Raw genomic sequence first — 72,089 nt, 5'->3', positions numbered from 1 at the left:
TGGCAGGCACTGTATTATGTTGGTTTTGTTCTTTTTTATTTGATAGGAAGTTCTGTGTATTTAACAAATCAGAAAAATCAGAGTTTGTAGTTTGTGCAACAGGCGTTCCTCAAGACTCCTGTCTGTCGTACTTTTCAATCTTTATTTGATACCATTATGTATGCTACTGAGGTGTCTGGGTGTACAATATAAACTGTATGCCGATGATATTCAATTTGTACTCCCTGTTGAAATTTCTTTTGAAGACACACAAAATTAAGATTGTGTCTTACAAAGATTATTCAATGGATGGATGGAAACCACATAAAACTAAATATCTTTAAAACTCAAATTCTCTTGTTGTCTGATACAATTGGAATGGGTTGTCCTAAAGTATTTAGTATGAACTCAGTTGAAATTCCAATATTTAATGAGATCAAGAGATTGCAAGTTCAACTTGATACAACATTGTCTATGAAGAAACAAGTTCAGAGTATGATTTGAATGTCTTTTATAAACAAGAATGTGGATGTAATCAGACCTTTTGTCACAGTGGACAATTTTCATAAGATAGTTCAATTGGTGGTCTGTCCTTTGTTGAACTACTGCAATGGCCTGCTTATAGGAATTGCGGGTAATTCACTGAGGGCTCTGCAAGTTGTTCAAAATTCTGTAGGAAAAGTGATTAGAGGAGGGTCGCATTATGATCATGTGACCCCTATTTTGAAGTCTTTACACTGACTTCCTATAAAGTTTCAAATTCAGTTTAAAATGTTATTGTTGGTTTTTAAAATATTGAATGGTTGTATTTTCCCAATACTCAGTGCCACTCTGAGATGTTATCATTCTTTATGCTCTCTGAGATCCTCTCAGAAACAGTTTCTTGAAGTTCTATCTTTCCGCCAGGTTCGCCTTGAAGAATGCAGGTCTTCCATATTCTATATTAAAGGCCCTAAATTTTGGAATGCTTTGTCCATTAAACTTTGTACTGTGCAGAATATTGCCCAGTTTAAGTGAGATCTAAAGACCCATTTGTTATGCAAGTTTATGGGTCACTAGATGAATGATATTGTTTTATAGCAGTGCTTGATTTTATATTACTGTTTTTTTTTTAATTTGCATGAAGTCTTTATTAACTGTTCAGACATGAAAGGAAACATACATGATATCCTCAATATCAATCTCGTATCTTATACAAACAAGAATATAGTAGCAATATAAACAAGTGTACAAACAAGAACACCTTTCCACCAGTCTAAACATCCATAATACAACTTAGTGACACTTCAAATCTTTTTAGGATATTTCGTATCCCACCACCCTTACTCCCTCCCCAACCCTCCCACTTTCCCAAACAAGAAGGTATATCCATTATCTTACTCAGGTCACACATTGTTCAAACAGAACACTGGGAGATGAAAGGCTCCCAAATGGTCTCCCATTTACACCTCTGATGTTGATGCTCTGATAACAGGCGTTCCATTTCACAAATATACCACATCTTATTGAGCCATTTCACCAATGAACGCACAGTGGACTGTTTCCAATTAGTGGCAACTATTACTCGGGCTGCACTCATAGCATGCCGCACCCAAACGGTCTGAGCAGGTGTCAGCCCAGGGATCTTTTTGTATATAGACACTTACATTTTTGTATATAGACACTTAAATTGTGTTTTTACTAGCATCTACAAGCTGCTTTGAAGTTGATGGGGATAATTTGCATCCTTTACTTTGTTCTCCCATTAAACACTCCTAACTTTCTTTCACCATTATTGAAACCTCTCTATTGGGATTCCCTAAAGATCCTGTTTCAGTAGTATCCTTCAAGGATACTCCACAGAAGCGGAGACAGGTTGAGCCAGGTTGACGGCGCGGGGGGAGTGAGAGTGGACTTATACCGGCGCACATTTTCAGTGCAACATGACGAGAAAAAATAGGCACCTGCGCCGGCAGAACTTCGTTTGGGGGAGCGGCCGCTCCCCTGGTGCATCACCTAGCTACGCCACTGATACTCCATACTGAACCATGCGCTCCTGGGCTTTTCCCCATGTTAGCCATGTCATAACTCAGGACCTCCATAGCATCCTTGAAGGCCATCAGCTGCATCACATGTAACCAATCCTGATGCCAAAGCTGCAATCTAACCCTGTCAGCCTGCTCTGATAATTGATGGAGGGTTGTTTGCTGTTTCATTGACCTTTAGAGCATAAGATATGTGGAATTCAACTTAGTGCCCACATCACAGATAAAGTTGTTCAGAGTCACTCTAACTGATGCCTGCTTCTTTCATAGCTGTTGCCCACACTTCACACTCAATGCCCAACTGTTTTCCTGAACTTTATCTATCTATCTATCTATCTATCTATCTATCTATCTATCTATCTATCTATCTATCTATCTATCTATCTATCTATCTATCTGCCACAATTTATTGAATTGCCAAGTCACCAGAGCACTTTTGGTACACCATAAACATGGGGGAAGCCACTGCTTGCCCTGAGATTGGTAGCATGGAATGTTGCTACTATTTGGGTTTCTGCCAAGTACTTATGACTTGGATTGGCCACTGTTGGAAACAGGATACTGGGCTAGATGGACCACTGATCCCAGTATGGCTATTATGTTCTTATGTACATTTCAACCTTCCAATAAGTCAAAACTAAAGCCCAGTGAACACTGTCCTTACCTTCCCTAAATGAGAAGCTTACCTTCACCTAGAATGCAATTATGATACATTCTAATTTCCAGAAGAAGGAAGTCCCAGATTATAGACCTTGTGTCAATAAAACCCTCCCATGTGCTATAGCAGAAAGAGCAATTCTGAAAGAAAAGACTGCCAGCAAAGCAGTTTGAGGGATATATCTTACCAAATGAGAGAGCAAATACACTGAAACAATGAAAGATCAAGCATGCAGTTAAAGATAATATATTATTGCATCAGCAGTCAATTTATGGCTACTTACACTGTTGATACATACTTACCATACCTGAAATATGCCCTAACTCAAACTTATGACAATTGGGGTTTTTTTGTTTTTAAATTTTATTTATAACAATTTAATTTTTCAAGCACTAAAATAACTTGCCAAAAATACAGACAAAATAATACAAGAATTATTTCAATCAGGTAATTCTATACTCTTCCTTAGACCACAAAATAGGGAGAGTGAAACAAGACAAGGAGATCAATTAAACAACAGTAAACAAAGAAAAAGTGGTATTAACCTGATTATCCCCAGTTATTATTTATCTGAATCATTATTCCACATTAATCGTCTGGTTGGCTTCTTCAAACCCAAAACGGTGTACAGTCAATTTATTTCGTTGGAAACATACTTATTGTCCAATATTAGTGGAAATAATACAACTGATTTCATTTTTTCTCTTTTAAAACCAGAAATTATTTAACAATACAAACACTTGAGTCTCTAATCCAATTCCCACTGATTAAGGTAATCCCAGTTTCACAGGCTTCACTCCTTTTGAACAAATATACTAAGAGGAATCATTTCAGAGGAAAAAACTTTAGGAATCATACCCGGAACTCTGGGAAAACAACAATCTCGATATTAATCATCTGTAATAATATTCATTTTGTTCAAATTTTTCTGGTCTATTATCATCTTCAAAATCTTAACCATTTCCTACTCCTGTAGAACTTCATTTGCCGTATCAATTTTTCATTCTCAAAGGATTCGATTAGATTATCCATGTGGCTCACTGATAAGATTATATCAGAAGCAAACTTATTTACTACCACCATTAGGTCCTGGAGCGCCTTCCAGATGATATTCAATGTAACCTCCACGGGAGCCAAAAACTCCAAGCTGATAGCTCTTGCGGGTTTAGGAGTGGCACCGCCGACACGGGTTCAGCTGTAAATGACTTCTGGTTCAGCCTACACTCCTAACTCACTCCTCCATTCCTTTGGACATGGTGGTTAAATGATTCGGGAGCGATGAAGTTGTTTCCAGGTCCAAGAGCGTTGACGCTCCTTCGCCGGCGCTAATCAAAGGACTCACCAACCCAGTCATCTGTGGGCAGCTCGTCACACAGCGGTCCCACACTTCCTGCCTAGGGGACAAAATGCTGGTCATCGGCGGCTGACCCCCGATTGTCCCCTTCTTCTCAGTTAAGGAAACTGCAATTGCAGAGAGGAAATTTCAAGTAAACAAAGACAGAACTTCAAGTGTCAGCTGGGCTGTTGAGCGTACAAGCTTCAGGTCACCATCTTTCCACTCTTCCTAGTTGGGACACTCTTTGTCTGGTTTCTCCTCAGAGGCCTGACTGATATGGGTAACCCTTCAGCATAGCCCTCTGAGTCATTGAAACACAGAAGCCCCTCCACCACTACAAGGTGGTGTCCCTTCGGAAGGGATGACAATTGTAAACAATAAATATATCATTTAGATAACCCTAAGAAACAACATGGGGAATGTCTTTGAAAATGTTTTCTCTTACTGTGTCATCGATAGTGCACACTATTGTGCAATACTGTGCACTATTGATTGGTAGTGGCATTGTCAGTCAGTACGGTGCACTATTGGGTTATAGTGTACACCTAGTGTCAACAACATATGGCACGCATGCTACAAGGTGGAACACCAAGGGGTTTTGTGTGGCTTGAAAAAGCTGTACGTACAATCTCCCAGATATTCGATAATTGCACACATTGCATCTGTCTGTGCCATCCCACACTACATTGGTATCAATTTCCACATGGCTCCTAACTAGCTGATTGTTATTGGCCAGAGTGGATGGATCACATGGACATGTCTTGTCACATGATTAAGTTAGGTGTGCCTGGCAGTCATCTTTGCTAGCTAAACTCATATTAACTAAAATTCGTTGGGACTGGAGTTGGCTGATTTTCAAAGCTCAGCATTATGGCTCAGCAGGTTTAATGAGATGAGAAAGGTATTGACAGAAAATGAAACCATTTTTTTTTTTTTAGATATCTGCTCTGATTATTGGTCACAAAACCAGCAAAAGTCTCTGCAATGAAAAAAGTTGCATTTGCCCTGCTGTCAGCTTTTGGTACAAGCAAGTTTTTTCAGCAATGAAACACACATTAAGGGGCTTATTTTTGAAACAGAAAAATGTACAAAAAGCGGCAGATACACTTTTTTTTTGTCCAAAACATCCAAATCGCTATTTTTGAAACCCATTTTAAAATGTTTTCCTATGCAGTTCATCTGTAGTGCATACAAATCACAAGGAGGTGTGTTGAGATGTGATCAGGGAGGGGGGGGGGGGGGTGTCAGGATTTAGAAATGAATGCAGTATACACAACTAACCTGCTTATTTTCGAAAGAGAAGGGCGGCCATCTTCCGACACAAATCGGGAGATGGCCGGCCTCCCAGTGGTGTAGTCAAGGGTGGGCCTGGATGGGCCTAGGCCCGCTTACTTTGGGCTCAGGCCCACCCAGTAGCAGCACACCTATGATGTGTCTGGCAGGGATCCCCAAGCCCCACCAGCGAAAACTCCCAACAACTGTCCCTCCTGCATACCAACCTTCCCTCTGATGTATTCCCATCTATGCAGAAACAGGAAGTTGCATCAGAGGGAAGATTGTGGGGCCAACATGAGCAGTGTGTATTAGTTGCTGCTCGCTGCCGGTGAAAATCTGCTATTTAAAAGGTATGCGGGGTAGGGGGGATGTTTGAGACAATTTGGCATGCAGGCAAGAGAGTGAGAGACCAAATCACATGTGGGACAGGGCGGAGTTATTCTGCCCACCGTACAAAATTTTAATTCAAATTCTGATCCCACCTCGATAACAAAAACACAGACTCCTTCAGTAATCAGGAACTTTGTAAAGCAATGGAAAAAAATAACCCAGTTTGTACTGCTACAGATTCCTACGCAGAGCCTTGGCAGAATTCCTTAACTTGTTCTCACCCAGAGAACACAAATAGACCTTCACCAGATACAGACTACCAGACTACAAAATAGAAATTTGAAATGTATGGACAAAAATAGAAATAGAATCCTTGAGAAGTTACACTATGCATGTAGAGTAACACTGAGTAAAATACGAAGCTATAAGAAATGCACATTTTCAGCGCTGTCATATTTTAATCATTAACCCAAAAATAGAATGCTTTTTCTATCTTTGTTATCTGAGCACTTTATTTTTTAGGATTGCATTGGTATCAGTCTCTCTTTTCTCTTTTCTTATTTTCTAAATTCTCCTGCCTTCTTTTTTTTTTAGAAGCTCCTTTCTGTTTCTTCTCTTTTCTCCTATCTTCACTTTATCTCCTGTCTCTGACATTGATCTCTTCCCTTTAGTCTATTATAGCTTTATTTTTTTTTAATTTACATTAATTTCAAGAATAAATCTTAATAGCAAAGATGATTAACAGAAAAGAAAAAGAACATTTCTATACTTACTTCTATCTTATATTGACAAATAACATATCAAGATAGGAAAAAAAAAGAAAAACCAAGCTAATTAATGCTAGTACAATATAGAATGAAAGTTTTACCAAAATGCCATTATATTATTCATCTATAGTCCACAATGTGAGAGGCAAAAAACAATATCTGAAGAATTAACAATTCTTTGTTATTAGGAAATTGAGGACTGAGGGGAGATTTCAAGAATCCTTACTATTTCACGGAGTAGATGTAATATAATTAGTCTTGACTGTGCAGAGGATAACAAGGCTATTTTAGAGTCCAGAAAAAAGTCAAATTGTTTCAGATCAAACAACACATATGTTATAGAATTTAATTTTACTACACATTTACACAGAAAATTTAACCAGAAAAGAGCACCCAACTGTTGAATCTTTGGGCGTAATTTAAGAAATTCTTTACGCTGTTTTTGGGTTGCTTTAGAAACATCCAGAAACATTCTTATTTTATAGTTCATGAAAAGCTGTTCTTTATGAAGGAAACATTGTTTAAGGATCCAATCTCTGTCCGGTTGTAATACAAAGGAGACTATTAAGGTCATTGGTGTTAAACTTAAATCATCATCTTCCAAAGTCTGTGTTAAGTTCGAATCCAAGGTATCAAATGGCATTTCAGTCCCCTGATCCTCCACTTGTTCCTTCTCTTTTTTTTAATATGGTAACAGGTAATAAAGTTTTGATATTTTAGGGTATGCTTTCTCTGGTATCTACAGAACTTCACTCAAATATCTTTTAAAAGTTACTAATGAGGCTATTAAAGTCTGTCTTGGAAAATGTATCAATCTGAGTGTATTAGACCGCTATGCATTCTCCAAAATTTCTATTTTGTTCTGAAGATGTAAATTTTCTTTAATTAAATTAGCTTGTACCTGTTGGAAATTTTTTATATCTTTCTTATTATTCTCCATTGTTTTATCCAAAGTTTGTAACTTTCCTTCTAAAGTTGGTATTTTATTTAATACGGTCTGAGACTGGTCCATTAATAAGGAAAATTTTTGTGAGAATGAGGTTTCCAAGTTCTTTAAAGCCTCCCAAATGGCTTCCAATGTAATTTTGTCTGGTTTTTCCCCCAGAAATAACTTACTTGGTAAATCTTCATTTGTGACATCCTCCATAAGCCCGGTTTCCTTTGTCAGCTGGTTCCCAGTCAGGACTTTCCCTTCCCTTGAATCCAGCACTTCATGTGCGATTAGCATCGGCGATTCTCCATCCGGGTTGGGTCCCGTGCCGGGAGGCCCCATCGCCTCTTGGGAACTAGGGGTTTCCTGGTCCCTTCTTGGCGTGTCCGTCAGCATGGGAGGGGCTGCCCCCTGTTCGGGGCTCAATGATGTTTCTGTCTCCAGGCGGAGAGGCGGCTGACCTCTCCCCGTTATCGGAGCTCCAGCTCCCGACATCATTCCTGAACAAAAGAAGTGCTCCAAAGAGCCCACCAACAGTGAAACAGAAGCCCCTCCTCTTAGGCATTGAAGGAAGAACGGAAAACCTCTATACAAGGAATTGAGGTAAGTGGGTTTGGAGCGTCTTCTCAGCACTCCCTCCCAGACGCCATCTTACCTCTATTGTAGCTCTCTTTTCAGCCACTCTCTAGTTATAACTAGATTTAACATTTTCTACCCATCTCTTTCTCCAGTCCTCAATTTCTCTCTTTTCACTTCACCTATCATCTTTTCATCTCTTACTCTACTGCCAGATCATCGTCCCACAGTCATCATTCTCCCCTCTGTTCTTATTTCTTTCTCAGCATGTTTTCCCACACTCTTTTTACTCAGTCTTTGCTCCCCCTCTATACTTACCCCTCCCCAGTCATCTGTGACTATCTTCTACTTCTCCCCCACCCCACCTCATAAGAACCAGCTCCTTGTTCCATGCATCCTCTTTTTTCCTGACCAATGCTGAGATTTATATTATACCCTTCACCTCCTTCCTGGCCCCATTTCTATACTCTAATGTCTTCTTCACAGACTCATCCCTTTCCTCTTACCCTTTCCCCATCCTTTTTACTACCTCTTGCCCACTCATCAGTCTGCTAGGTCCTTCGCACATGTCTAGTTGCCTTCTCATTCTTAAGCCCCCATCTAATGCCCCCAATTTGTGTCCACATCTCAGCCTCATACCTTGTATCCCATCTAACACACCTCCACTCATACCCCTCCTGCTGAGTCCTGCTGTGTTCCCAATCCCTGCTTAATCTCCAAGTTCCCCATTCTCTTCATATAGATACCTAAGTCCGCTGTCCTTTATCTACCCCTGCTCTCTTAATCCCCAAGTCCCCAGTCCTCTGCCTAATTCCAATACATATCGTGACTACCCTCCCCATCCATCCCAAGGTCCACCACCCAATAAGAGAGTCCTCCATGCCTTACCAATTGCAGATGGGCGCCTTCTCTCTTCTCCTTCCTCCCTACCCACCCAGCCCCTGGGTTATGCATCTCACCAAAGTTTTCCTCATTCTTTCCATGATATCCTGGCACATAACACATTACTTGTCTTAGACTGGACTGCATTTGACGTGTTTTAGTAGACCAGAATGAACATCATTCCCTTTGGGTATTATTAAAATCTGTGGACGGGCTTCCACAGTTTGCTGATTTCACAGTGCATGAGATCATTACAACCTGAGTCAGCCCATAAATGTTCAAAATACCTGAGGGATGGATGCCTATTCTGACTGGCTCAGAGGCATGTTGTGTGGAGAGTGAGAGATCCCACCAACTCAGGGATTTGCCAGCTGCCCCATGAGCACAGTCTCTTCCCTTCGGTGGCTGATAGGATGGACCTTGTTGGCTGCTCTGAATCTCCCACATGATGAGATTCTGGTGATTTGGGGGAATTGTTACCTCCCCTCCCCCAAATCTCTTATATCTGCTTTCCATTACCGCAGTAGACTTTTGCTTTTGTAAAAACAACTTGTCAATCAATTCAGCTATGCCAAATTTTAGTAAGAATGAATTTTAAAAGGTTTCAAACACAGGAAAGGGAAAAACATTCTTTTGATTAAATGAAATAAATGGCAATACATAGTTGAATGAAATAAATGACAGTAAATGCTTTAACACCTAAACTTCTCACCACCCCTCCTTAAAAAAAAAAAAGTGAGACACATACTAGGGAAATTGCAGAATATATGAATGATAATTATGATGAAAAAAAGACTCCAGTGAATCTAGAGAGCTGGCAGAGATGAACTCAATTAGGATAAGAATACTGAGCCCAAGCCAGTCTTTGGGTACCGTAGAGTTAGATTCAATGCTAAGACAGCATTCAGTCTGCCAAATCCAGTTTAGAAGAGCTTGGCTGTCTACAAAATCTTCTGAAAATGTCAGTTTTTCATTAAGAATGCCATTTTGAATCATGCTGCACATCCATCATTCATAATATGACATTTATTTTCTTACCAGATATTCATTTAGTGGCTAAAGGTTAATGTTAGTTTTCATACTTCATTTTGTTGGACTACTGGTCCTTTAAGTGCCTGTTGTCATGAATCAGTCTGGATCAAGAAACAAGCTGGCTCTAAGTTTTTCTTTTCAATTGCAGCATCATCTCTTTTACACTGCATCAGAAAGCTGGTAGGAAGCAGTTTTATTGGTGACAGTACCAGCATTGGCCCTGGGTGGGTATAGAAGGGAATAAGGGGAGGCGGTTGCAGTAAAAGCTGCAGTGGCATGAGAGACACTCTGCATTGGCCAGCGGAAGGCACAAAGTGCGTCTCGGTGTGGACAGGTAAGTACTGTGTTTCTTATTTAACAAAGTAAGAAATCACTAAAACAGGAGCCACATTACACTGCAGGGACTTAAGAGGACTGCTGATCCATTGCAGAAGATAAATAGAGCCACGACTGAACTTTGTAGCTCCTTAGCTAAGAATGGGGCTGATGTAATAAAGAATGCTAATCAGACATATAATTACTCATGTTTACACATGCAGTTTTGGGGCATTCTCTTTGTTCTGCCCTCATTTGCATGGAGGCAGGCTGTTGTTTATGTATATGTGTTAAGCACTGTCCGTAACAGCTTACATTATCTGTAATTACATGGCACTGTGCCCATAAACTACAAATCCCTGTAATCTTGTAGTTCCCTGTAATAGGATGTTTCAGAGCACATGTTCAGCTCCCTGTGCCTTTTGGGACTCTTTCTATTGGCTTGCCTTGTTAAGAACATAAGAATAGCCATACTGGGTCAGACTAACGGTCCATCTAGCCCAGTATCCTGCTTTCAACAGTGGCCAATCCAGGTCACAAGTACCTGGCAGAAACCCAATTAGTAGCAACATTGTCCTTTGTGCATGTTGAGCAAGTTGCCCCCTCCCCTCTTCTCCCCATCAGATCTATACAGTTAGTCTGCAGCATATCTCTTCTGTGAACTAAAACTGCCTATGCTGTATTTTGATGTATGACCCCCTTCATGCTACTATGACACTATCAATATTTTACCAGTGTAAAAGTATAAACAGCATCACTACTCAGCGTGTTGTTGAATTACTTCTCTCTTGCATGGAAAGAGAGAGCTGTTGGAGAACAGACTCCCAGTTTTCAAGGCAAAAACTCTTGTCCAACACATCTGAACTGTAAATTATTTTTCCTTGTTTGATTACTGCATTAGAGACGATGTTGGCTCAAGAGTAATGAGTCTTCTCAACCCAGAATACCTAATGCACATATTTTTAACAACAGATTTATAACTCATGGGTCTCTCTCCCCTTTGTGCACATACATCCAACCACAAACAACTTAAGTACATATGTGTTGCCTTACTGGGACAGCCCAGAATCCTGTTTCCAACAGTGGTCAATGCAGGTTACAAGTACCCAGCAAGATCCCAAAACAGTACAATACATTTTATATTGCTTATCCTAGAAATAAGCAGTGGATTTTCCCCAAGACCATTTTAATATTGAGTTATGGACTTTTCTTTTAGGAAGCTATTCAAAAACTTTTTTAAACCCCACTAAGCTAACTGCTTCTACCACATTCTCTAGCAACAAATTCCAGAGTTTAATTACACATTTAGTGAAGAAATATTTCCTCAGATTTGTTTTACATTTACTACTTTGTAGCTTCATTGCATGTCCCCTAGTCCTAGTATTTTTGGAAACAGTAAACAAGCGATTCACGTCTAACCATTCCACTTCACTCATTATTTTATAGATCTCTATCATATCTCCCTCAGCTGTCTTTTCTCCAAGCTGAAGAGCCCTAGATACCTTTCTCATACACTTATACACATAACTTAGAGAATAATGTATGTTACATGTATCCCTGCTGCATTTAGATACTTGCATTTACACCAGCTCTATAGCTGCATTAATCCAGGTGTCTATATATCAGCCTGCCAATACCAGGTTACAATGGCATTCTATAATGGAGCCTAGGTACCTTGGTTACATCATAGATTAGGTTCCTACCATGCAATTTTGAGGCATCTACATATAATTATTCCTTGTATTGTCCATCTGCTTCTTTGTGTACCAGCATGATTTGCATGCATTTATATTGAGTTTACAGCTACTGTCCTTCTTTCCCCTCTCAATCAAGTCCCTCCCCTCCCTTTTATCATTTTGCATTCCCTCCTCTTCCTTTCCTTCCTGTTCTTTCTGTATTATGAGTGATATACTGCTTTCCTGTCATATGTTGTAGTTCTTTTCCTTTTTCAAATTGTTTTTACCATTGTAAACTGCCAAATGCTGCCAGTCAGTCATGGCGCTATAGCAAATCTTAATAAACTATAAACTGTGAGTTAATGCAGGAATTAGAGTGACAGAAGATAGGGGACGAGAGAGAGATGGTCCAGTTCAAGCCTTCATTAGAAGATCACATAGGTACTGTTTGGGTTAGCAAATTCAGATGTGGTCAATAAATACAGACTATGCTCCAGGAAAATGTTGTCTCTATATAAAGAAATGTGAACAAAGGTTTCTCTTACTGATCATAGGCAAGGCACACCAGGCTTGGTGAAACTACTGAAGACCTTGCAAATCCTTGCCTCTGGATTAATCTAAATTGCAGAAGATGTGGAGGGACATAATCGAACAGGGACAACCATCTCTACGGGCGCTCATCACTAAGGACGTCCCGGCGAAGGGGCAGGGAATCCGCTATTATCGAAACAAGAAGGGCGTCCATCTTTCATTTCGATAATACGGTCGGGGATGCCCAAATCTCAACATCTAGGTCGACCTTAGAGATGGTTGACCTAAATGTTGAGATGGTTGACCTTAGAGATGGTCGTTCTCAGTTTTCGGCCATAATGGAAACCGAGGACGCCCATCTCAAAAACGAGCAAATCCAATGCATTTGGTCATGGGAGGAGCCAGCATTCGTAGTGCACTGGTCCCCCTCACATACCAGGACACCAACCGGGCACCCTAGGGGGCACTGCAGTGGACTTCACAAATTGCTCCCAGGTGCATAACTCCCTTATCTTCACTGCTGAGCCCCTCAACCCCCCCCAAAACCCACTCCCCACAACTGTACAACACTACCATAGCCCTAAGGGGTGAAGGGGGGCACCTAGATGTGGGTACAGTGGGCTTCGAAGGGCTCACATTTACCAGCACAAGTGTAACGGGTAGTGAGGGGATGGGCCTGGGTCCGCCTGCCTGAAGTGCACTGCACCCACTAAAACTGCTCCAGGGACCTGCATACTGCTGTCATGGAGCTGGGTATGACATTTGAGGCTGGCAAAAAATTTAAAATAAATTAGTTTTGAGGGTGGGAGGGGGTTAGTGACCACTGGGGGAGTAAGGGGAGGTCATCCCTGATTCCCTCCGGTGGTCATCTGGTCAGTTTGGGCACCTTTTCGAGGCTTGGTCGTGAAAAAAAATGGACCAAGTAAAGTCGACCAAATGCTCGTCAGGGACGCCCTTCTTTTTTCCATTATCAGCCGAGGACACCAATCTCTTAAGCACGCCCCAGTCCCACCTTCACCACGCCTCCGACACCCCCCCCCCCATGAACTTTGGTCGTCCCTGCGATGGACTACAGTTGAGGATGCCCAAAATCAGCTTTCGATTATGCCGATTTGGGCAACCCTGAGAGAAGGACGTCCATCTCCCAATTTGTGACAGAAGATGGGCGCCCTTCTCTTTCGAATATGCCCCTGATAGCGGAATGCACAAGTTATCCTTTTCAAAACATTTCAATGAAGCAGTACATTCAGTATCTCTAACAACATATTCCATGATAGGATATGAAGAGGTTTTTTATTTTATTTGTTTACCTTGTTGGTATATTAAACATAATGGGTGCAACTGATGCACCCATGTTGCTTTCAAACCTCCAACCGCACTATATCAAGGCCTGTGTGAGTGGTGGCAACACAGAGGGTCAAATATGGAGGTGTGAAAAAATTGTTCCTAGCCTACTGTTACCTCTCATTGGCAATGGTGCAACAGGTGAGGCAGGGGGACACTAATGGATGAGTCACACAGGAGATGGCTGTAGCTTGTTATGGTTCTTCTCCCAACCTTCCCCCCACCAATAAAATGGAGAAATGTACAAGTGGAGCTTCTTAATGTAAACATCTGAGCTTTTAAACTCAAATTTTGACATTTTGAGGTGATTTTCAGCAACTGAGAAGTGTACCACCTTAAGCTACTACTGAAAAAAGTTTGAGATAAATGCTAAAATAAAAATAAAATAAATAAGCAATAAGTTCTGAGGGAAGAGGGCATTTCTCTGGGTAAGTGAACATTTATTTGCTCTGTGCTTTTGTATTTAAAGATTGGTGATAAAGGAGGAATTGTAGGTTTGATAGTTTAAATAAATAAATTAAATAGTCTCTATAGTATAAAACCCTTTTCCCAATAGTTTTAAACTTGAATTTTCTGCCACAGCCTGCAGCATTAACAGATAGCCTCTAGAAGGCATAGCAGGGCCTAGTTCAGTCTGGATTGACCACTGTTGGAAGCAAGATACTGGGCTACATGAACCATTGGTCTGACTCAGTATGGCTATTCTTATGTTCTTATCCCCTCCCCTCTTTCAGCTTTCTTCTGAAGCATCGGCCCAGATGAGAAGTCCATACTTAAAACAGGTGGAAATGAGAACATAAGTATTTTGTGAAATATGTATGTGTTAATGTCGCAGAATAAAATACTACACATGTAAGAGGCACTTCTATAAGTGGGTGCCACCTTATAGGCAACTTGATGCCATGTAGCAAGAGCCTGTTCTAGTGGTCTCCAAACTTCTTAATGTAAACAGCTGCAAAGTGGACACGAGAAAGCTCCAGGGGGGCACCAAAAGATTTTAGGCTTACACATGTAATTTTAAATACTAATTTTGATTCTACAAGGATATATGAAGTACATGTGTAGTATTACTGAAAATACGGCAACTACACATCTTCCCTGTCTTGCCATGTCCAGATTCTCCTCTCTGTCTCCCAATCCACACCTCCCATGGGTCTACCATCTGCATTCTCTCTCCTGATCTTTCCTGACATCCAGCATTTTCACTCTCTCCCCATATTGGGCATCTGTACCCTGTTTCTATCTCTCTCCATGTTCTACATCTTCACCCACTCTCCAAATGTAGGAGCTGCACTCTCCCCATACACTCTCTCCACATCTTTCTCCATGTCCAGCATCTGCACCCTTTTCCCCATGTCCAGTCCATGTCCACCATTTGCACCATCTCCCCATGTCTAGCCCATGTCGAACATCTGAACCCACTCCCCATTTCCAGCATCTGCACCCTCTCCCCATGACCAGCCCACATCCAGCATCTGAAACCTCTCCCCTTGTCCAGTCCATGTTCAACATCTGAATTAGAGAATGACAAGGGAGTGGGTAAACACGGTAAACTGTGGTAATCCACAGTAAAATTGTGGGAATGGCAGAAAATTTCAAAGTTTTACTACAGGTGCAAACAGAGGTTATTTCCCCACCCCGCGGGAGTGGTAATAACCCCCGCACCCGCAGTAAAACGGACACCTACCTTTTTACCATCCGTTCTGCTCAATTTGATGTTGGTTGCTCGTTCCGCCTCCTCCCAGGCTGCAGCACTAGCGTGCAAACACGCACACAACGCGCGTGTGTCATCACTACTAAGAGAGGACCCCTGATTGGCCTCTCTTCCTCTATCCCACTGGTGCAGGACTAGGACTCGGAGACACAGTAGTAGGGCAGCTCAGCAACGAACTGAAAGAAAGAGGACTTGAGTCTCCTTTGTCGGCAGTGCTCGGTGCATGCATAGGGAGGGAGGACAGCTGAGAGAGCTCTTGATTTTCCCTGCCTCGAAGACCCAGCCTGCCTCTCCTCCTCCTTTCCCGATCCTCATAAATCATCATATCAACCAACTAAGCATGTTGAAGCCACTGAACTGAAGTCAGTGAGGGAAGAATCTTACTTTAAGTTCATTGAGGAGGCGCTGGACGGCTGGAGCTAGCATGAGCCAAGGCCAGTTTTATTCACACAGGGCGGCCCTTAATAAAGACCAGTAAGCTGCTTTGTGCTTATTTCAAAATGTGTCTACATCCAAGAGAACTTTAAATGTAAAAAGATTAGAAAATGAAGAACATAGCTGCCTTGCTGGAAACTTGTCTGTATGTGGGTTTTTTTTTTCTTTCACAACTGGAATGTGGGCCACGTGGCAGCTGCACCAAAATGGGATTCGTGGTTGTTCTGGACTGGTCAGATAACTGGATCAAAGACAAGAAAAGAGTTTATGTGTCCTTTTGATTGTATGTGCTGTAGTAAACGCTATGGTGTATGCTGTGGCAGACTTCCTAAAAGGCACATAATGGGATTTTTCTTTTTTTTTAATCGGGGGCCCATAATTGAGAATAGAGGTCTACTCTAAATAAAATGGTGTCTTGGATTATTACTGCATGCCATTAAATATGCTTGCAGTTGTAGATGAATGATTAGAAAAATTAGTGCTCATTATTCCTTGCTGTGTGAATGAATATTCCATCTCTGTTTCATTATTGCTTGCTACCAGTCCAGTATTATGTTAAGGGCATTTGTTTTAATTCGTTTATGCAGTCCTTGATTCCTTACATGCACATGGTTTATGCTTTTTAAACCCAAATCCAAAGGTAAACCTTAATGGTGGTTAAACAGTTAGATATAAACTGAGTTGTTTCTGACTTTACTTGTTTTGGACTGCTTTGGGTCCCTCCCTCCTACTGATCTGTATATCTGCTGTCTAGAATTTTGGAAGATGGAAATGTTCTGAATGTACTCTGAGGGAGTCTCTATAGAAGTTGGTATGTTTACTAAGTTTTAAAGTTTGTGCATATGGAATATATGGATGCCTGTTGTGCACTGTGCATGATACATCATGGCTATGATTTCTCTGAATATATGATGCAGCATCATTAAAGGACAGACTGATTTAAATGCCCAGTTGGGTATGCTATTGCTGCTGCTAATCTCAACTTTGTTACATCCAGAGGCATAGCCAGACCTCACGGTGGGAGGGGGCCAGAGCTTGAGGTGGGGGCAACACAGCCACCCCATCGCTGCCGCCCTGCCACTCCCTACCCACTGCTGCGGCAAATACCTTGGCTGGCGGGGGTCCTCATCCCCTGCCAGCTGAAGCCTTGTCCAGCGCCGGTCTCTGGCACCACTGCGTTGCCTGCCCTGCTCTCTCTTCCCCTCACGTCCTGCATGCTCCTTTTAGTGTAATTGAGCATACTGGGGACTGTTTCCCCAATGGGTTTGAACTTAGAAATTGATTGGACAGCGGCTTTGTAAATCATTGACTGATGTCATTGAGTTTCATTAATCTCAGTGGTAGTTAGGAGCCATGTGCTTCATTTAAACATAGCAGACCATTGGTGAGCATAACATAAGAATGGAAGACTGTAATCTTCCCTGTTGTTCTGGGGTATGTCTAGACGAATCCCTGGCTACTGCTCTCCAATAGTAGCCCTGGCAGCAAAGTCAAAAATAAACTCCTCTTATGAATCACAGTTTTTAATCCAGAGACCTAATCAACTGGTCTCTTTGAATTCAGAACCAAAATACACAGTCCACTTTATAATCTTTATTCAAAAAGGTTGTCAGTTTTCATTTTCAGCAATCCACAGTGCATAAAAGAAAGAAACAAAACTGATTCACAAAAACGTCAGAAAACAAAAAGATAGCCTGCTACTGATCCTCACTCTAATCAGAAAAAATGCAGGCTGGCCAGCTCACCTCCCTCTTCACAGATACTTCACTCCTGTGTCCGCCCGCGCTGCCCTCTTACACTTGCATACTCTGGTCTCTTGGCTCCTCACAGTCCATGGGTACTTGCTCTCTCTCCACCTCCTCCTCCCCTGGCTTACCAAGCCCTTCTTCTAGGACTTCCATCCAATCAGCTCCCTCTCCACCCTGCTCCCTAAATTCCTCACTCCTGGCAGCTGGGTTACCCTTATCCTTCCCCTCCCTACAGGTGGGTGGAATCCTATACTGATTCTGTACCCATGAAAACAAAGTTTTAACATTGTCACTCCCTCTACTGGCCATTCTCGGGTATTGCTTATTCTCCACCCAAACCCTTCCCTCCCTTCTCTTAGGTAAACTTCATATCTGGGTTTTAAGTGGACTGTCCTTCCCTTTACTCCTAAGGCCTTGTGGGTAGGGTAGTTCTATACCATCCGGGCTGTCTGTCAGCCTAAGTTGATCTTTCTCATTACAAGACACCAATGGAGCATGTGTGATTTTCAGTACAAGGTATGTGCATTTAGAACATTGTTTTAAGCTCCAATTTTATGAAGTTGGTATTCTGATTGACACTTTTAACTTACAGTTCAAGCGGACCACACCCTGAGGCAGCAATTTGCGAAACATGCTGCATGTTGGTGGAGGAGTTTCACAGTAAAAAATGACAAAAAATGTAGATGTATGATTGAATAAAAGTTGGTATATATGGAAGAACATTTATATAAAGGTGCAAGAGAAAGTATATTAATAAAATTGAAATTTTTCACTAAATTCATTATGTCAGTTGGATTTTCTTGAAGAAAATTCTATTATCCTAAGAAGAATAGAAAGGACTGATATGTTTTAACCACCTGGGTTGAAGTTACTGTTGATTTGTTACCCTTGCTGTTGTTTCCAGACAATTTAAGTGGATCTGCACTTGACTGAAGCATTAGAGGAATTGAGAGAATCTTATCAGTATTGGTCTAAAGTGAAAAAAACTTTGCCTCTTTCATAGGGTTTTCAGAGTTCTTAATCATTTCCTTATAATATGCTTTTTTTTTTACTCTTGAACTTCCATCTTATAGCATTTAATTTCTAATCTCCAGTTTATATAACTTTAATTATCTCTAAACTCCCCAATACCTCTCTAACTTCCTACAGATAATTTTCAAAAGATCTCAGTCTCTCTGAGTACCATGCTTTCTAATTTTTTTGTCTATTAATGGAGCCATTTCAAGAGATACAATTATTGACTAATTTCAGCTACTTGCTAATACAGAAGGGTGAGCAACATGATGATCTAGAGTACTACCAACCTCCTGCCAAAACAACTGAGGATCCAGATTACTTCTTCTTGATGTAATTTTAAAAGATGTCTTATCTTGCTTCAATAATTTTGGGATTTGTAGAAAAGAAATTAATAAAAAGTGATCTGTCCAGGCAACAGGAATCCACATTACGTGGTCTACCAAAGGTTCCCTACATGAATTCAGAGAATATGTAACAAAGTCTGGGGCATGACCCTTAATATAGGTTGAACAAGTAGAACCTAGACTAATATTAATAGTATTTAAAAATTCAACAAATTGTTTTACTGTAGGATCAACAGCATCTTCTAAATATAAGTTCAGGTTGTCCAGCAAAATAATTGATTAATAAATAGAAAACTAATGTAAAATTACCTCTAACAATTTTTGTTGAGCCAATTGCCGGCTACCAGAAGGTCTATAGATTAAAATTAAGTCTAAGGTGCCCTCACAAGAATTATCAAACAGTTGACCTGGATTGGCCGCTGTTGGGGACGGGATGCTGGGCTCGATGGACCTTTGGTCTTTTCCCAGTATGACATTACTTATGTACTTATATTCTAAACATTGTTCATTAAAAACTATCTAACAATTTGATGGTAACAAAATATCTCTATAAATTAAAGTTAACCTACCTCCCTTCCTTTCTTGATGGGGACTATTGATAGCTTTGTATCCTGGGGTGCCGATACTAAAAATGTCAACAATAAACATTATACCTATTTGTGAGTCTCCTATCAGGCCATTGAAGATTACAGTTTTGTTTCAGACGGATCGTGTGTTAATGTAAGAACATTCTATGAAAACAAAATCATGAAATACATGTTTTGTAATGACAGGATTAATAATAATTAAAAGTTCCTGACAATGTGTCTGATTAGTAAATAGTAAAGAAGAGCAGAATCTTCTATTCCCTATTATAACCTCTGGGACTTGCAACAGTAAATTCTGACAATATATTAAATTACTAGTTGTCTTGAACTAACACACCATTGTTTCTGGCACTTGGAACAACCCAAGGATGTAAAGGTTAATGATAGTTCTAAATTAAAAATATTGCCTCTCTCTCTAACTCCCATCAGCCCTAAACATAAATAAAACAACAAATAAAGTATTAACCCACGCATCTTGATTACTGTCCAATTGAAACCAAGTTAATGATCCACGAAGGAAGGGCAAAAACACCTCAAACATCCTTATATAAAGGTCCCCCTTCATTATCAACTAAAACCTGTAATACAAACCTAAAACTTAGCTCCAGCAGTTATTACAAATAGCAAAAAATATCTTAAATTAAAATTTCCTAAATAAGTCACAATAACACTTCCAAAGAAGCATATGAAGACACTCACTGGAAGAGGATACCAGTTTCAGTTGCATTTTGGGATTTTCGTCAAGGCACGCTGCCTTATTTGCCATCAAAGACTATTCCTTATGCCCCAGTTTGGGTTTTACGATCCCTGAATGATCACCATGATTTTTGCCAGGTCCTCGCCTACCATGAATATGAAGAGCACTCGGCAAAGTCCTTTTTTTTTTTTTTTTTTTTACTGCTCCATCATTATGGAATTCTATGTCTTTATATTTACAAAGTGAACTTTTGTTAAGAAAGTTTAAATCATTGAAAACTTAGATATTTGAAAAGCCTATATTACCTGATTTGATGTACAGCTCCAGCCCGGTCTGACACCACTACCTTGGAAGGTCTGTGTGCTCCTTTCCTATTTTTATTGTAGTTCTTCCTTTTTCTTGTTACTAGTATGTAAACCACTTTGCTCTACTAGACAGTTTAAAGCGGTATAACAAGTTTAGAATAAATCGATAAATAAATGGGTGGGGAATGGATGAGGAATGGACTTGGAGGTGCTTTTTAGGTAGTGCGCTGAGATTAGTATGTGCTAAGGGGCCCTTTTACTAAGCCGCGTAAGCATCTACGCATGCCCAACGAACGCCAAAATGGAGTTACTGCTTGTCTACTGCGTGGCTCTTCCGGTAATTTCATTTTTGACATAGCATCTGAAAAATATTTTTTTCTTTTCGGGTGTGCGTAACGGACACGTGCCAAGTGGCATTTAATGTGCATGGGTCATTACCGCCCGAATTCTTTACTGCTAGGACAATGGCTGGTGGTAAGATCTCAGACCAAAAATGGATGTGCGTCAATTTTGATTTTCCTGCGCATCCACTTTCAGCAAAAAAAGGCCTTTTTTAAAGGCATACTAAAAAGCGGATCGGTGCCCACCCAAAACCCACGCCTACACTTCCGCAAGCCATTTTTCAGTTCGCCTTTGTAAAAGGACCCCTAAATAATGCGAGGTTAAAGTGAAAACCCTTACCGCCTCCTAAATACAGCTACTAAGTCAGTTCAACAAATGTAAAATATAAGTGTTTTTTAACCTTTGCCTTCCCTTACCTAGCCGTAAATTTGAGGAAATGTTTACCACAATTTCTTAGATTTGAGAATGAATATGTATTATTTTGCTACATGTCAAAAACTTTTATTTTTTAAAGAAATGTAGTCCTGGTATTTTATATTTTAACCAACAGCGATTGTAATCTTTTGTTGTTAATTCATAGAAATGGCGGGTAGAATTCTTTCGTAAATCGCATAGAACTGAAATAGTTTTATTACTTTGATGTTGCGGTATAGAAATATGTATATTGTATTGTAAGTGCGCCTGCACTAATTATTTGCAATTGCTATGTGTTAATGACATTAGCGCATTACCTGCAAAATAAAAAATGTAAAATGCCCTCCAATCATGGTAAAAATGAGCATAGTGAGCATGAAAGTCCCATATTAGGATATTCTAAGCTCCCCCTTTTTTTTTCACTGCAGTTCAGAACTAAGGACCCCTTTGTTCTTAAAAGAATGCCTTCCATCATTTTCATCAGCTTCAGTTTCTCCTGCTTTCTTCCAGGAGCACTAAGCTAAAAGTAACACACCAGAACACACCAGGGAGGCAGGCATATTTATGTAACCTTTGCTATATCTGAGTAATCACTGGCTGGTGTAACATGCTAAATCTTATTACCACATTTGACCTCACTCAGCCATTATGACATGAGGACAACATTGATCATACCTAGCGATGTAGTGACATAGGAAATCTCCAAAACAGTTCCTCAGTGGCGATCCTAGGTCGGCTGCCACCCGGGGCGGCATCTGTCCCCCCAGGGTGCAGCACAACAGCCCCCCGGCGCAATGACACCCCCCCTCCCCGGCGCATCAAGCCCCCCCCTCCCGGGTGCATTCTTGGCTGCTAGAGGGTGCAGAGAGCAGCCGCGCACCTGTCGGCTCCACTGGCTCCCTGCTCCCTCTGTTCCGGGGCAGAGGGAGCAGGGAACCAGTGGAGCCAACAGGCGCGCGGCTGCTCTCTGCACCCTCCAGCAGCGTGCGCCCGGGGCAGACCGCCCCCACCGCCCTGCCCTTTCTACGCCACTGCAGTTCCTATGTTGTTTTCCAAACAAAATTACAGAAATAATGTATTTTAAAATAATTTCTGTCATTTTGTTTTCTACTTATAAATAGTATGGGCTATTTAAAAAATGGAAAAATAACTAACATGAAATACATTTTTAAAAATAACACAAAACAAATTAAGGGGTCCTTTTACCAAGCTGCGTGAAAAAGGGACCTGCGGTACCAGCAGGGGCCATTTTTTCTGCGTGAAATGGACCTTTTTACCACAGCGGGTAAAAAGCCCTCCCCCCCCCCCCCCAAAAAAATGATCATGCGGTAAGATAACACTTACCACATGGCCTTACTGCAGGGAGCTCCCACAGTAACTCGGCAGGTTAGCGCCACGCTAGAAAAAAATGTATGGTGCACATTAGAGCCGGAACTACTGCTGGCAGCCGTGTTGGGCCAGTGGTAGTTCCGGGATAACAAGCAGTAAGCCCACGTTGGGCTTACCGACACTTTGCAAAAGGGCCCCTAAATAAAAAAGAAAATCAAGAGGTCATATTATTACATTGCAGTAAGCACTAATGTGTTCTTACTACAGCTTAAAAGACTTATTACAAGGTAAGTCTTTTAAGCTTACCCTATGGTAAGCTTCCCACAGTAAGTTTCAAATCTGTGTACGCTACCCACTCACTAAAAAATATCCCCCCAACATTCAAAACCATTTAACTGGCCAGGAACGGCACCTGGCCAGTTAAATGACACATAACTGACTATCCAGCAATATTCACTGAACATTCCCAGTTTGCGCTTAGGCGATAACCAGCTATATCGGGTGATATAACCAGCTACCTTCAAATTTTCAATTCATATCTGACTATTACAAGTGACCACACTGAGCCACTTAAATAGCTGGTATATCTTTAGCCAGTTTAAAGTTAATTGGCTATCTTTGAATATCGACTCGTGGCCCTGTTTACTAAGGCGCGTTAGTGTTTTTAACACGCCTACAATTAAAACGCTAATGCACCTATAATGCGGCTTAGTAAACAGGGCTCTTAACCCATTAGTGCCCAATGTTCCCATATTCGGGATCAAATATGGGAAAAACTGGGCACTAATGGGGTTTTTTTTTTGTTACATTTGTACCCTGCGCTTTCCCACTCATGGCAGGCTCAATGCGGCTTACATGGGGCAATGGAGGGTTAAGTGACTTGCCCAGAGTCACAAGGAGCTGCCTGTGCCTGAAGTGGGACTCAAACTCAGTTCCTCAGTTCCCCAGGACCAAAGTCCACCACCCTAACCACTCGGCCACTCCTCCACGCGATTAACTTTAAACCAGCTAAAAATAAACCAGATATTCAATGCCAGTCACCGGAAACAGCCCGGCATTGAATATCCGAGCTGACCACCGACTGCAGGAGATAGCCGGGCTCCCTCCCACCATCTGAATATCGGCCCCTTTATATTTTTTGGCCAAGGAGGCATGTCTGGGGGTGGAGAGTGGGTGTTTCTGTGCTAATCAGCGTGTCAGCATTGATGCCCGCTAACTGATTAGCGCAGGGTTAGGGTGTGAGCCCTTACTGCCTACCAAATAGATGATATTAAGGGCTCAATACTAATTTTTGTTAATGACTGTTCGCTAATGGCAGCATTAGTGCATGGTCATTTTCCAACTGCAGTAGAAATGGCCTTAGTGCTTGGGAAAGACAAGCGTAAGGGTACACTAAGGCTATTTTCTACAGTAGCTTTGAAAAGGACCCTCAAATTAATAAGTACCTATTGTTCCTGAATATAATTTGCTTTGAAATACTAAGGAATATATTAGCTAAAGCCAAAAAAAATCCAACCCAAAAAAGCTATTTGTAACTCACACTTGTTATTGTACTCCAGTAGGGCCAGGGCTTTGGATATTGGTTTATGGTTTATTGCACTTAATACATCACCTTTCGTAAGGATACAACAAAGAGGTTTACATTAATAAAGCAAAACAATATAAAGAGTTAAAAAGAATTCCATATCATAATGGAAAAAATGAAGAAAACAATAAAAGGACTGCTGTTGTCCACCCCAGGACCCTCCCCAACAGCCAAGACTGACCCAGACTACCTGCCGTTAAAAATCTAATTGACAAAAGCCTGCTGAAATAAAAGCATTTTTAGGCCTGCTTTAAATTTTGCAAGGGAAGGCTCAATGTGCAAAGTCAGTGGTACAGCATTCTAAAACTTAGGAGCAGCAGAAAAAAAAAGCATGTTGGTGTGTAGACTCGAGGTGGGCAAGGTGAACCAGTGGGTTATGAAGTCATGAAGGGTTAGATTCATGGTTTAGTGTTTGGGGGAATGACCTGAAATGCAGTTCTGCCCAGCGCTAGCATTAGGAACGTGCAGACAGGGCAGTTGCCCTGCGTCTCTATGCCACAGAGAGCCCCAAACCTGTCTGAGTTGAAGAGGACATATCCCACCCAGGGGCGTATCTGCGTGGGGCCTCAGGGGCCTGGGCCCCCGCAGATTTTGCCCTGGACCCCCCTACCGCCATCAACCCTCCCCCGCTGCCGTTCTTACTTTTGCTGGCGGGGGACCCCAACCCCCGCCAGCCGAGGTCTGCTTCCACCTGCCGCTGCCGTAAAAACTTCTTCTTCAGCCGGCGGGGGACCCCAAACCCCCGCCAGCCGCCCCGCGGTGTTTAAAATTCATCTTCGGCCTCCGTGGCCGTGCTGCTGTGATAGGCGCTGTTGAAATCCACTTCGGAGTCTGACGTCGCAGCACGTACAACGTACAACGACGTCAGACTCCGAAGTGGATTTCAACAGCACCTATCACAGCAGCACGGCCACGGAGGCCGAAGATGAATTTTAAACACCGCGGGGCGGCTGGCGGGGATTTGGGGTCCCCCGCCGGCTGAAGAAGAAGTTTTTACGGCAGCGGCAGGTGGACGCAGACCTCGGCTGGCGGGGGTTGGGGTCCCCCGCCAGCAAAAGTAAGAACGGCAGCGGGGGAGGGTTGGCGGCGGGAGGGGGGTGGAGAGAGTCATTGGTGGCAGTGGGGGCTCGGCGGCGGCGGCGGGGGGGGGCTAAAATGTGCCCCCTCCCTCTGGCTCTGGCCCCCCCTACCGCCGGAGTCCAGATACGCCCCTGATCCCACCAGTGCACTTTGGTGGCTCCCTCCCTTATTTCTGCCCTGGGCCTCAGCATGTCTAACAGGCGGGGTGTTGTGCTCCAGCCCCTCCCTTCCAAACTGCAGACAAGAGGAGGTGATGAGTTTAGAGCAGAGCTCCATCCTCCTTCCTCTGTTGCTCCTGATTCTTGTCTCCCTATCCCCTCCCTGAGTCTTCCTCTTCCTTTTCCTTTTTATCTACAAATTAGGCCCAGTTTAAAAATGCTTGGCTGTCTTCGCAGCATCTTTGTAAAATGTCAGATTTTCATTAAGAATGTCATTTTGAATCATATTGCTCATCCATCATTCAGAAAATGACATGTTTACTTTCCTTCCCAGCTATTCACTTGAGTGTTCTTGCTGCCACTCACTCTGACTGTAACTGCATACATGTATTTTTTGACTATTTGCAACAAGAAATCCCACTAAGTTGGATACATATCTTCCTAACATTGGTTACCCCAGACCAACCTTCTAGCTTATGAAAATGACTAGCTGTCATTTGCTATGGATATAAGTAGGTAGGCTGCACCCGAAGTCTAGCTGTTTCTGTTTAAACTAGTCAAGGGACTAAAAATACAGACAAAGAGAGAACAGGAATAAGATCTGAGGAGAGACGGATCTAAGATGCACTTATTTCTGCATTGCCGAAATCCATCACCATTTAACTGAGTTGCTGTCAGTGCTACAGCTTTAGCATTGCCGTTACAAAACTCATCATGGAGGAGGTGAGAAAATAAATGGCACTTGGTCAGGAACACAGCAGCTGTCTTGAAAGAAAGAAAGAAAACATTCTTGTTCTCCGCAGTGGTTCCAATATTTCCCACTTTGATTATCCTGCAGCAGTGAAGTGAGAAATCTTATGATTGCAATCACTTACTGGGATAAGGCATATTATCTGTTGATGGATGGATAGATGTATACTTTTATTGATGCCAGAGCTACTGCAACTGGTTTTAAGTTGACTGAAAACTGGAAAAACTGTTTTCTCTAACCCCGCTGGAATGGATTTGTAACAGTTTAAAACAGGATTTCAAATTCATTGTGGAGAAAACTTAAGGATTGATTCACCCAGAACTTTCTCACAGAAAGCTCTTGATGGATCAGGGCCTGCTTAGGACATGATGTGCTACAGCAGTAATCACTATTTTTCTAAGGTGGGGAAGGGTATAAGTGATTTAAAAAACCATCAGTGTGCAAGCAAAGATTATTGCTGGCGAAAACAGTCAAAACATGTTTGGGGGGGGGGGGGAGAAAATGGGGAAGTCCTCCTCCAAGGACAAAGCTGTCCTCAGCAGTTCCTCGTCTTATATGGTCAGCCTGGCTGCTCAGGTGCTTTCAGAGGAAAAAAAAACCCTGACACATTTTCTTTTTCCATAAGTCCATCTCCTCCCACACATTATCTATCCCTTTTGCCCAGCTCCACTCCGCTCCGCTCCCCATCCCATTCCCACCAGTCAGCCTTCGCCATCTTCTCTCCACTTCCAACCCCTTCAAGCTGATTCTCTCCCAAGTTTTTTAATCCTACAATAGATTTTTTGGCACTGGACCACCAAACATTTTTTCAGGTAGGCCCAAAGCATGACCACTCTGGTCACAAAATATTACTTCTGGGAACAAAGCATTCCCCATATACCTATGCTGCTGCTTTTGAATTTGTGAAAGGGCGACATTTCATACCATGGCCTGATAAACCACAGATTTCACATTCACTATTATTCTTATTCCCACTGGTAGAGAACGCCATCTTTTTACTTCCCTTCTTCACTGCCTTTCCATTGGCTTCAAGTGCTATTCATATGGTAGGTAGTCCAGACCTCTCCTCACCATTTCCCTCACCCAAGGGTTTACAAACAAACACTGCAGGCTGTATTTCAATTACACCACTCACACTTTCCCCATGAATCTTAGGAATCCCTGATAAAGAAAAAAATCCCATATATCAAAATAAAGGATGTAACAACTTACTTCAAAGAAATATAAAAATGAATTAAAGTAATTAAATTGTGTGAAGAAAAGGGTAACTCTCAGTTATCTAAGCCATGATGCCCCCACGTCTAAGGTTCACTAAGGCAACAAGAACTCTGAGCCAAATATTTAAGGTTCTCATTTGGTAAAAAAGACTTTAAAAATATTTTTTGCCAGCCTCAAATGTCATACCCAGCTCCCTGAGAGCAGTATGCAGGTCCAGTGGTGTAGCGAGGGGGGCTGCCACCCGGGGCGGGGCAGTTCGCCGTTGCACCCCCCCCCCCAGGTGCAGCACGATGACATACCCCCCTCGGCGCATCGACACCCCCCCTGACTCAGTGCCCACCCTCTTCCGTCCAACCAGCTCCCTACCTTTAAACAAATATCGGAATCCGAAGCGAGGTGCAGCGCCTCACGCCTGCACGTAAAAGAAATGTGCACCGTCTCATCAGGCCTTCCCTCGCTCTGTCTGTCCCGCCCTCCGCTGACGCAACTTCGTATTTCCGCAAGGGCGGGACAGACAGAGCGAGAGAAGGCCCGATGAGACGCTGCACATTTCTTTTACATGCAGGTGCGAGGCGCTGCGCCTCGCTTCGGATTCCAATATTTTTTTTAAGGTAGGGAGAGCTGGTTGGACGAAGGAGGGTGGGCATGGGGGGGGGGTGTCGATGCGCCGAGGGGGGGACCTGGCAGGGAGCACCCCCCCCCCCGAGCTGACACCCAGGGCAGACCGCCTCCCCCCTTGCTACGCCACTATGCTGGTCCCTGGAGCAGTTTTAGTGGGTGCAGTGCACTTCAGGCAGGCGGACCCAGGCCCATCCCCCCCCCACCTGTTACACTTGTGGTGGTAAATGTGAGCCGTTCAAAACCCACCAGAAACCCACTGTACCCACATGTAGGTGCCCCCTTCACCTATAAGGGCTATAGCAGTGGTGTACAGTTGTGGGTAGTGGGTTTGGGGGGGGGGGTTGGGGGCTCAGCACCCATAGTAAGGGAGTTATGCACCTGGGAGCAATTTCTGAAGTCCATTGCAGTGCCCCCTAGGGTGCTCGGTTGGTGTCCTGGCATGTGAGGGGGGCCAGTGCACTACGAATGCTGGCTCCTCCCACGACCAAAGGGCTTGCATTTGGTCATTTCTGAGATGGGCATCCTCGGTTTCCATTATCGCCAAAAACTGGGGACGACCATCTCTAAGGACGACCATCTCTAAGGTCGACCTAAATGTTGAGATTTGGGTGTCCCCGACCATATTATCGAAACGAAAGGTGGACGCCTGTCTTGTTTCGATAATACAGGTTTCCCCGTCCCTTCGCCAGGACGTCCTGCGAGGACGTCCTCAGGAAAACTTGGGCGCCCCGTTCGATTATGCCCTTCTATATTTTACTGGCCCAAATCATGGTCAAAGCTACACATAAACAATCCACAGATAAGGAGAAAACTAGCATCCAAACATTTTATTGTAGAAAAAGCTCAGTATGAGGCTACATAAAAGAAAATATTTGTGATGGCTTTTTGCTATTTCTATAACATCATTAGTCTTCATCAGCACACCAAAATGTCAAAAGGTTTCAGCGATACTGGTACATAAGATTTAAAAAAACAGCATGTGTGATGACTATCTTCCAGGTTCACAGAAGGACCTATTTTTAGTGCTCACTGATTTGCAAACTGAGAGAAAATCCCCCATTCATTCATGAACTGTCATGAAAAATGTGAGGCCCTATTTTACATAGTATATAGAACTGAGACATCCAGGTCAGGACATGTTAAATTCTGGTTGTATTTTAGAAAAGAATATGTTAACATAAAACCTTTTCTAAAATACATGAGGGAGTTTACAAATATAAACACTGAGAAAATGAATGGCATGAACCAGGCAGCTTCCATGTGGAGGTGTCGGCACTTAAACGAGGAAGTGACAGTTTTGCAAATTCCATGTGTAAGTGCTGACAATTCCATATGTTGATGCCCCATTTTACAAACGTACATGTATAACTGCCACCGATTAGGTAGGGAAGCTGCAGTTTTAACATGGTGCCATTTTAGAAGTGAATGGATTAAGGAGAATGGTCCTCTTAATCTAACGTAACAGAAACAAGCATTTTTTTAAAAATCTGTATGTGCCATTGAACACATGTAAAAGCCAGTGTTGAACTTTTTCTCATACTAATGCCTTCCCTTTGTGAAATAGGGAATACTCAGGGAGGTTTGATGACCGGAGACGGCATGATGTCAAAAAGTTGAAGCCAGTTCCCCCAGCAGCAGCTATCTTGATTTGTCCAAAACAATATCAAACACTACCGCAAACAAGGTTTTACATTTGGGGAATTTGGGGAAGGGGAGTTGGGGGGAGGTTTGGTGAGATTTCAAGGAGTCTGTGAAGGAGGGGGGGAAGGGTTATATTCAAAATGTATTTGTCAGTGTTCCAGAGCTTGCTTTGTTATTTGCAGTGCTGTACTGTGGATTTCAGTGTTACGCTATATGCCTTTATTTTTGCTTATGATGACACCAAGTCGAGCCGGGCTGAATTGCTGGGGGATGCGGGCATAGAAAGGAAAAGTAAATATGTTGTTGGTGCAGATTTGATCACATGCTTGTTTTCATTTGTGTCTTCCATTCACATTTGCTAAGTTATTTTAGGTCTCTGCAAAATCCAGTGGGACTGAAGACAAAAGGGGTGTAGAAATAAGAGAAGAGAAACACACATGGGTGTGTGATAGCCTTAGCTGGCAAGAAAAGCTTTTGATTGTAGATGTGTTTTGCTGTATTGAGATTCAGGGTGAAATAGTCGAGGTATGGGAATGATTTAGAGGAGAACCCCTGGGCAAGTTATCTTGAATTACACTGCAGATTTTTATCCCAGCATTGAGGAAGTGCTGAGAAATCCAGGGGATGCGTTTTGCTGTTGCTAATCATGGGCTCCGTGTTTAAGAGGGAGCCCTACGCATCTGCAAACGTCGCTTTAGAAAATGTTTTTTACATGAAAGAGAGAACCCAAATGCTGGAATAATTACAGTGCATATGGCCTCAGTGTGCACTGAAGGGGGAGGAGTGGGTCATATTGGGGATTTCTCTAACCATCTTTTTTGTCTTTTATCTGGATCAGTGCAGTCACAGGGGTTGCAGGAGAGGGAAGCAGGAGGTTTGCTTTTATAAATCTGCTATCAAAATGTGTTTTGCTTAATTAAACAACTCTCACCCTATTAGACTGTAAGCCACCAATTAGGTACACATTTCTAGAACAGTAGGCAATACACAAAAGTTGAAATCAAGGTTTACTAATCCCTCTCCCACTGTGTGCAAGCAGCAAGAGTTACAAACTTGGGGTATTTACTATTGTTTGTGGTTTAAATACCTCTGTTGAGCTGCAGAAGTTAAGTCAATCAATCCACGGGAGAGAAAGGAAAAAAGTTGCCTTCTTGAAGAGACACCTATAATGACTCCAAAATAGAATTTGTAGTGAAAAAATTAAGTATGTTTTTCCTAACAGAGAGAATGCAAAATCTTTGCAATTGTTTTGGACAAACCAAGATGGCGACAAGCTCCGTCCACTGGTTTCAGCCCAGATAATGGGCCAGATAGGATCATGCCTCTCCTATCATCAAATGGTTGTAATGTTTCTTCCTTAAATGTGAGTTAGTTCTTTAATGAAAACTAATCTAAAGAAAACACTGTCCGTACTAGAATTCCTGTAAAAAGAGCTATGGTACATTTGACCCATATTGTTACATTCAGAAGGACAATTTAGGAGCCTGTGTTGCTGCTGCAAAGTACATCAGTGCTTTTGTCCCCACACACCTTGTAGCTCTTTTCCAAAGGGAACCTACCTCTGTAGTTTCTCTTGGACAAGTTTAAGCAAGTTGTGTGAGTTCAAAGTGCCTACGTAATTTCCTAGGATGTGCTTTCATTGAAAATGGCATAAAATATGTCAACGTTTCCTATTTTATTTGATTTCATTTTGGTAATGAACTGAAAGAAAAACAAATGTCATTTTCCATTTGTATCATTACAACCTGCTAGGATGAAGTATTACAGTATCCAGTGCACGCAGCAGGGCACATGCCCCCTAATCAGGATTTCTCCATCCCTTTCTGCCCCTTCTGGTACCCTAGGATTGTAAGATTAATGGGAAATAAGGAGATGAGTGGACGGCAAACGGGGGGGGGGGGGGGGGGGGATTGTTACAAGTTAAAGGTGTGGGCTGTCTATGGTGTGAACCAAAACATTTTAACTGTGATACTGGCAATATAATGCATGTTGAAAAAATATCATACTTAAAAAAAAATAGTCCATACCAAAAACAAAATGAGACAGGACAAAACTCACTTTCGTTCTCAGCCCTGTCCTTTACGCTTGCTGTTTGAGGCAGGGGGAGGGGGAACCAACATGTATCAATTTGAAAATTCAATCTAGATACTTTGATTCTTCCCCTGACCTAACCACACCCCTGGGAACACTTCGTTTTTATCTAAGAGAATATGGTATATATGATGTATGTATTCTTACTCTCTGTGAACCATGCACAGCAGGTAAAAATACAGTTCCTTTCTTTGTTTTGCCTTGAGGAATCTAGCTTTGTTACGACTTAGCTACTCAGCTAAAAAGCCTTGGAAAATAGTCCTCCCTATTCTCAGGTTTCCACCAATTTTTCACTATAACAAAGCTTTGCTAAAGTGTGTTTTTTTTTTTTCTATTGAAACACATCAAAAGCAGCAGGACATTCAAATGTTACTCTGTCAGGGAATTCTCTATAAATGCAATTCAAGTTATTCCAAGTGATAATATATAGGTGTATCTTCATGCACTTCAGAATCATTCTCTGAAAAAGTGTATATGAATCCAGTTTTGTTTTCTGTTAAATAAAAAACATAATACAGAGCTCTTTGCCAGCCATGTAAATAGTGGCTGCAAGCACAGTGACCTTATTAAATTAAGCATTGATACTTAAATCAACATGTACTTTCAGTGTCGCTAGCTATATACATGGGGTTAAATTGCTAGTCCAGGAAGTTCGCTGTAGTAGCTGCAGTCTACCATGCCATTTTATGTTTTTATTGAAAACAGGCACTGTATTTGATGGAAACGTTCCCCCTGTTTACTAAAGCTTAGCTCGAGTATCTGTAGCAGGGCCCATTTTATTCCTATGGGCCCTGCTGCAGATAACTTGAGCTAAGCTTTAGTAAACAACCCCCAATTTGTTCCCTATCTTCAAATATTTTGTTGTAATTACAGCAAGAGACACCATATCAAATATAACAATATAGTTTAGAATTTCTTTTTATTAATAGGCCGAACCTCATCTGTTTCAACTATGGAGGTACCCAGTATAAAGGGTAAAGGGTCATAGATTTGATACACAGCCTTTCTGTGGTACAACCAAAGTGGTTAACACATTATATTCAGGTTCTTTCTGTGTCTGGATGGCAGAAGGGAGGCTCTAAAAATTCAGACTGACCTAAAAGCTAAAAAAACAAAACAAGGAGAAAGATCCAGTCATACTTTAAAAGATCCAGTCATACTTATTAAAATCTTTGGGTGTTGATCAATCTTTCATGCCTATACCTCCTCCTCTCACCCAAGTCAAATAAATAAACAAGTGTCCCCCCCACCCCCAAACTGCAGGATCTGATTGCATTGCTATCGTCTGCCATCTGCAAGGCATCCAAAATAACATATTTCCCTCTTTTCTGTCATCCAAACACAGAACAATGGTAACTAAATTACTGCATACATGCTAGATTGAAAATGCATAATGCATCATAAATAGAGAAAAATAGGAAGTCAGGAAGCTGTGGTAATCACGGCTTTGATGTGGCATAAATTATTCCTTTCTAAAGTGCTTCGTATTTCTGAATGCCTGTTTTTGAGCTCGCTGCTAGGCTCTGTTGAAAGCCTGAATCCAATTTTCCATCTTCCTCACATGCAGCTGTTGTCCCAGCTTGACTTAGAGGAAAGCGATCCTCTCATTCTCCTCCTCACTCTCTCTGATCACTGTGCTTGGAACAGCGATGGCAATGTTTCTGTCTTGGCCCAGTACCAGGTACGGAACTGAGGCACTCAATACCAGCTCCTAAGGGTTCCTGCCTAAGATTTTCAAGCTGTACTCTGCCTCTTCAAAACAATGCATTCTAATCTCCTGCTGATTGATTTCTGTATTCTTTCTCAAGACAGCCTTTAGTTAGTTCATAGAGCAAACACAACTTGCTCGGGGTAACCTGCTGCCCAAGGCCAGCACAGAGAAAACTTTCTGATGGACCACTAGCATATTTTCTCATTTTTTGGTCAGTTTATAAAAAAAATTGATGCTGGAAAATCAAAGGAAATCTAAAAGGCTATTCAGTGTTTCTTAGAATTTGATGCATTATAATTAAATAAGGTGTTGCAGAACACCACAGGCATCAGATCACCAATAAGCATGTAATATTAAACTAGAGCTTTTTGCAGACATAGTTGCATTCGTTAGCTCCCTCCTGTGGTCTGAGCACAGACATTTAAGAAAAACATCAAATTGTTTCATGTAATTTGGGACTCAAGCAAAAATCTCTAAATGTGAAACACATAGCAGGGTTGCAGTAAAGGGTTAAGATTTGCCAGAAAGGTGTTTTTCCCATTCTGTGTCTATGGGGGAGGGAGGAAAAAATAAGAATAAATCAGACCCTTCATGTCTCTAAAAAGCAAAAGCAATAAAGCGGGGCACCTGTGTTCCTTTTGGTTTATTTTGTTTTCAAAATCAGAAAATATAGAGGCAAGTAAAGAAAGCCCCCAGCTAAAAAATCAATATGAAAAAAAGATGAGATGGTGCTGACTATAACTTTTTTAAAAACATCCAACACATTCCTACTCCAAAAACATAAATAATGATTTCAAATTGGGGAAAATACTTTAAAAGGGAAAATGGAATTTTCTAATTTTGGTGATCTGCTCATCCCTGCTACCTTATAACAATATGCCCTGTTTATAGAAACAGCATGGCAGTAGCGAGTCATGAACTAGTATTTATTTATTTGTAACATTTATATCCCACATTTTCCAACCCATTAACAAGCTCAATGTGGCTTACATAATACCATAAAGGCGATCGCCAAGTCCGATAGATGTTAAACAAATACAATTTAAAATAAGGGTTAGGTAAGGTTAGAGTAAACAGATACAAAAAGGGACAAGGAAATAAAGGAATATATAATGTCCAATGCGATGTAAGGTATTGATGCATTGCAGAGTTGAGTCATTTAAGTAGGGCTGGTAGGGTAGGCCTTGCAAAACAGATAGGTCTTTAATGATCGCCAGAAGTTTTCATGGTTGTGAATCGCTTTCACACTCTTTGGTAGTGCATTCCACATTTGTGTTGTTATGTAAGAAAAATTGGATGCATAGGTTGATTTGTATCTTAGTCCAATGCAGCTTGGATAGTGGAGGTTCAAATAAGTACGTGACGCTATGGTTCTGTTTCTGGTCGAAAGATCTATCAAGTCAATCATACATCCTGGGGCATCACCGTAGACAATCTTGTGGACCAAAGAGCAGATTTGGAAGGTAATGCGTTCCTTGATTGGGAGCCAGTGCAGTTTTAATCGGAGAGGTTTAGCGCTATCGAATCGTGTTTTATCGAATATCAGCCTGGCAGCTGTGTTTTGGGCTGTCTGGAGTTTCTTCAAAATCTGTACTTTACATCCCGCATATAGTCCATTGCTGTAATCTGCGTGGCTCAGAACCATTGATTGTATCAAGTTACAGAATATTTCCCTCGGGAAGTAAGGTCTTATATGTTTAAGTTTCCACATAGAATGAAACATCTTCTTTATAATGGAGTTGAGAGCCAAGTTAACTTGGCTCTCAAGTGTAAGATGGCTATCAATAGTAACACCTAAGATTTTGAGGCTATCAGAAATAGGAAGAGAATAAACAGAAGTGCTTAGGGTTGTGGGTTTATAATTATTGTATGGGGATGAGAGGATAAGACAATGTGTTTTTTTTGTGTTTAGTTTCAGTTGAAATGAGTTAGCGCGTGATTTCATTGGAGATTTCAGAAAGGTCATGTCTGAAGGAGATATAAATTGTGACATCATCTGCATAAATGAACGAGTGAAGTCTTTGACTGGATAAGAAGCTGGCCAAAGGGGACATCATTATATTGAAGAGTATTGGTGATAATGCGGAAACTTGAGGTACTCCACAATGTGCGTTCCACGGTGATGAGATGTTTGTTTTTGATTTAACTTGGTATGTTCTGGTGGTTAAGAAACCCTTGATCCAATTAAGTATATTACCTCCAGTCCTGAGGTGTACAAGTAAACCCAAAAGTATACTGTGGTTTATCATGTCGAATGCGCTCGACATGTCGAATTGGAGGAGGAATATACTTTTACCTATGACAATTTCATGTTTGAAATTAGCTAGAAGAGTGACTAGTACAGTTTCCGTGCTATGGAAGGGGTGGAATCCTGACTGTGATTCATGTAATAATGAGAACTTATCCACATATCCCATTAGTTGTTTGGACATCATGCTCTCCATCAATTTTACTACTAGTGGGAAAGGAGGAACAGGGGTGATATGATAAAGACGTTAAAATACTTGAAAGGTATTAATCTGCAAACAAATCTTTTCCGTAGATGGGAAGGCGGTAGAACGAGAGGACATGAAATGAGATTGAAGGGGGGCAGACTCAGGAAAGATGTCAGGAAGTATTTTTTCACAGAGAGGGTGGTGGATGCTTGGAATGCCCTCCCGCGGGAAGTGGTGGAGATGAAAATGGTAATGGAATTCAAACATGCGTGGAATATACATAAAGGAATCCTGTGCAGAAGGAATAGATCCTCAGAAGCTTAGCCGAAATTGGGTGGCGGAGCAGGTGGAGGGAAGAGGGGTTGGTGGTTGGGAGGTGAGGATAGTGGAGGGCAGACTTATACGGTCTGTGCCAGAGCCAGTGATGGGAGGCGGGACTGGTGGTTGGGAGGCGGGGAATCCTGCTGGGCAGACTTATACGGTCTGTGCCCTGAAAAAGACAGGTACAAATCAAGGTAAGGTATACACATATGAATTTATCTTGTTGGGCAGACTGGATGGACCATGCAGGTCTTTTTCTGCCGTCATCTACTATGTTATGTTACTATCCATCTTATTTTCGAAAGAGAAAAACGCCTATAGAGCGACCTAAATCGGGAGATAGATGTTTGTCTCGCAAAGGCGCCCAAATCGGTTTAATCGAAAGCCGATTTTGGGCGTTTCCAACTGCACTCCATCGCAGAAACGAATAAAGTTGACGGGGGCGTGTCAGAGGCGAGGTGGAGGCGGAACTGGGGCGTGGTTATCAGCCGAGGAGAGATGGGCGTCTTTAGCTGATAATCGGAAAAAAAAGGCGTTTTTACCGCGATTTTGGGTCACTTTTTAATGGACCCTTTTTTTCACGAACAAGTCCCAAAAAAGTGCTCCAACTGCCCAGATGACCACTGGAGGGAATTGGGGAAGACCTCCTCAGACTCCCCCAGTGGTCACTAACCCCCTCCCACAAAAAAAAAAAACACTTTACAAACTTTTTTTCAAGCCTGTATGCCAGCCTCAAATGCCGTACCCACCTCCATGACAGCAGAATGTGTTCGATCCTCTCACAGCCTTTCCCTGGGTCAGATGTGGCTCTCGGGTGCAGTACAGGGTCACATCAGCATTGCATTGTGGTGGGTGTAGGGTATTGGGCTCCGTGATTTCATTAGCTTGTGTTACAGTCTCACAATGTTGGTAGTTGGTAGGCTCTTCTCCCATGGTGCTTTTCCCCCTGCCTACTGGGTCAGAGTGTGCCCTGTTGTGTTTCCTGTTGTAGTCCATGCAGTAGTGGCCATTTTTGTAAGCCAGTTTCAGTTCCCTTTCCTGTGTTAGCCACGTTAGACAACTTAGGTCTTCCCTTGAATGTGGCTGAAAGAGGGCATTGTACAGCATTCTGCCAGCTCTGACCTACTGCTCATCTCAGTACCAGGGAGACTTGTTGCCAGTGGGGCACAACCTCTGATCTGCAGTTAACTGTGAGTAAAGGTGGTTATTCCAATAAAGGACGTTTTCGGAGAGATTAGTCTTCAGGTGTCAACTGGTGTGCCAATGTTATATAGCAGCAACCAGTCCTAGAGGCCTGCGTGTATGCAGGTCCCTGGAGCACTTTTAGTGGGTACTGCAGTGCACTTCAGCCAGGTGGCCCCAGGCCCATCCCCCCCCCACCTGTAACACTTGTGCTGGTACATGGGAGGCCTCCAAAACCCACTGTACCCACATGTAGGTGCCCCCTTCACCCCTAAGAGCTACGGTAGTGTTGTACATTTGTGGGTAATGGGTTTTGGGGGAGGGGGTTGGGAGCTCAGCACCCGTGGTAAGGGAGCTATGCATGTGGGAGCTTTTTCTGAAGTCCACCTCACTGACCTAGGGTGCCCAGTTGGTGTCCTGGCATATCAGGGGGGCCAGTGTACTACCAATCCTGGCCCCTCCCATGACCAAATGGCTCGGATTAGGACGTTTTTCAGCTGGGCGTTTTTAGTTTCCATTATCGCTAAAAAAAACAAACGCCCAGCTCAAAAACGTCCATTTTTTTTTCGAAAATTCGGTTTGGCCCGCCCCTTCACGGACCCGTTCTCGGAGATAAACGCCCATGGAGATAGGCGTTTCCGTTCGATTATGCCCCTCTATGTATGCAACTGGGCGATAATTGGTAAGGTCATTCGATTTTTTCTTTGTGTCTTTAGGTACTGGGGTAAGTAGGATGTTGCCATGTTGTTCGGGGAAGAGACCCTGTTGGAGCATGTAATTTAGATAAGATGTAAAGTCATCAATGAAACAATTGGGGGCAGATTTAAGTAGGTAGCTGGGGCAAGCATCCAATTTACAATGTTTATTGGAGAATTTCCGAATCGCTTGGGTAACAGATTCAACAGTGATCAGAGCAAATTTAATCCAGTAATGGTCGGGTATTCTTCATAGTTTGGATTCAGAATATTGATGAAGTTAACAAAATCAATGGTGTGTTGAAGAAGTGTATTACGTAAATTTATTATTTTTTCTCTGAAGTAGTTGGCAATTTCATCTGCAGATGGGATGTCTGTGTTATTTGTTGTGATTTGAGTGGTATCTAGTAACTTGTTTACTAAATGAAATAATTTCTTCTGATATTTGTAGTCTGGTCCTATTTTAGATTTAAAAAAAATAAAACCAATAGAGAGGGTATACAGCATACATAGAAAGTATACAAACAAAAAAAGCAACACTGGGCTTTCAAGACTGGGACAACTGAAGTTCTTTATTGACAAGTGACCCGATTTGTGATAGGATCTTTTAGTTCGTCTTATTGTATATTTGTATTTTCTTTGCGTTTGTTTCCATGCATTAAGTGTATGCTCATCCTTAGATTTTTTCTATGCTCGTTCGAGTTTTCTGGTTAGTGTTTTGAGTTTTTTTAGTTCATCATACATGCCAGGACACCAACCGGGCACCTTAGGGGGCACTGCAGTGGACTTCAGAAATTGCTCCCAGGTGTATAGCTCCCTTACCTTGGGTGTTGAGCCCCCCAACCCCCCCCCCCCAAACCCACTGCCCACAACTGTACACCACTACCATAGACCTTAGGGATGAAGGGGGCACCTAAATGTGGGTACAGTGGATTTTGGGGGGGGGTGGAGGGCTCCCATTTACCACCACAAGTGTAACAGGTACTGGGGGTGGGCCGGGGTCCGCCTGCCTGAAGTGCACTGCACCCACTAAAAATTGCTCCAGGGACCTGCATACTGCTGTGATGGAGCTTGGTATGGCTTTGAAGCTGGCATAGAGGCTGGCAAAAATGTGTTTTAATTTTTTTTTTTTTTTGGGTGGAAGGGGTTTGGTGACCACTGGGGTAGGTCATCCCCGATTCCCTCCAGTGGTCATCTGTTCAGTTGGGGCACCTTTTTGAGGCTTGGTCGTGAACTAAAAGGGACCAAGTGAAGTCAGCCAAATGCTCGTCAGGGCCGGCTTTCTTTTTTCCATTATCGGCCGAAGCCGGCCATCTCTTAACCAAGCCCCCGTTCCGCCTTCGGTACACTGCCGACACGCCCCCTTGAACTTTGGCTGGCCCTGCGACGGAAAGCAGTTGAAGCCGGCCAAAATTGGCTTTCGATTATACCGATTTGGCCGGGTTTAGGAGATGGCTGGCCATCTCCCGATTTGTATATATATATTTGCGTGTATATGTATTGATGTATATGGTCATATTATAATTATTCTGTATTTTTAACCTTTTAGACCCTTGATGCATGCCGGTAGAGCCGAAACACAAGTCGTGTTGGGTCTCCCTTACTGTTTTAGAAGATTTGTTTAAAATAAAACCTTCTTTGGACACCATCTGCAAGAGGTTCCTTTCCTTTGCTCCACTACTAAGCCACCATATCCCCTTTCTTTCCCCTCTCACAATTTATCATCTCTTTTTTGCGCACCCTGCCCAAGTCCAGCATAGTTCTTCTTCCCACCCAAGTCTAGCCTTTACCTTCTGCCACCTCCCACCACCACTGCCCAGCCTATTATTTCCTAGGACCTACAATAGCAAAAACAAAACAAAATATTAAAAAAATAACAAAATGGCATAAAGATTCATGACTGAAAAATTTTATGGCTGTTTAGCACGCTTAAAAATATCAATAGCACTCCAATTGGCAAGCTATATATTAAATACTTCAACTGAATATAATTATCATAATATTAATATCTATTCAAATGTGTGGAGGAAAAGATTTCAGTTTACCATCAGTGCCTTACTTATCTTTTTGTCTTAGAAAGGACACTGGATTTACCATTATAAGTCTAAACAACTTCCACCTCCTTTTAATTTTTTATTACATCCAAAAAACATTTATCAATTTTTCTTTTATCTTCTTGCTTAAAAATTCTATTCCATTCCCCTACTTTTCAACAAAAAAAGTACCAAGGGCCTTAAAAAAACGGGACAAGTTATTTTATTCTACATCATAGATCAGTCTTGTACATCAATGACCCGACATGGGCCATGTTTTTGTGTACAGTACCTGCATCAGGGCTCTTGTTCAATATTAATGCAATATTGAAATGCCCTGCGCCACAACTAGAGGCAGGAAATAGAAACTGAACACTCTTTTAAAGTTCCTGCGTGGTGTAGCCTTCTGAGCTTATTCCCTTGCAGAGACCTCGGACTTCAGGAGCCAAGATAGGGTGTGTTACCCAAGGTTGAATCGAAATTACAGTCAACATGTACCCCTGGAGATTAGTTCAATTTCTTTAGATCAGATTTATAAACTATTAATATTACTAGCATATGAATATCCTCATTTGTTAGTAGTGGGGATTTTAACTTACATATGGATCATATATCTGATGCTTGAGCATGTGTTTTTGCTTCCATTATAAAGGATTGTGGTTTAACTCTATTAGTAGATACCTCAACCTATTCAGGGGGACATATAATCTGAGAAACTATGTATGGATGATGATTAGAAAGTTTGGGAGGTTTGTGGAATTTTGTTTTCTTTTAATTGGGAAGGAGAGTTGAAATAGAGAATTCAAAGCAAAAGGTGTTTTTCATAGAAACAGGGGCAGGTAGATGCATGATGTAGCCATCCGAAAAAATTTCCTTGCCACCCATTTTGTCATCCAAAAATCAGTATACTTCTCCCACAAGTGTGGTTTCACTTCCTTACCTTCTTCAGTCCCCCATCCCTCCTGGCGTAGGCCCTCCAAACTTGCAGTGTTCGTTGATACAGCTGGTAGAAATTATATTAGGCTCTCTCTGGCCAGCCCCAGGATCCATCCCTCTGTCACAACTTTCTGTTGGCTTGATACGGCAGAGAGATATTCTCAGGGCATACAGAGAGAGACTGATGTAATTGCTGCTGGCTGTGCAGATGAATACTGCAGGTTTCTAGTGCCCATAGGGTAGGGCAGGGGAAAGACAAAAGAAGATAAGGAGATGATTCTGGATCCATATGAGGTAAGGGAAAGGAAGGGGATAGAGAGAGGTAAGAAGTGATGCCAGACTTGCAGGAGAGAATGGAAGGGGGAAGGGGAGATGATGCATATGAATGGAAGGGAAGGGGGAGGGTGAAATGATGCACATGGATGGAAGAGAAGGTAAGGGAAGGGGGGAATGCACAAAAATGGAAGGGAAGAGAAGGAAGAGGGTAAAATAGATTGAAGGGAAAGGAAGGGTGAATTGCACATGTTTGGAAGGAAAAAGAGAGGGGGAAATGTTGCACATAGATGGAAGAGAAGGGAAAAGATGGATCTAAGAAGGTAGAAACGGAAGAAAGCTGTATATGAAAGATCAGTGCTAAAGATGGATGTAGGGCAGGAAGTGAGGAAGAGTAGAGGCAAGAAATAGCAAATGGGCAGGAGGTCCTGGAAATAGAGTTAAGTGCACAGACAGATTGAAGTAGAACCAGCGAATGAGAATAGGATGATTAGAAAAATAAAATCACTAGACAACACAGGTAAGAAAGATGATTTTATGTTCAGTTTAGTGATGGAATTATATAATTACCAATCAAATCACACTTGGACTGTCCACAATGGACAATTGGGCCAACTCCTTCCACCTGAAATTAAATGCTGAAAAGACCCATTGTTTAATTATATCATCTCAATATAGCCAATATAATCCTACCACTTTAAATATTCCCAACCTTTCTTTACCAATCTCAGATAGTTTGAAACTTGTAGGGATCACAATTGATCGACATTTAACATTGGAGACTCAAGTAAACAACACCATAAAGAAAATGTTTTATTCGATGTGGAGACTCAAACAAATAAAGTCATTTTTTCCTCGCGACGTCTTCTGCAATCTGATACAATCTATGGTCTTAAATCATATGGATTACTGCAAAGTTATATATGCAGGATGAAAGGAACAACTACTCAAGAAACTACAAATGGCTCAAAATACAGCGGCTAGACTGATCTTTGGAAAACCCAAATTTGAATCTGCAAAACCACTTTGAGAAATTCTGCACTGGCTCCCCATTAGAGAACGAGTAGCCTTTAAAATATGCACACTAATCCACAGGATAATCTTCGGTGAAGTCCCAGAATATATGCTCGAGTTAACTGACCTACCACCCAGAAGCAGATCCAGTACCTCAAGGTCATATCTGAACTTACATTACCCAGACTGTAATGGCCTTAAATACAAATCAATTTACGCCTCCAACTTTAAATACATAGGCACTCAACTATGGAATGCTCTACCCAAATCAGTAAAATCTACCCAGAACTACCTAAACTTCTGAAAATTATTGAAATCAGTATTGTTTAAGAAGGCTTATTCCCCTGGTTTAACTTAACTTGAATTAACTATAAATTAAGATCCAAGGCCAACAATTACCTGTTATTATCTCTTGCCTTTTTGCTGCTTAATTGTTATTTTTATATCTTATTCTCAATTTGTATAATTGTTCTTCTTGCACTGTAGCCTTAATACAGATTTATGTAAGCCACTTTGAGCCTACTATCAGTGGGAAAATGTGGGATATAAATGTAATAATAAATAAATAAATAAATAAACTTGAAGGATCACCACTATCACCAATACTTTTCAACAAAATGATGATCCCGCTGGCCAAGTCCTTATCCAATCAAGTCTCAACCTGTTCATCTACGCAGACAATGTCACAATATACATTCCCTTCAGACATGATCTGACAGAAATCACCAATGAAATCAAGCTCGGTTTGAACATCATGGACTCATGAGCAAATTCATTTCAACTGAAACTGATCACTGAAAAAACACACTGCCTCATCCTCTCATCTCAACACAATATGTACAAACCCACAACCATAAACACCCGAGACCACACCCTCCCTATCTCAGATAGCCTGAAAATACTCGGCGTTACAATCGACCGCAACCTTACACTTGAGAGCCAAGCGAACTCCACAAAAAAGAAAATGTTCCACTCAATGTGGAAACTTAAATGCGTAAAACCTTTCTTCCCAAGGGAAATATTCCGTAACCTAATACAATCAATGATACTAAGCCATGCAGACTACTGCAACAGAATCTATGCGGGATGTAAAGAACAACTCACAAAGAAACTCCAGACCGCTCAAAACACAGCAGCCAGGCTGATATTTGGTAAAACACGATTCAAAAGTGCCAAACCCCTCCAAGAAAAACTGCATTGGCTCCCAATCAAAGAACGTATTACCTTCAAAATCTGCACCCTGGTCCACAAAATTATCTACGGCGAAGTCCCAGGATACATGACAGACCTCATAGATCTACCAACCAGAAACATAACCGGATCATCACGAACATACCTAAACCTCCACTACCCAAACTGCAAAGGACTCAAATACAAAGCAACCTATGCATCCAGCTTCTCCTATATTTATTTATTTATTTATTTATTGCATTTGTATCCCACATTTTCCCACCTCTTTGCGGGCTCAGTATATAAGCACACAACTATGGAACGCACTACCAAAAGCTGTGAAAACAACCTACGACCATCTAAACTTCAGGAAATCACTAAAAACCAACCTGTTCAAAAAGGCATACCCTACCGACCCAACATAAATACCTACACTCTGCAACACAGCAAAACCAAAGCTCGTAATAGACACCACATAACCTTTCCTCTCTTCGTTCCCCATTGTGCCTGAACCTTATTCGACCACAACATCACCATGTATTTGTTTCTCTACCGGACTTGGTGAACGCCTTTACAGTACTATGTAAGCCACATTAAGCCTGCAAATAGGTGGGAAAATGTGGGATACAAATGCAACAAATAAATAAATAAATAATTTGGCAATGTACAGGAGAAAATGCATTACTTTCTATTTTTCTGGTTTTGCACTGCATGCAGAGTCTAGCATCTCGGGTTTTAGTTAAACTTTTGACTACATTAGAACTTTTAGTTTGTGGCCACTTATCCTGCATTTGAAGAGGGGCTCTTTGTGTTCTGCATGTGTGACCGAGACCAGAATGGGGTGATGTGGAAGAGTATGAGAGAGGAAGGAGATTGGTCTCTGATGGGGTTTAGAGTGAAAATGGAATGAATATGGTCAAGAAGAGTCAATAGGAGATGGGGTACAAGGTAAGAAACAGAATGGCCTGGATAAAGAGAGGAAAGGAGAGACAGGTATTGAGTTGGGGCTGGTGAGAGAAAGAGAGGCAGTGGAGAGGCTGATAAGGTGAGTACAGAGGATGGAAATGGGGGACTAGAGGGTGGATGAAACAGAGGGAGGATGTAAGACTGGGGAAAGAGAAAGACAGATGGGGCAATGGGATTGCTGGAGAAGGGATGATTAGAAAAGCAGGTAGACATGAGAGGTGAATAGGAGACAAAGGACTAGAGGGCGAGAGAAAGGAGGAATGCAGGATAAAAAATCTCATATGGGGAGATATAGAGGCAGAGAAGGCAAAGTGGAAAAAGAAACATAAAAAAAGATCGGTGCCAGGCAGACGTGGAGGGGCATAATCGAATGGAAACGCCTATCTCCATGGGCGTTTATCTCCGAGAACAGGTCCATAAAGGGGCGGGCCGAACCCGTATTTTTGAAAAAATGGACGTTTTTGAGCTAGGCGTTTGTTTTTTTTAGCGATAATGGAAACTAAAAACGCCCAGCTCAAAAACATCCTAATCCGAGCCATTTGGTCATGGGAGGGGCCACGATTCGTAGTACACTCGCCCCCCTGATATGCCAGGACACCAACTGGGCACCCTAGGTCAGTGCGGTGGACTTCAGAAAAAGCTTCCACATGCATAGCTCCCTTACCACGGGTGCTGAGCTCCCAACCCCCTCCCCCAAAACCCACTACCCACAAATGTACAACACTACCATAGCTCTTAGGGGTGAAGGGGGCACCTACATGTGGGTACAGTGGGTTTTGGAGGCCTCCCATTTACCAGCACAAGTGTTACAGGTAGGGGGGGATGGGCCTGGGTCCGCCTGGCTGAAATGCACTGCGGTACCCACTAAAAGTGCTCCAGGGACCTGCATACACGCAGGCCTCTAGGAATTGTTACTGCTGTACAACATTGGCACACCAGTTTACACCTGAAGACTAATCTCTCCGAAAACGTCTTTTATTGGAATAAGCATGCTTACTCACAGTTAACTGCAGATCAGAGGTTGTGCCCCACCCCTGGCAACGAGTCTCCCTGGTAGTGAGATTAGCAGGTCAGAGCTGGCAGAATGCTGTACAATGCCCTCTTTCAGCCACATTCAAGGGAAGAACTAAGTTGTCTAACGTGGCTAACACAGGAAAGGGAACTAAAACTGGCTTACAAAAATGGCCACTACCTCATGGACTACCGGAAACACCAGGGCACACTCTGACCCAGTAGGCAGGGGGAAAAGCACCATGGGAGAAGAGCCTACCAACTACCAACATCGTGAGACTGTAACACAAACTAATGAAATCACGGAGCCCAATACCCTACACCCACCACAATGCAATGCTGATGTGACCCTGTAGTGCACCCGAGAGCCACATCTGACCCAGGGAAAGGCTGTGAGAGGATCAAACATATTCTGCTGTCATGGAGGTGGGTACGGCATTTGAGGGTGGCATACAGGCTGGAAAAAACCTTTTGTAAAGTGGGTTTTTGTTTGGTGGGAGGGGGTTAGTGACCACTGGGGGAGTCCGGGGAGGTCATCCTCGATTCCCTTCAGTGGTCATCTGGTCAATTGGGGCACTTTTTTGGGACTTGTTCGTGAAAAAAAAGGGTCCAAAAAAAGTGACCCAAAATCGCGGTAAAAACGCCTTTTTTTTCGATTATCAGCTAAAGACGTCCATCTCTCCTCAGCTGCTAACCACACCCCAGTCCTACCTCTGACACGCCTCCGACACGCCCCTGTCAACTTTATTTGTTTCCGCAACGGAGTGCAGTTGGAAACACCCAAAATCGGCTTTCGATTATACCGATTTGGGCGCCTTAGCCAGAAAAACGCAATATAGGCGTTTTTCTCTTTCGATTATAAACAGGATAGTAACACAGTAGATGACGGCAGAAAAAGACCTGCACGGTCCATCCAGTCTGCCCAACAAGATAAACTCATATGTGCTACTTTTTGTGTATACCTTACCTTGATTTGTACCTGTCCTTTTCAGGGCACAGACCGTATAAGTCTGCCCAGCACTATCCCCGCCTCCCAACCACCAGTCCAGCCTCCCACCACCGGCTCTGGCACAGACCGTATAAGTCTGCCCAGCACCATCCCCGCCTCCCGCCACCAGCTCTGCCACTCAATTTCGGCTAAGCTCCTTAGGATCCATTCCTTCTGAACAGGATTCCTTTATGTTTATCCCACGCATGTTTGAATTCCGTTACCGTTTTCATTTCCACCACGGAGGGCATTCCAAGCATCCACTACTCTCTCTGTTGATAAGGGAGGTTGGAGACTGAGCCAAAAAAGGTGCAGCATTGCTACTCCTAAGGTGGAAATGCATGAAGAGACATCAAAGGTCTGACTTGCAAAATAGATACAACAACAATCTAGAAGTTTCCTGTGAAGCTTGAGGAACTCCGTTGTTTCAGGAGGAAGGACGTCTACAAAGAAGAGTACTCTGTATTAGAGATTTTAAGGAAATTGTGGAATAAAGTTGATAATTTAATATGCAACTGGTTAGCATTGAGGACTGAAATGTTCTTCTGCCAAAAGTGTCTAATGTTCTAGCTTCTCCGCCAACAGGAGAAGGAGCAGAAGCATGAGATCTCAAACTGCGAGTATATTTTAAAGCAAATTCCACAATTAAGGAATGATGGGTAACTTCATTTTTTCAACCCAGAGCATTGTATCAATTTTCTTTGGAGCAACTCGAACTGTCAGTGGAGTCTCCCAGTCTTTGATCTGAGTATACTTCATAATTCTATAAAATGGAACAGCAATTCGTTCTCTAGAACGAGAGGTTCTTCCTCTGTCTACATTTTGAAAGGTATGGATTGGGCCATCTCACAGACAAAGCCAGGAAAAAAATATACTTTCAGAAGGAGACTTACATCTCTCAGGAGGCGGAGAATGATTAGATGGAATGTCAAAAGACTCCTCAGCTGTGAGGTCCTGTGGGTCCTCCTCTGTCTCCCAGGACAGGTATGAGTCTGACTCTTCAAAATACTGTACTTGGGAAACTCAAGGAAGAGAATGTCGACTAGAGTGTCAACTCTGTGTCAGAGTATGTCAAGGCAGATGAGTCTCTGAGGCCGAAGAAAGTTCCTCTGCTGACGTTGACACATCATGTTTATGGTGCCCCCGACAGTCAACACTGAGCTAGTGTGCAGGACCTCTGTGACTATCTTTCTGATGTATCTATGGGCTGGGCTGAGGCTGAAACAATCACCCTGTTATCCTGAATAAACTGAGGCCCAGATGCACAAAACTTACCGTGCTTGCAATGAGCGTTTTCAACCTGTACTAGCCAGTTTAGCGATCACGGTACCAAGTGACAAATGTGCAAAACCCTATAGTCACCTGTTTACCACACTCAGGGAAGGAAGGGAAGAATGAGAAGAAGAGATAGAAGAAATAGAAAGGCTAACCTGGAAAATAATTTAGAACAGTGATTTTCAACCTTTTTCTTCTCATGGCACACTGTCAAGGTGCAAAAATTGTCAAGACACAGCATCATTTTATTTATTAGGATTTATTTCCCTCTTTTTTGAAGGAATTCACTCAAGGCGGTGTACAGTAAGAATAGATCAAACATGAGCAGGAGGCAATTAGAGCAGTAAAAATATTCGAACAACAATACAAAGTATGGCATGGTATACTACTTGCAATGACAACACTATCCTGCTTATAATCGAACGAGAAAAACACCCAAGTTCTGACCTAAATCGGGAGATGGACGTTTATCTCACAAAAACGAATAACGCGGTATAATCGAAAGCCGAACTTGGACGTTTTCAACTGCACTCCATCGTGGAAGCGTACAAAGTTGACGGGGGTATGTCGGAGGCGTGGTGAAGGCGGGACTGGAGCATGGTTATCACCCGAACAGAGATGGGCGCCTTTCGCTGATAATGGAAAAAAAGTATGCGTTTGTAGCTAGAATTTAGGGCACTTTTCATGGACCCTGTTTTTTCATGAATAAGGCCCCAAAAAGTGCCCTAAATGACCAGATTACCCCCAGAGGGAATCGGGGATGACCTCCCCTGACTCCCCCAGTGGTCACTAACCCCCTCCCACCACAAAAAAATGATGTTTCACAACTTTTTATTTTCACCATCAAATGTCATACCCACCTCCCTGGCAGCAGTATGCAGGTCCCTGGAGCAGTTGTTAGGGGGTGCAGTGGACTTCAGGCAGGTGGACCCAGGCCCATCCCCCCCCACCTGTTACAATTGTGCTGCTTAATGCTTATTAGTCGTCCAACCCCCCCCAAACCCACTGTACCCACATGTAGGTGCCCCCTTCACCCCTTAGGGCTATAGTAATGGTGTGGGCAGTGGGTTTTGAGGGGGATTGGGGGGGGCTCAACACACAAGGGAAGGGTGCTATGCACCTGGGAGCTCTTTTACCTTTTTTTATGTTTTTGTAAAAGTGCCCCCTAGGGTGCCCGGTTGGTGTCCTGGCATGTGAGGGGGACCAGTGCACTACGAATCCTGGCCCCTCCCACGAACAAATGCCTTGGATTTATTCGTTTTTGAGCTGGGCGCTTTTATTTTCCATTATCGCTGAAAAACAAAAACGCCAAGCTCACAAATTGTCGAATAAAACATGGACGTCTATTTTTTTTCAAAAATACGGTTCAGTCCGCCCCTTCACGGACCTGTTCTCGGAGATAAACGCCCATGGAGATAGACGTTTTTGTTCGATTATGCCCCTCAATATGTACTAGAACATTATAATTGGTAGTGAGGGGTAAGGCACTAACATATAGATGTAACATATAGATGAGTAAGAAAGTAGGAAGAATTAGAAAGTAAGGTGATTGATTTGAAGAAAGTTGCACGTCAGGTCAGAGAGATGATTAAATATTATCTCAGCTAAGGATAAGGATAAATCATTTAACAAATAAGTATTATGATTGTGTTTAAAGTTCAATAATTATATTTTTAATCATTGTGTTATCTTTATAGATGAATATTTTTATTGAATACACAAGTTGCCAAAGGGCAACAAAACACTTCAAAGATAACAAAATTAGCCACAAATAACATGCATTCAAAAACATGGAAGGCACTATTCAAAAAATATTCTGATTCTCATGTCACCTGGCCATAGCAAAATATAACTCTCCACTACTAAGCACATTGTTAAAAAATGCAAAACCTGAAAAAGCGCTACAAATATTACACTGGGCCCTAAAACACCAATGCACCTCCTTCTAGTGGTAAAACACAACGAGTGGAACAGCTACAGATCTCTACACAGAAGCAACATACCCACAGAATACCATACCTCAGTCACACACAAAACACAGACTCTCACCAAATACAGAACAGGATCACAAATTAGAAATAGAGATACAAAGACAAAATTGAACTGGGAACCCCAAGAAATCAAACTAGGTATGTACCACAACATGGGGAAATGCATTTAGTTTATGTACATCCATGATGTACATTCCCTAAATTAACAATCTAGTTAATAAAGTCAAAATAAAACACTTTTTTCCTACCTTTGTTGTTTGGACATTTTTCCCATTATGTTCATACTAATTTTTCTTTACTGCTTTTCTGTCTGTCTTCTGTTCTCTTTCCAGGGGCTGCTGTCCATTTCTCATTTCTTTTCTCTCCTCCTGACTTCTTTCATTCCTTTATTACATCTGTCTCTGACATATTAATCTTTCTCTTTTAGCTCTTTCCTCCCTTTCTTTTTCTGCTTCTCTGTCAACTCAGATTTCAACCACATTCTCACCCCACAGTCCTCCATCTACTTCTTTTTACTTTTCAACTACCTATCAGCTTTCTATCTTCTTCTCTCACCCATAGCTTTCCCAATTCCCATCTCATTCCTTCCCTTGCCTCCTAATCCCTTATATCTTCCTCTACTCCCCATTACTGCATTTTTACCCGTTTGTACATATTATCATCCTCTCACTCATCTCCTTGACAACCTACCATGACCTCTCCCTCATGGTTTCCCCATTCCCAGTTTCTCACCTCTCACCCCCCCCCCCCCCCTCATCTGTTGGCCAGCATCCCTTCCTGTCTCCTCTCTCTTTCTCCCTTGTAGCCTGACATCTGCATGTTTTGTCCTTCCCTGCCCCTGTGGTCCAATATCTCTTCCTTTCCTCTCTCCTTGCCCCTATGGTCCAATGTCTCTTCCCTCCCTCCCTACCCCTGTGGTTCAATATCCCTTCCTCTTTCTTCCCTCCCTCCTTCCCGCCCTGCCTCTGTGACCCAACATCTTTCTCCCTCCCCTCCATCTTCAGGCCCATCATTTCTTTCTTTCTTTCTCTTTCTCTTTCTTTCTTCCTTCCTTCCTTTCCATCTCTTGGATCCATCATTTCTTCCCACTCCGTTGAGTCCATCACTTCTCTCTCTCTCTGCCCTCTTTCCCTAAGGTCCATTATGTCTGCCCTCTAAGCCCCTCCACTTCATGGCTTTTCTCTCTTTCTTCCCTAGCTTCCCTCCACTCCCATGGTCCAGCGTCTTTCTCTTGCTTCCCTTCCCCCTCCACCCCCAGGGGCAACTCTCTCCCTCTCTTTTTCATTCCAACCCCTCGCCCCGCCCAGGTCTACCTTAAACTGTATCTTCAAGGAGGTTCAACAGCAGCGGCATTAATTAACAGCAGCTGCATGCAGACTGCTTGGAGTCTCTTTTCTGGTGTGACCTACCCCTTCTGATGCAACTTCCTGTTTATGCAGGGGTGGACCAAAGCAGAAGAAACACTCGAAGCAGGCTGCAAGCAGTGGCTATGAATTACTCCTGCTGCCAGGGAAGCTCTGTCATGATGTGGTTTAAGATAGACATGGGTGAGGGAGGAGAGTTGAAGAAACAGGAAGAAATATGAGTTCACCATGTGAGAGGGACTGGGCCCCCTGGTGCTCCGGGTCCTCAGGCAGTGCTTGGCTGCCCAGTCAGTCAGTCCGCCCCTGCTTGTGGCACACATGAGGAGCAGCCGTAGCACACTGGTTGAAAAGCGCAGATTTAGAAGACCAACACAAAATAGTGAAACTGGCTGGAAGAAACCCAATTAAAGAAGTGCCTAGATAACAAAGGAAAGAAACAAAAAAAAATATTTGTATTTAATACTTTTTAAGGATTGGACTGTGTCTACTTTGGGGGAAAATGCACATCTTTGTCATTGTTATTTTTAGCAGAGTATAGGAGAAAATGCATTTTGGTTTCTTTTACCAAAATTCACACTGCTTTTAGAATTGAGCTTTCTGGAGGGTGGGGGGGGGGGGGTCTCCATTTCTTTTTTGTCTATTACATGTTTTTTGTGGTTCCCTATTCTTCATCAGGTGAGGGTCAGTTCGTGTTTTGCATTTGTGACTGAGGTAAAGGATTCTGCTACATGTAGTGTCTGTGAGGGCATCTGTAACAGTCCATCTTCTTCTAGTTTTCAAATAGCAGGTACATTGGTACTCTAGTTGGTAATATTTATAGCATTATCTTTTCATGGGGGATAAGGCTGTTATGGTTTGGTAAGTTGGTTTTCTATATAGGTTTTGAGTGTCTTTTTGCAGGTTTTATATTATTTTGCAAAGTTTCTGGCCTGTTTGAAAGCAGGCTTTGGGGCATTGTCACCCAAAATAAAAATACTCAAGACGAGTGATAGAATCACCTCACAAAAAAAAAACCCTTCTACTGTAAACTAAGTGTATGGCAGTGGAAGGAGTGTATGCTATTCCTTTGATAATAATTACAATTAGAATATTTATTTATGGTGAGTTGTAAGAAGGAAAACATCATTCTTGGGGAATATGAAGTTTGATACAGAATTTGAACTTCAGAGTTTATATTGAGCTTCTGACCAATCCTATAGAGAATCCAGACTTCACTCCCATACAGAAAAATGTGTTGAATGATGCTATCAATTATAATACTAATTTAAAAGTGGGGGTAAAGAGGGATATGATACTTTGACTTATTCCTCCCCCCACCTACCAATACCTAGCATGATCCTGCCAGGTGCCATCCCAAATATTTCTGTCTAGAGATGCCACTGGGTAGATGTTAATGTTTTGAGTTTGCTGGCAGGAGGCAAAGTGGGATAATGAGGAACAATCTTTGGATTATTTGGTGAAGGAATGAGAGAGAATAGCAGATGATATTTTAGATGATATTGCTCAATGGAGGGATGTTACAGTAGGGAGCAAATAGAGGCAACCTTGGAACAAAACACATTTGAAATCCCAGAAAAGAGGGGTACCGAATTTGGAGAAATAATGGCATTGCTTTCCAAGGCTGACTGGAAAAACGCAATGACCAAAATATAGCAGCCTGATATGCTATGCTAAGAAGACTTATTTTCCCCCTCTGCTTTACTGCATTCCTCAATTTAAAAAGTTCTTTAGTTTTATTTGATGTTGTAATTGAATTATTAAAACAGGGATGGAAAGAAGAAAAGGAAAATTGTCTTTTAAATGGGGAGGGATTTCTAGACTATTTTATCTTTAAGGTGAGTCATTTTCATGCAGAATGTGGTGAATTTCAGAGTTTTATAGCATAATAATTTTCTAATGATTCACCTCAGGTTTTATTTGATTTTGCAATTCCATCTTTGACTCGGTTAATACAGGTTATTAGAAAAAAATGCATTCTATTTTTTCGCTGTTAGATCCTTGTCACCCCAGACTACTGAAAACTTACCAGAAGATGCTTTAAGCCCTCTGATTAGGATTGTCAGTAGATTTTTGCAGGAAGGGGTTGTGCCTTCTTAGATAAAGTGTGTTATTTTTAACTCTTTGTTGGAAAAATGGGTTGGATGTGGAAGATTCTAGACTGGTGACAAATTTATCTTTCCTGATTAAGATCTTGGAAAGAGTAATTCTATTGGAAATTCAGGAGTTTATGAAAGAGTCAGGTGTTCTGGGAGACACTCAGTTGAGATTTTGCTGTCATTACACTACAGGGCTAGTTATGGTAACCCTACAAGATGAGGTCTGTTAGTGTTTGGATCAACATGGGTGAATATAATTGATACTGTTGGATTTGGCATCTGTTTTTGATTTGATTGGTCCAGATTAATTATTGCAATGGTGTAGTGAAATTGGCATCACAGCTGTAGTGTTGGATTGGCTTGGATCGTTTGTGGGGGATCACCAGTGCAGGTTGTGAACATATGACCAAGGCCATGATGGGATGCTATGGAAGAGTATGAGAAAGAAAGGAGCTAGCTCTCTGATAGGGCTGAGTGAAAGTGGAAATGGGATTAATATGGTCAAAGAGAGGCAGTAGGAGATGGGGTAGAAGGTAACAAGCAGAATGACCTGCAGACAAGGGAAGTAAGGAGAGACAGGAATAGAGTTGGAGCTGGTGAGGGGATAAGAGGCAGTAGAGTGTAGATGAGGACTGAGAAGGTGAGTAGAGAGGATGGAGGCAGTGGAGTGCAGATGAGGCCCCACAAGAGCCGGTTGAGCCAGTTGATATTGTGTATCTGGATTTTCAAAAGGCATTTGACAAAAGTACATGCGTGGGATATGCATAAAGGAATCCTGTGCAGTAGGAATGGATCCTCAGAAGCTTAGCCAAAATTGGGTGGCGGAGCAGGTGGGGGAAGAGAGGTTGGTGGTTGGGAGGTGAGGATAGTGGAGGGCAGACTTATACGGTCTGTGCCAGAGCCGGTGATGGGAGGCGGGTCTGGTGGTTGGGAGGCGGGAAATACTGCTGGGCAGACTTGTACGGTCTGTACCCTGAAAAAGGCAGGTACAAATCAAGGTAAGGTATACATATATGAGTTTAGCTTGTTGGGCAGACTGGATGGACCATGCAGGTCTTTTTCTGCCGTCATCTACTATGTTACTATGTTACCTCATGAAAGACTCCAGAAGAAACTGGAGAGTCATGGAATAGGAGGTATTGTCCTATTGTGGATTAAAAAACTGGTTAAAAGATAGAAAACAAAAGGAGAGTAGGGTTAAATGGTCAGTATTCTCAATGGAGAAGGATAGTTAGTGGGGTTCCCCAGGAGTCTGTGCTGGGACCGCTGCTTTTTAACATATGTATAAATGATCTAGAGATGGGAGAACCTAGTGAGGTAATAAAATTTTCTGACAACATAAAGTTATTCAAAGTTGTTAAATCGCAAGAGGATTATGAAAAATTACAAGAGGACCCTAAGAGACTAGGAGACTGGGCATCTAAATGGCAGATGTCGTTTAATGTGAGCAAGTGCAAAGTGATGCATGTGGGAAAGAGGAACCCAAACTATAGCTACATAATGCAAGGTTCCACATTAGAAGTCACCAACCAAGAAAGGGATCTTGGCGTCGTTGTTGATGATATGTTGACACCCTCTACTCAGTGTGCTGTGGCAGCTAAGAAAGCAAACAGAATGTTAGGTATTATTAGGAAAGGAATGGAAAACAAAAGTGAGGTCATTATAATACCTTTGTATTGCTCCATGGTGTGACCGAATCTCGAATATTGTGTTCAATTCTGGTTGCCGCATCTCAAAAAAGATATAGAGGAATTAGAAAAGTTACAGAGAATGGCGATGAAAATGATAAAGGGGATGGGACAACTTCCCTATGAAGAAAGGCTGAAGCGTCTAGGGCTCTTCAGCTTGGAGAAAAGACGGCTGAGGGGAGATATGATAGAGGTCTATAAAATAATGAGTGGAGTAGAACGGATAGACATGAATTGTTTGTTTGCTCTTTCCAAAAATACTTGGACTAGGGGGCATGCGATGAAGCTACAAAGTAGTAAATTTAATACGAATTGGAGAAAATCTTTCTTCACTCAATGTGTAATTAAACTCTGGAATTTGTTGCTAGAGAATGTGGTAAAGGCGGTTAGCAGGATTTTAAAAGGTCTGGACGGCTTCCTAAAGGAAAAGTCCTTAGACCATTATTAAATTGACTTGGGGAAAATCCACTGCTATTTCTCGGATAAGCAGCATAAAATGTATTGAACTTTTTGGGGATCTTGCCAGGTATTTGTGACTTGAATTGGCCACTGTTAGAAACAGGAAGCTGGGCTTGATGGACCTTTGGTCTGTCCCAGTGTGGCAATACTTATGTACTTATGAGGGCTGAGGTCAGTACAGAGGATGGAAATGGGGGACTAGGGAGTTGGTGAAAGATAGAGGAAGGCTAGCATACTGGGGAATAAGAAAGATAAAGGGGGCAATGGGATTGCTGGAGAAGGGATGAGAGGGTGATGAGAAAAGCCAGTAGGCAGATGAGAGGTGAAAATATAGCACAGAGACTGTTCTGGTGGCCCCACAAGAGAAGGTCTGTTAGTGTTTGGATCAATGTGGATGAGGTTTATTGATATTATTAGATTTGGCATCTACATTTGATTTGATTGATTCAGATTAGTTATTACAATGCTGTAGTGAAATTGGCATTACAAGTGTTGGATTGACTTAGATCTTTTGCGGGGGTGGGGGGTGGGGGGGATCACCAGGAGCAGGCTGTTGTGAACAGGTCTAGAACTGTTTCTCTATCTTGTGGGTAGTGACAAAAAGTGGGAGAACTCCAAACAAAATTAATATCCCTAAACAATATGGGAAATGACACACAAAACAATTTCTAGCTGCTCATCCCTAGTGATAAGGCAGTTACCAGGATGCATAGGGAAAGATATAACCAGCAGAGAAATGAGGTGATAATGCCTAGTCAATTAAATTATTATGTTCACTTTTAGAGACCTTTTTAAACAAGCTGGCGGTGATTTTAGAAAGGCTTTAAAATGATGGAAGTTCTACAAAAAATGCATGACGTAAGATGTAAGGCCCTTAAGGAAAGGAGAGGTAGAGCACATAATACAATCATTCAAATACATCAGTTGTATAAATAATATAATAGTAGATCCTCAAACCTGCCCTGGTGGTTCTCCAGTCAGATGGGTATTCAGAATATCCACAGGAATAGGTATGAGATAGACTTGCATACACTTCTTCCGAGACAGATTCCACATTAGGAGTTGCCGCCCAGGAAAAGGATTTAGGTGTCATCGTTGATGATATGTTGAAGTTCTCTTCTTATTGTGCAGCAGTAGATAAGAAAGCAAATAGAAAGTTTGGAATTATTAAGAAAGGAATGGAGAACAAAACTGAAAAGGTTATAATGCAAAGGTTACGGACAGGGCTACAGATGGCAGGCAGGACGCCTAAGGACACAGGAGGATGGTGGACATGGTGAGAGAAAAAATATCAAAGGGAAAGAAGACACTGCATAAAACAGAAGACACTGGGACCAAAGCGAATAGAAAAACTAAATGATCAGACAACAAAGGTAGAAAAAAGTATTTTATTCAGAATATGTCAGCTTTTTGAAATGTGCATCTGTGATATTTTGCATGTAAGTTTCAATTTTTCTGGTATTGCTGCATGCTGAGTCTGACTTCTTGTGCTAACTTTCCAGTTCAGTATTTTGCCTTCATATTTTTTTATTTCTAGTTCCCTGTGTCATGTCTGTTGTGTCATGTGTTTTTCATGTGTGATCAAGGTGCAATATTCTAATAGTGTAGTATTTGCAGCCCTTTTTGTTTTGCTTTTTTTTCACAAGGTAGTGTATTGATGTTTTAGAGCCTGGTGTAATTACAGTTCTGCCTTTTCACGCATAAGGTTGTAGCTCATCCTGTCCTTGGAATTAGTGCTGTTATGGTTTAGTAAGGCTATGAGTGTGTTTTTGCACAAGTTTGTGTATAGTGTTTTGCAGTGAGGAGATTGTGTGTTGGCCCTTACTGAGGGTGGCATCAAAACATCAGAAAGGGTGTAGAGCCTAAATCATGACACACTACCTCTTGAAGGATCTACATATAGAGCCTATGCATTTCTAAGGTCAACACTGGCATGGTATGGGAAGGGGGGGTGGGGCAATACTACTGGAGAGGAAGAGGGAGTGCTGGGTAAGGAGGAAAGAAGGAAGGAAGGAAGGAAGGGAGAAAGAGCTGGCTTGACATCTCATACATAGTAACATAGTAGATGACGGCAGAAAAAGACCTGCACGGTCCATCCAGTCTGCCCAACAAGATAACTCATATGTGCTACATTTGTGTATACCTTACCTTGATTTGTACCTGTCCTTTCAGGGCACAGACCGTATAAGTCTGCCCAGCACTATCCCCGCCTTCCAACCACCAGCCCCGCCTCCCACCACCGGTTCTGGCGCAGACCGTATAAGTTTGCCCAGCACTATCCCCGTCTCCCAACCATCAGTCCCGCCTCTCACCACCGGCTCTGGCACAGACCGTATAAATCTGCCCAGCACCATCCCCGCCTCCTGCCACCGGCTCTGCCACCCACTTTCTACCCAAACAATAATAGTCCCCCCAAACTTATCATGAATATATAAACTCCATGTCTAGGACAACAATCTAAGCCATACCTATTTTACCCACTGCATGCCATGAGATGTAGTTCTGCTTTTCTCAGGGAGTACAATAAGAAAATCAGAACGCCCTCCCTCTCTGCATGCACTGGGGTAAAACCAGGACTGAGTCAGCTTGTTTTTCCTGGACCTGAGTATATTGTTATCTTGCCCATACTCTATCTCCCCCTCCTCAGGGGCACCATGTAGATGGAGTGCCCTCCCGAGCCCATCACTCTCTCCCCAGAGAAACTGGTCCTTCCTTACTCTGCAACCTCATCGTTCCTTCCCCAGAGAGATTATGACAACAATCCATGCCCTTACATATTCATTATGGTTATTCCCAAAAAAAGCCAGCTCTTTTTCCCTTCCTTCCTTCCTCCATATTAGCATATTCATTTGTATATATATATATGCAAATGAATATGCTAATATGTTCCGCCCCATCCTTTGCCCCCCCCCCCAACTGAAACAAACTACGCCCATGAGCTTCTGTACGTCACAAGTTTGATTAGAATGCTACAACTTCATCATACCCAACAGAGCCTGGAAATTTTTTTTAATCATCCTAATAGTATCCAAGCCAGAATATATATACTTTAAATAATAAAGACCATAGTTTACCTCCAAGCAAAAGAGCCTCTGCACACCCGGACCCTCAGCTAATGAAAACTGAACTAAAAGCCACTGTGCTTTTACAATGGCAGACTTTGCACCACATTTGGAGTGACAGCTGATGTCATATTTCTACAGAGAGGCTAATCCCAAATTTAGGGGCCCATCTACTAAAGGGCTGGTGAGTGGCAAAACCCATTGCCACGTGCCAATTCGGAACTACCGCCGGGCTACTGCAGAGCCTGGTGGTATTTCCCACCCTCAGTGCACGCTATTTCCAGTGCTACAAAAATATTTTCTATCTTTGTAGTGATGGTGCTTACCTAGCGGTAATTGAGTAGCTCCACGCCAAGGTCGTAGCTACGTGTGGCCACAGGGGTCTGGGCCCCCGTAGATTTGGCCCTGGACCCCCCCCCTGCCGATGACCCTCTCAACCCCCCCTCCCGCTGTCAACCCGCTGTCGCCTACCTTTGCTGGCGGGGGACCCCAACCCCCACCAGCCAAGGTCCTCTTCTTCCTTCGTTCTCTTTCTCAGTCTGACGTCCTGCACATTGTACGTGCAGGACATCAGACTCAGAACAGAACGAAGGAGAAGAGGACCTCGGTGTGCGGGGGTTGGGGTCCCCCGCCAGCAAAGGTAGGCATTGGCGGTGGGGGAGGGTTGGTGGCGGGAGGGGGGGTTGAGAAGGTTGGCGGCAGGGGAGGTCAAAGTTGTTGGTGGTGGTGGTGGTGGCAGCGGCAGCGGGGGGGGGGGGGGGGGTCGGCAATGGTGGAGGGGGTCGGCGGGGCCGGGGGGGGGGGCTAAAATGGACCCCCACCTGCCGAAGTCTGGCTATGCCCATGCTCCACGCACTGCCTGGTTTCTGCCAGAGCCCTTACCACCACATCAATAGTGGTGGTAAGTGCTCCTCCCCCCCCCCCCCCCCCCGAATGGCCACGCAGCAAGTGGTTCACTTACCATATGGCCATTTCTTTAGGAGGAAAAAAAGACACCTTTTACCGCTGCTTCAGCAGGCTTCAGCGGGCTTCAAAAACACACGCTGATGCTAGCACAGACCACTTTTACTGCAGCTTAGTAAAAGGTGACTCCTTACAGACTTAAAATTACAGCTAAACTTTTGTATCAAAAAAGCATTTATTTGGAGCACTCTATTTACTTATAACTACTATGCAAGATCATAACTGCATTACTTGCAATCACATCTCACACACACATACAAAAAGCAGAAGGAAAAGAATAGCCCCCCCCCCCCCCCCTCCTGACTCATGGTCTAGTGGTTTAGTTAGGGTTGAAGTGATCCCCAGTTGCTGTTGCCTATGTCAGCTCTTCTCTCAAAATGACTGATGTGACCTCTTGCAGCAGTCTTGCAAGATTGCCTCTAGAAGTCATGACAGCCATTTTGAGAGCATAGCTAACATGGGCACGAGCTACTTGGGATCACTGCTGCCCTGACTATACCTCTAACCCACCAGAGATTATAAAGTAGGCCTGAGGAGGCATCTACAGGTGGGCATGGGGAGTAAGGCAACTCCTGTTTGGTAGGGAGGGCAAAGGAGGGAGACAAACAGGACAAGACACAAATTTTCGGCTTCCACTGAAAAAACATGGTCAGTTTTGGCTGAAACTAAAGCCAGCTGTAGTCTTTTGGCTGAAACTGAAACTGGGCAGAAAAAGGATTTTGGTTCACTTTTGGCACCGAAACAGAATTTCAGTCAACCTCTATATGCTTTATATGCAGAAAATATAACTTGACCCCCATAATGTTGGGGGAGGGGGATCTGGTTATTTCTTGGTGACTAAGGTATCCCATTAAACAGTGTTTTTATTTACCCCTCTCTAGACCCCCGCAGGACCCTTCCCCACGGGGGTGTACAGAGGGTTTGTTCTTCTAAGATCTTGTTAATCACCCCCTCCCTGAATTCCAGTGACACCCCATTCCATGGTGTTATGTCTCGGGGTTCTAAGGAACGCCTCCGGTCATGGAGGCGTAGGGGGGGTGACAGAAGGCGCAGTTCAAATCTAATTCCCATGACCACAGCTTTCTGTCTATCTGGATCTAAGTGAATCTTTGGCCATTTATGTTCCCACATGAGATCTATATGAGTAAGAAAGAATCTTATTTGTGTGTGCAGTATTCTGTGAAACAGGTGGAGGAGAGAGAATAGATTGAAACAAAGACTGAAACAGTTTAGTGAAAGAAATAGGCTTTTATTCTCATCCAAATCAGGACTTCAATTTGATACAGACATCAGACAGATTCTGGGTTCAACCGGCCAGAGCTTCGCCGTTGGAAGATTCATTGGGGAAAAATGTTCCAACGATAGCTCTGATGCCCACTTCTTATATAGTATTTGGTCCCCATACAAATCTATGGAGAGGGATTTTTTTTTATCTTAACCACAGGTCAGGTGTCCACCTGTTTCTTAATCTTTCTCCTGTCTTGCAACTAACTCCTAATATGGACTGTTCCTAATCTTGTGCAACCATCTCTTCTAAGATGAAGAGATCAGTTCCATATCTTGTGACTCTGGCTGCCATTTTATAAAGACAAACTCCATTTTGAGAACCAAGCTTTTTACCATTTTTGTCATTAATTTCTACATCTTAAGTGTTACACTCAATTTGAAAGTTGTACCAGGTTTCAATAAGACTCACCAAGCAGTCCTGCTCTTGCAGGCTCTCTGCTATAAGGCCATCAGCTGGTTATCAGGCCTAGTTAGTGCTTTTCAGCTGGTTTAAGCTATGTAGCATGCCCCACCACTATTCCAGTGGATTGGTCTCAAGCTATAACACATATTAACAACAGGAAAGCACTATATCCTCCTTTTCCCATCCAACATATTCAAGGATAGATTGCTTACTTATTTCAAAGTAAATTTCCCTAACGTTTCATATTATGTCAGATTGTGAGGCTCTTGAGCTTTTTTGAATTTTAAATCTTAAAATACACTGGTCAACATTCAGCCCATGGTAGGAAGTGTTTCTTTAATGCTGAGCACTGTAACGGCATCAAATGTCCAGCTCTTTGGTGGCTCCTGGAAGTTGTTATCCGAGTTCTGCTGAGATTCAGTGCAGGCACTCTTGTTTACAAGCTGCTGTGCAGCTCTTGTATGGGTTGTCCACTTTTATTTATTTATTTGTTGCATTTGTATCCCACATTTTCCCACCTATTTGCAGGCTCAATGTGGCTTACATAATACTGTGATGGCGATCGCCAATTCCGGTATGAGAAATATAGACCTCTTTTTTGAAGAATTTACATTAACTTGCCCGTAGCACAGTGCATTAAATGTAAATTACTCTTGTTTCTTCATTTGGGATTGTATCATGATTCATTCTTTTTATTTGTGTGATAATTTTCACTGTATATACCATCAATATCTTTGTATTCTTTGCATGTTTGTACTCTTCTAGTGCCCAATGGCTGTCATTGCACTTCAATAACAAGGACTGACATTTTTCAATTGCTGGCCCCTGTGAATGGAACAAACTACCCTTGGAGATGAGACTACAAAAGAATGTATATTCTTTGAAGCGTCGCCTACTTGGCCAAGCCCTTTGACCTACTTTGATGTGCCCATTGTCTGAGCTGATGTTGTAGCTGTTAATAGTTTTTGATGTGTATGTTTTAATTATGCATGTTGTTGTATTCCCTGCCTTGGATAAAAGTGGGCTATAAATAATAAACATAAACATAACTGGGCATAGTTAGGACTGTTCTTTATGCAGTTTTAATTGTATAGTTAGTTATGTGGACACCAGTACTGAATTTCGACCTAATAGAGAAGGAAGAATGAAAACGCTTAATAAAGAGAGCAATTTAGTGCTTTACCTATAATAGATTGTGAGCTGGGTCTCCCTTCCATGTGGTGGCCAGAGCTAATCCTGCTTAGCTTGGCTGACTGTTTCCCTCGTATGGGCTCCAAACCACCTCCCTGCTGGTCCTGGTTTAATTGCTCCCCAGCTGACCTGCGCCCAGGATCAGCTCACGACTGGGACACACAAAACTTCAGCAGTCTTATAGTTCTTGAAAACCACAGGTCTATATTTTCACAGCACATTTTAATACAGTCTTAATCTTCAAGCAGTTTCCTCATCAACAATGCAAGAGTCAGTTCAGTTTTTCCACATTCAGCTTATTAACACAGTCCAATCTTAACTCAGACTATCACAAACAGCAAATCCTTGTCTTGCTTCCAATTGTAGCCTCCCCTCATCAGCACTATCTTCTACCCTTAGATAGTTTATGGGTTGGCTTCTTCTACCAGTGGCTTCCCCACTGGATTATTTTCTCCTCCAAGAATCCACAGCTTGGGCCACACTCCCACCACCAGAGCCTTTACCTTTTCTGAGGAAGTTTGAGCAAGCCTTCCAACCTCCATGCACTCCTCCTCTTTCTCTTCTCCTCCTTCCTCTATATCCCATTCCATCTTCTCCTCCTCCAACCTGGGTTCTCCCAGCTGCTGCTCATTCCCTGGATCAGAACTCATTTCCCAATCATTCACCCCTCCCTCCAGTTCCTGAGAGTCCTGCTGATGCCCCAGTGGTTTCTGGGACTGGTAGTTTCTCTCCCTAACTAGTGTTTTCACTGGGGCTTTGACCACTAGAGGGCAAACCTTTTGTCTAGAAGGGATTAGTGAAGAAGAATCATTACATTTCAAAGGAAAACCTCTTCCCCGTCCCGGTCTACTACTACTACTACTACTTGACATTTCTAAAGCACTACTAGGGTTATGCAGCGCTGTACAATTTAACATAGAAGGACAGTCCCTGCTCAAGGAGCTTACAATCTAAAGCATGACTGGAACTGGACTCCTTTCAGAGTCCTCACAAGATATTTAAAAACTTTTATTCTGGTAAAGAGGGACTGAAAGCAACATTGTGGGGCAATAATATTAGTTTTTCATCAATGAAAAATAAACTCAGGAGACTGTGGGTGATTAGGGAGTACTCAAGGGGAGGAACAAAAGGGCAATAGAATTGTGAGCTTCTGAATGAGTTTCTTAACTGTGCACCCTTTGTGGCCCTTTATGAGGAAGAAAAGGAAGGATAGTAGCTGGACTAGTTCTGTGGTCATGATGTTCAGCAATCACTGCTGTCTGTTGAATTGCCCATGAGCATACCGCTAGGAGCATCTGTAAGGCCTGTAGAAGAAGCGTCTCTCTTGGCATCTGACATCTCATTGAGTCCGGGCTGCCTCCTTCAAATCCAGCCACTCAGAGAGAGCAGCAATGGTGGGGAAGCATCAAGAGGAATCGCCTTCTTCTGAGGAATCTTCCCCAAAGGCTCTTGGTATGCAGGAAGACTGTGCCCCCAAATTTAACTTTTTCCTTTCAGCGACCTGAAGTAATATCTTTGGACTCTATTTGGCAGGCAGTAGAAGAACTCGGTAAGATTTTATCTCTTCAACTTTCCACTGTTCACGAAGAGTCTGATACATTAACAACTAGGCTTAATTCACAGGAATTTGAGATGGGAAAGCTTAAGACTCATGCAGATTCTATGGATCAATCACTTGAATCTGCCTCTCAGCATATATCTGTTTTAATGAAGGATGTAAATCTACTTGATAACAAAATAGAGACCTTGAATAATATTTCTAAAAGAAGAAATCTTAATTTTATCCATTTCCCCAAGGTAAAAAATATATTGGCTAAAGAGATGTTCAAGAAATATATGGTGGAGTAATTAAAAATTCCAGAGACATCTGTTCCACCTGTATGAAGGTTTACTATCTTCCCTGTTAACTCTAAAAAAGCCTTTATAACCCATAGTTTTGGAGGATTCCCTGGAACCTATTCTACATGATCAAGATACTGGTTTAACAACATTTCTTGAATCCTCAATTGAGAAACAGGCTGTACCAACAACTTTGGTAATGATTTTAGTTTCTGAATTTGATAGAGATAAAATTATGAGATTGTTCTTTCCACATAGAGACTTTCTTTTTTGTGGACTGAAAATTTGTATTTTTCCTGATGTTGCTCACTTAACACAAAAGAGAAAACAACAGTTTCTTCTAGTGCGACCAAAAGTACATCAAACGGGAACTCCTTTCCTGCTGTTTTTTTTTTTTAATTTTTAGTCTTCTCAATTAGCTTTTTTTCTTGCTAAGTTTCCTGTGGAGACTTCTACTCCAGGCTAGCTAAGTGTCATTCTGTACCTTGAGCTTTTTCTGTCCAGTGAGTAATGACAGATTGATTAGTGGTTAGTTTCTGCTTAGTATATACTCTTCCCCTTGTTACTTGGAGTATTTAAGATAGGTAGTAAAAATATTTGTTTTTTCCTTTCTTTTGATTTTGTCCTTGTATTAGATATGTTTATTTTGTTTAATATATTATTGTGCTTCCAAGTTTTATTTTCAAGATGTTATCTTGTAATATTATATTGAAATTTCATAAATAAAAGCTTTTTACAAAAAGAAAAATAAACTCAGGAGATAGGGATTAGGCTAGAAATGGAGGTTTATCAGTTAGAGAAACATCATAGGCCTGATATTCAGACCATGGGACGGAGCCCGGCTAACTCCCGCAGTTGGCGGTCAGTCCAGATATTCAATGCCAGACCATTTCTGGTGACCGGCATTGAATATCCGGGCAATTGTTTTTGACTGATTTAAATTTAAAATCGATATTCTGTGCTGGCCAGTTAAGTTTAAACCGTCCAAAGATATTTCTGCTATTTCAGTAGCCTAATTTGACTGCCAAACTTAGAAAGCGATGCGCTGAAAATTAGTGGGTAGCCAATTAATTGCACGGTATAACTGGTTATCCACTAACCCCCGGATTCTATATATGGCGCCTAAAATTCCACACAGAACTAAGCGTATTCTATAAGATTTAGGCGCGGTGTATAGAATACGGTTAGTCAATAATGTAGTGCCTAAATCTATGTACACCCATTTATGCCAATAAAAACCTGGTGTAAATCCATACGTGTAGATTTAGGCACACTGACCCATATTCTGTAATTATGTGTGGAAATTTTGGAACACCCACGAAACGCCCATAAATACGCACATAAACATGCCCCTTTTAAGCTGTGCGTGGTTTTTTTTTTAAACTGTGTGCTTTGCAATTTAGGCACAGTTCTTTATAGAATACGCTTAGCAATTTCCATGCATAAATTGTGATAATTGCCAATTAATGCTCATTATTACTTGTTTAGTACTGTTTAAAATGCTGATTACCTTGTTACACCAATTAAGTTACACAGAAAACTAGGCACCATATTGTAATGAATGCTTCAGAAGCTGAAGTAGGAGTACAATACAGTTCTTAGTCGTGAGGCTCATATTTCTAATTTTGTGAAGAGAAAGGCACATTATTACAGAGGAAACAAAAGTGGGAGGTAGCTCGTACATTATCTAAAGGGCATAAAGACAAGAGAAAAATGGAATTGATCAAAGATAATAACAAGAATAGTCTTTATTCTTATAGGGACATTTTGAAACAATTTAAGTAAGATGTAGTTCAAAGTTTGAAGCAAAAGTGTAAGGCTTTTAGCAATGTTATACCATGCAGAGCAGTGTAAGATAGATAAGCACAGAGATAAAGATATATAGGTCCATATTCAGCCTGCGATGGTCAGCCTGCATATAGCCTCAAGATGAACTGAGCCCAGATTTTCTATACCAGACCATGTCCAGTCACCAGCACTGAATATTCAGTATTAAAATTAGGTTAGCATTTTTGCTGTTGAAAGTTTAGCAGACTGAGAGGCTCTTTTACTAAGCCATGTAAGCATCTATGCACATCCAACACGCACCAAAATGGAGTTACCATCAGCTACCGCATGGCTCTTGCAGTAATTTCATTTTTGGCGTGCGTCCGATATGCGCATCCAAAAAATAATTTTTATTATCGAACGCACACCAAGTGGCATTTGACGCACATAGGTCATTACCGCCCGGTTCCCTCGTGAGACTTTACTGCTAGGTCAATGGCTGGCAGTAAGGTCTCAGACCCAAAATGGATGCGCGCCAATTTTGATTTTGCCACACATCCATTTTTGGCAAAAATAAAAAGGGCATTTTTTGGAGGCGCGCTGAAAAATGGATTTACGCATGCCCAAAACACGCGCCTACACTACCGCAGGCCATTTTCAGCGCACCTTAGTAAAAGGACCCCTGAATATCTTCAGTAGCAGGTTAAGTATTGGCTCTGCCCAAGCTCCGCCTACAGATCACCCCAGCACTAACTGGACAGTGTTGTGGCAGTCAGAGCCAATATTCAGTGGCACTGTCCACTTAAGTGCCACTGAATTTCAGCAAACAACCAGTTCGGCAGAGTTTAACCTGGCAGGAGCCTCTCCTACTCAGTTAAACTCTATGAATATCAGGCCCATTGGCCCATATCATCACTAAGGGGTCCTTTTACTAAGACGCGCTAATGGATTAGCACATGCTAAATGATAAGACATCTATAGGACTATAATGGGTGTCATAGCGTTTAGTATGTGATAATTGTTAGCTCATCCGAAATCCACTAGCGTGCCTTAATAAAATATCCCCTAAGTTTCAGCAAGCCACAGGAATAGAAATTTTGGCATAGGAGTCAAGCCTTTAAAGATATAGTGGCATCTCCCCTACTGCAAACTTTTCAGTACTTTTTCTAAGTTGGCAGGGTTGAAGATGTGATTATTTGTTTAAGAAAATCCTAGAAAGATCCTCAGAATTATGTTTACTAATAAAATTCAATTGTAGAATATATGATAACATTTTGACAAATTTGCAAAGATGCATGGGTAGAATCATGCACACAGGGACTACACAAGATTCGTTAAAGGGCACTTTCTACAGATAATACAAAGTTCTCATATAATATAATATATTGAACAAGTTAATGCATGGGTCAACAAGTAATGGTCTTAAGTTGGATGGCAAGAAGGCACTTGATAGGGTGCATAGATGTATTCTTTTAAAGTTTTAAAATGGAAAAGTATATAGAATGGTTAAATGTTGGTCCTCTAAGACAACATTAAGTACATAAGTAATGCCACACTGGGAAAAGACCAAGGGTCCATCGAGCCCAGCATCCTGTCCACGACAACGGCCAATCCAGGCCAAGGGCACCTGGCAGGCTTCCCAAACGTACAAACATTCTATACATGTTATTCCTGGAATTGGGGATTTTTCCCAAGTCCATTTAGTAGTGGTTTATGGACTTGTCCCTTAGGAAACCGTCTAACCCCTTTTTAAACTCTGCTAAGCTAACCGCCTTCACCACATTCTCTGGCAACGAATTCCAGAGTTTAATTATGTGTTGGGTGAAGAAAACTTTTCTCTGATTTGTTTTAAATTTACTACACTTTGGATTAGTTACTCTTTATTGGATATTTTCACATTAGATAAAAGAGAGACAAGAATGACCATTGGTACTCTTTCTATTTAATATTTCAGTGAAGCTTTTGGTTTGTGAGAATCAGCGGTACATATTGGTAAACCCCGGGATTCTATATATTGCGCTGAGATTTCCACACGGAAATTTAAGCATATTCCATAACAATGCACATAACTTAATTAGTTAACAAGCTAATCAGTGTTGACAAATTGGATGTTAACCAATTATCAGCACTAATTGGCATTAATTAGAATTTATGTGCACTACTTGCTAAGCATATTCTATAATGTGGTGTGCATATATAAAAGTTGCATAGTTGAAAAGGGGGCATGGTTATGGCTGTGGAATGGGCTGACCGTGGGCAGTTCTAAAATCTATGTGCTTCATTATAGAATACATCTGCTCCGTGCCTAAGTTAGGTGTAGGTATTTACACCAGGTTTTACTTAGTGTAATTAACCACCACTAAATTTAGTCACATAGCCTGACGCTCAGTGTATTCTATAAACCACATGGAAATTTAGGCTTATTGTATAAAGTACACCTAAATTAAAGCATACTTTATAGAATACACCTAAGCGAATTTCATTTTGGCACCAAATTTTTAGTGATATATAGAATCTTGCCCAAAGTGGATAATAGTGAATAAAGTCACTGAAATGTTTCTTTATATATTTCCTATGTTTCAAAAGATGCACATCTCCTAACAATTGGCTTACTGTATTGCTCAACGAGGTATTCAGATTGATAAATTCATACCCCTAGATATTCAAAAGCATTTAACTGGCCAGGATCGGCACCTGCTGGTTCAATGCCCCATAGCTTCCTATCCACACATTTTCAGCGGAATATGGCCAGCCATGAACTGCTGAAAATTAATGGGTAGTGGCCAGTAGCTAGATGGTTATATCATGTGATATAACTGGCTATCCACCAACTCTCAGCATATCGCCGGCTAAGTTTGGCTGCCATATTTGGCTGCGTGAATACGAGGCCTATCTTTGGCAGTTTCAAACTTAAGAAGCCAGTACTGAATATTGTCTTGGCCAGGTAAGTTTGAACTGGCCAAAAGTAAACCAGATATTCAATGCCAGTCACCGAAAACAGCCCAGCATTGAATATTCGGGCTCAACACTGACCGCGGGAGTTAGCCGGGCTAACGTCCGTGCATGGGCGTAGACTGGGGGGGGGGGGGGTGAGGGGGGGCAATGACCCCCCAAATGCAGGGCCGGCACCAGGCAGCTCTCCCTTCGCCCCGCCCTCTCCCCGTTCCTTCTCCTCCCCCCCTGGCCCCCCCGTGAGCCGGCTCTCCTCCCTCCCTCCGGATCCATCCCTCACCGACCTGATCTTTGAATCCTTTGCCTGCCCGCTAGCGCTCTCTCCCCTGCTGGTTCGCGCTTTTAAAATGGCCACTGAGACTTCCAGAGGCGGCCATTTTGAAGCAAAAATGGCAGGGGAGAGTCAGCGCTAGCGGGCAGGCGAAGAATTCGAAGATCAAGTTGGTAAGGGATGGATCCGGAGGGAGGGAGGAACTGGCTCGCTGCGGGGGGGGGGGGGGGGGGGGGAGAGGAGAAGGAACGGGGAGAGGACGGGATGAAGAGAGGGCAGGGGAGAGGAGGGTCACTGCTGGACTGGGTGGATGGAGGGCAGGGGAAAGGAGGGCCATTGGGTATGGGGACAGGGGAGAGGAGGGTCACTGCTGGACTGAGTGGATGGAGGGCAGGGGAAAGGAGGGCCACTGGGTATGGGGGCAGGGGAGAGAAGGGTCACTGCTGGACTGAGTGGATGGAGGGCAGGGGAAAGGAGGGCCACTGGGCATGGGGAGAGGAGGGTCACTGCTGGACTGGGTGGATGGAGGGCAGGGGAAAGGAGGGCCACTGGGTATGGGGACCAGGGAGAGGAGGGTCACTGCTGGACTGAGTGGATGGAGGGCAGGGGAAAGGAGGGCCACTGGGCATGGGGGCAGGGGAAAGGAGGGTCGCTGGGTATGGGTGCTTGCAGGGCAAAGGGAGAGAAGGGTCGCTGGACATGGGTGGATGGAGGGCAGGGGAGAGAAAAGAAATGCTGGACATGGATGGAGGGGAGGAAAGAGTGAGAAAGGAGATGAGATGAGGGAAAAGGAAGAGAGGAGAAAAACTGCACATGGATGAAGAAAATAGGCAGAAGCTGAGGACCAGAAATGAAGAAGGAGGAAAGGAAAGAAATAAATGGAAAGGAAGCCCTGGAAACGGAGTTAAGAGGACAGATAGCAGCAGAATCAGATACTGGACCAGCATGATCAGGAAAACCAGTCACCAGACAACAAAGGTAGAAAAAAATCATTTTATTTTCATTATAGTGTTTGGAATATGTTCACTTTGAGAATCAGGTGCTCAACATTAAAAGTTTATATTTACTTATTTATACCCCCCCCCCCCCCCAGGCTCTCTCCCTGGCTATAGCCAGCTCTGCAATTTGGGGGGGGGGGTGCAGAGGGGGACCAGGGGGAGAGCCTGTTGTTAAACATTTACCAGCACACCACTGCCTGCCGCCAAACCCGCTGCCTCTCTGATTCAGTGGCTATCCATCGGCAAACGAACACTGGTTATTCCCAAAAAAGCCAGCTCTTGCTCCCTCCCTTCCTTCCTCCATATTAGCATAATTTGCATATACATATATGCAAATGAATATGCTAATATGCCCCACCCCTTCCTTTGCCCCCCCCCCCCCCCCAAAAATGAAACAGTCAAACTACGCTTATGCTTCCGTGGTCTGAATATCGAGCCCATAGAGGACAGATCAGCCAAGATCAGGGGTATGCTGGTAAATTTTTAACAACAGGCTCTTTCTCTGGATGTAGCCAGCTCTGCAGTTGGAAGGGCCAGGGGTGGCTGGGGGGGGGGGGGGGGGGGAACAACCACTCCCAACGTCTTGCTCTGAGCAGCATGCAGAAACTTCTCACACATGCTGTAGAAGTTCCAGCCTGCTGCTCAGAGCTGGAAAAAAGGAGTAGGGAGCAGCAGCAGTCTATTTACTTGGCTGGCAGGGCTCACCATCCCCACCAGCAAAGTAAAAGAGAATTCAGCAGGGGGCCCAAGCCCACATTTTGGGAGCCAGTGGTTAAAGTAGCCATGGAGGGCCCTAATTTAACAACCGGCTCCCAAAATTCTTAAAAACTTAACAACCGGCTCTTGCGAGCCTGTGAGAGCCTGCTCCAGCACACCACTGGCCAAGATTCAGTGCTATTTAACTGTCTATTAGCAAATATTCAGCAGGGGAAAGCCGACTATCTCTTGTTGAATATTCACAGAACGCATAGCAGCTAACCAGCTATATTGTGCAATATAGCTGGCTAGCCACAAATATTCAGCGCTGTGCCAGCTAAGTTAAGCAGCCACATCAGACCGCTTAAATAGCAGGCCTATTTTTAGCTGCTATAAACATAACTGGCCACTGTTGAGTTTTAACTAACCAGTTAAGTTTATAGAGGCCCAAAAATAATTGATTCAACAATGACTGCGGGAGTTAGCTGGCCTGCCTCCAGTGGCGTAGCAAGGGCGGGTAGTCCGTCCCGGGTGTCAGCAGGTAGGGGGAAGCTCCGCTCCTGCTGCTCCCAGCCTTCCACCCTACCTTTAAAAAAAATTTTGTGAAGCGGAGTTGCAGGCAGCGCCTCACGTCTGCCCTGCTTGTAAAAGAAGTAAATCTCTTCTCCTCCTCCTCGTCGGGCCTCACTGTGTCCTGCCCTCCTCTGAGGTAACTTCCTGTTTCCATGAGGGCGGGACACAGTGAGGCTGGACGACGATTTACTTCTTTTACAAGCAGGGCAGACGCGAGGCGCTGCCTGCAACTCTGCTTCACAAAATATTTTTTAAAGGTAGGGTGGTGGCAGGAGAGTCGAGTCAGGTCAGGGTGGGGAGGGGGTTCTCAGATGGGAGAGGGATGTTGTGGGAGTTCTCATATGGGGACGGGAGGGGGTTTTCAGATGGGAGAAGGGGACTGGGGTGGAGAGGGGGTTCTCAGATGGGAGAGGAGAGGGGTGTTGTGGAGGTTCTCAGATGGGGAGGGGAGGGGGTTCTCAGATGGGAGAAGGACTGGGGTGGGGAGGGGGTTCTCAGATGGGAGAAGGGGACTGGGATGGGGAGGGGTGTTGTGGGGGTTCTCAGATGGGGAGGGGAAGGGGTTCTCAGATGGGAGAAGGGGGGATTCTCAGATGGGAGAAGGGGTGGGGGTTCTCAGATGGGAGAAGGGGGGTGGGGAGGGGGCTCTCAAATGGGAGAAGGGGGCTGGAACTGGGGTCTGAGAAGGGGTCATAAGGGAAAATGGGGCATGCCTGGGTCATGTGGGAGAATGGGTTGGGCTGAAA

The sequence above is a fragment of the Microcaecilia unicolor genome, chromosome 3, assembly GCF_901765095.1.
Source record: "Microcaecilia unicolor chromosome 3, aMicUni1.1, whole genome shotgun sequence".
Classification (NCBI taxonomy): domain Eukaryota; kingdom Metazoa; phylum Chordata; class Amphibia; order Gymnophiona; family Siphonopidae; genus Microcaecilia; species Microcaecilia unicolor.
The sequence above is the reverse complement of the archived record's forward strand: the minus strand, read 5'-3'. Positions refer to the sequence as shown.